We start from the raw sequence: 72089 nt of genomic DNA on the forward strand, positions 1-72089 counted from the left end.
CAGCTTTCTGCAGACTACCCCACGCTGATGTTGGTAAAATGACCCTGGTGCTCCACCAGATCTTGCAATACCATAGAAAAGTACCCCTTTCTATTGATGTACTACATCCCAAGATGGTCAGGGGCCAAAACTGGGTTATGCAGTAGCAGTCTGGAATTGCCAGCTTCCACACTGCATTACCACATGCTTCTCCACCAAGAGGGATGCTCTAATTTTTGTGTCCTTGCACCGCAGTGCTGGGGCAAGCTCCACACACAGTTCTAGGAAGGTGGTTTTGCGCATCTAGAAGTTCTACCGCCACTGCTGTTTATCCCATATGTGCATAATGATGTGATCCCACCACTCAGTGCTTGTTTCCCGAGCCAAATAGCAATGGTCCAACATGTGCATCTGCTTCATGAATGAGAAAAGTAACCTGGTGTTGTTTCTTTCCGTAGCACACAGCAGGGCAAGCACCACAGATTCCTGTTCAGATCTCATTATATACCGTATGATCAGCCACGTTGTGTTTATAACTGTGACCACAACAGTAGAGAGCAATGCTGGGTCCATCAATTGAGGTACAGATGGCTGGTGCACAGTAAACAGCGGCCACTGAAATATAATGAAAAAACATAGTCGGAAGCCCACAGAATGATGGGACAGAAAAAACTGCATCATGGGAAGTTAAGCCTGCACCCATGATGCATTGTGATCCACTTCACCTTCCCACAACTCCTAACTGCAGAAAGTGGTGAGTTGCACAGTGGGGTAGCTACCCACAGTGCACTGCTCTTTCTGTCGATGCTGGTGCTCTAACTGTGGATGTGCTCCACCGACAGGAGTATTGTGTGAATATGCACAAGCGATGTAATTATAGCGGTTTATGATCATTGACATCACTTGCATCAATTTAACTCTGTAATGCAGACATCGCCTTATTGTATAGACTTTCTGGAATAGGTAGTCAAGTGAATGCTCTATCCCTCCCAAATTAATACACTGCTTGCACTATGTAGGCTAGCAATCACCACGCAGCTCTCAGCACAGACTCTAGCTCCCAATTCAAGAAAGCGTTCCTATTCAGCAAAGCACATACTTCATTTTAAGCACCTGTTTAAGTACTTTTGTTGAATAGGGATGGACTTAAACATGTGCTGCTATGCTTCCCTGAATTGGGGTCTTACTGTATCAATGGAAATTCATAATCACAAGGGTCCTCTTGGCCAATAATTTTATTGAAGCTTGTAGCTATTAAATAATAAATTTAAAAAAATTACTTACATCTTCACTATTTCTCAAAGCCCCACCTTCTCTCTTTGTGCCTGAGTCCGATAATCGTATTGCCCCATATTTTTTTGTTAGAGAGCTTTCCTTGTGCCTCCAAATTGTTTTGCTCAGTCAGCCAGGCCATATAAGATAATTAAGATATAATGATTGTTCCATTGTTTAGTAATTAGACCCATTCAGCCTTAATGGATTGGTATCCCAGGACTTTTGGTTGACCGGTCCTCCTGAAGAAGAGCTCTGTGTAAGCTCAAAAGCTTTTCTCTCTTACCAGCTGAAAAATATTACTTCGCTCACCTTGTCGCTATAATAGCCTGGGACGAACATGGCTACGGTGACATTGTATGTTGTCCTAGTAAGTGAAGAAAGTATCCCATCCTACAGATTTAAATTATGTACCAAGCTGATCTTAAGTTGGCTCCCAATTCAACTATTAATGCATCATTTTCAGCTATGCTAATATTGTACATATGGAAAGACCGTGATTCCTTTAACAATGCTTTTTACCCTCCACATTTTGTGCAACTGTGAATGTGAGGGTAGTTGGTAATTACCATTGATCTGTTCCCCAAAAATGTGTTTTATGGGTTTGAAATGTCAGTCAGAGTCCTGGAATACCAATCCATTAAGGCTGAATGGGTCTAATTACTAAACAATGGAACAATCATTATATCTTAATTATCTTATATGGGCTGGCTGGTTGGCTGGCTGAGCAAAACAAGTCAGAGGCACAAGGAAGGCTCTCTAACAAAAAGATATCAAGCAATACCATTATTGGACTCAGGCACAAGGAGGGAAGGTGGGGCTTTGAGAAACAGTGACTGGAGAAATGGACTGTGGTTGCTGGAGCACACATTCTCTGGAAGGTAAACTAAGTACAGACTGAGTTCCAAGATGGCCAGGGCTTACTACAAGAATGTCAACAGGGTCTGTTAAAACTGTGTTTAATTCATTTTCATTTTTTTTAAGTGAACTAGGTCTTAAATTGTGTCCCTGTAAAGTAATTGTTTAGTTTAGGATTATAATTATAATATTTAATAATGAATGGTGACATCGTCTTGATTAATTTTAGAGCCAGATTTTCAAAGGTATTTTTAGGTGTAGATGTAGACTGAGGATCTGAGCCTAGGTACCTATCTGCATCGTTAGGCACCTAAATACCCTTGAAAATCTGGCCCCTAGGGACTTCGCTTGCTTTTACTGAACAGTCCACATTTAAGCATGCACAATCCAGGCATCATAGCATAATATCAAGGCACAGCTTCAAAAAGAGAGAGAAAGTGGATTTTTATAGCTGCTTGCATTCTTACTATTTCTACCGCTGACCCTGCTAGCAGTAATGAATGCTGTTTGTAACAAAGCAGATACCATGGATATCTTTTTTTTTTTTTTTTTTTTGGCTTGATAATTTGACAATGTAAATCACTTTTTGGGAACACAGTAAAGCACTATACTATACACTTTTCCATTTCAACCAACATATTGAATTCTTGACATTTCAGCAGGGAAGAATGCAAAAAAAAAAATCAAGTTTCAGAAACAGACTTACACACAACTTGCAAAATAAATATAATAATGTAAATCAAGAGTCCATGTATCTGTATGGAATTTACTGAGGAGATGCTGACACCTAATGAGAGTCATAAACATAACTCCCTCTACAACAGAAGCTCTAATTTTAACCAGACATCCCCAGGGTAGGCGGTTCCATACTTCTTATGAAGTGCCCAAAACTCTCATCTGATTCCTAAATGTTTATAAATGTGGGTTGTTGCTTTCTGGGTATGCAGTGTGTATCAGAGATCATACATAATATTGCAAACCAAGGAACTCAATTACATTTATCTTCCTGCTGCTGGACTTTGGTTAAAAGTGTGAGGTTGTCTTCATGTTTGGTGAATGCTCCATTAGACCTCAGTCTGACTCTAATGTAAGTCAAAGGCAAAAATCAGTTGCTAAATTATTCCAGATTCTTCCTTCCCAAATGTGCGGGAGAAATCTGTAAAAGTTAATATATACTGATGGGCCAGCTCTTTAGTTAGTGTAAATCAACATAGCTCCATTGAAGGTTTACATATATTTGCTTAGGAACTCACCTTTAGGGGCTATTCCAAGGGGCAGCCAAAGTAAGGGAGTCCTTTGAAACATAGCTCCTCTAGCAGCAAGCTGTCCATGGGTTGGTGAGAACCGGTGGAGATGGGCAGCAGAACAGAGAATCCACTTAGGTACTGTTGCCTTCTCCAGATTCCACAAGATCTGTGTAGAACTTTAGGGGATCTCATTGGTTCAAGGAATGAAAACAAAAGCTTCTTTCCCTGAGTAGCAAATCACATCTCACTCTCCAATGAAATAATTCAAAGTACTCTGGTTGAAACTTTTCCTTTTCCTCATGCCAGCTGTGACTCCAGAGGGGACAATGTGGCCCTGAATTATTTAAATTGCTCAAATCCAGAGAGGAATCTGAGAAACTTTGGAGGGATTAACACTAACTGAGTGGTTAACATGATAGATAAAATTCAATTCAGATAATGCACAGTGGAAGAAATTGTTGAACTACTTATATATACTGTAGGTTCTAAATGAATGGTAATAACTCAGAAAGAAGACTTGTGAGGCATTTGCAAAGCACAGTTAAGTCGCTGTTCTGTGCCCATCAGCAGTAATTATATATATATATATATATATATATATATATATATATATATATATATATATATATATATATATGGAATTAATGGCATTACAGTATTATTATTTATCAGTGATAAACCCCAAGTGCTCTGTCATGGGAAGCCAGCCATAAAATGTGGTTGGGGGTCCCATGAGAGGCCTCTGTAGTGGAACATACCCAGAAGATGTTCTGAATCAGCACTCTTTCTTGCTCAGCCCTGCCCACTTTTAGGGTTGTGCAGTCTGCTCCAGCTTCCTATGGAAGCAGGAACATGGGCAGCTTGTATCACTGTGTCCCAATTCCAAGTGAGTTTACCCCCTCAGGAGGCTATAACCTGGGGTGAATCAAACCCTAGGACAATTTTGTTCAGAAAGGTGGCAAATGGGAGGCATAAAAAAGGCATACTATACCAAACCAGGAATGGTACAGAGAGGATAAATTGGAGCTTTCTATTTACTTTCTCAGAATAAAAGGACAAGGGGCCATTCAAGAAGTTAAAAGGTAACACATTAAAACAGCAAAAAAAGAAATGCTTTTTCACACAGTTCAATGTTGTGGCAGTGAATTTCACAGGTTAAGATTATTATTGATGCAAAACATTCAGTAGGATTCAGGAAAGAATTAGACATGTAATGACTAAGAAAACTATCAACCACGGCTATAACTAAGATAAAAATGTATAAGGAATACCAACTTTCATGCTTCAGGAAAAAGCCAACCACTAACAGCTAGGGTTAGAAAGAAACTTCATCATAGTCATGTGATGAGCATTTGGAGGAGAGGGGGGAGTTATGTCATCTCTTGAAGCACCTGCTGCTGGGCTCCACTGGAGACAGGATGTCAATCTAGATAGATCACTGGTGTGATTTGACATGTCAGTTTCTTCCTACATTCCTAAACATAAATGTATTGTTGACTCGGAATGCAGCAGCATGATCTCTTTAAAATTCTTTTAAAAAACAATTTCCATATAATGACTTTTTAGAATACTTCCTTGTCTTCCACTGCCCCTAGTTTTCACATGATTGAGGGATGAAAAAATCATTATAAAAGCAGGAAAAATAGTCCTCTTAGTGCGTATTACAGTTTCTGGGCAAGATCCTTGACGCTCGAATGATTGTTCTCACTGCTTTGATAGCACAAAGGGACCATAAAATTGCCCTAGTCAGGCACCTATGGATTCCCTGGCTCTACACATTCCCTCCTTGGACCTCTGGTATAGAGACTATCAGAGATGTGGCCAGAGCAGGAGAGATGCCATAGCTCTGGTGATCCCCAGCTAACATAATGGCCCCTCAGGATAGAATCACTACCCCAAAGACTGCTCTAACTTGTACTGGTGATCAAAGGGTTTCAAAGATGGCATACTGACACTCTGTTTTGTCCCTCTTCCTTCAGCACAGTACAGCTTGGTCAGACCCAAGGATTTGAATCTATATCTGAAGTTCATGTAAGAATATTGAGAGACTAGGTAATGCTGACTGTAGAACTAGAAGAAACTGTGTTATCTGAAAACTTTACAAAGCAACATTTGTTCAGACCAATCATAAGAATTCATTTTTACAATCCTTAAGCCAATTTATGGGTACTATAAACTATTAAAGGGGTAACGCATGGAATTTTTTATAGTTGTATATAAAATGTTTTCTTCTCTGCAACAAATAAAACTAACTTGCCTACTTTTAGCAATATGCCATTACGCTAAAAGTAGACTGCATTCAGCAACCCAATTCTACAAAATTCCTGTCATAGAGCAACATTATTGTTAACTCTCTATATAGATTCTTAAGACAAAAAGCAAAATGCAGACAATGCTTGTCTACATGTTATTTTGAAGCAAGCCTCCTCGCCCGGGTTGATAGACTAGGGCTAGAGGCTTGTGCTAACATTCTAAAAAATAGGTGTATAGACAGTGCTTGGAAGTTGCAGCTCAGGCTGGAAACCTAGAAAGGGGCAAAATGCTGTCAACACCGCTAGTTTTAGAGGGCTAGTTTGAGCCCTGCCAGCCCAGGTCAGGGAGGCTCACTCCAAAATGTTGAGTAGACGTACCCTTAGTGATACTGTCCAGACTGCCCCACGCTTCACCCCTTCCTGCCCCCAAACTCCCTCCCAGAGACTGCACCCCCTCCCTCACCCCAACCCCCTGCCCCAGCCTGGTGAAAGTGAGTGAGGGTGGGGGAGAGCAAGTGACAGAGGGAGGGGGGATGGAGTGAACAGGGGCGGGGCCTCAGAGTAGGGGCGGGATGGGGCATGGCCTCAGGGAAGGGGCAGGACAGAGGGCAGGGCAAGGGCCATTGGGTTTGCGCGATTAGATAGTTGACAACCCTACTGGGTGGGCATGTGGAAGTACTGGCCATGCCAGAAGAGCGCGCCCAGCAGTGCCGCCAGCAACTTGCTGGGCACCAGCCAGCGCAGGTGCAGCACCGCCCAAATGGGTGGACTGCGTCCGTGTGGACGCAGCTAGTGCGTGTGTCTGGGCCCATGGACTGTTCTGTACCGGGGCTCGGAATTGCTGTAGGCGAGCCTGTCTCTGGGACAGGACCATGTCTTATTTTTTTGAACGTTGCTGAGCACAATGGGAAGCTGATCCTGGCCAGAACATTGAGGTACTATCGAATACAGATAATACACATGATAATGTGATGTTAAAATGTTTAGAGGAACCAACTGCTTGAAGGCAGCTGGTCCAGAACTTCTAAGGAAAAACAATGGACTATTTAGATATTATTTTCTAACCTCACCTTGTCTATACCTATTTTTTACTGCCATTTTGCCTTCCTTACATTTTAATAACATAATTAGTCTGGACAGTAGCTTTGCAGACTTTAAAAATAAAATAATAATTTAGTCATTAGTGGCAGATTTTCAAAGGTATTTAGGCATGAAAAGATGCAGAGAGGCACCTTCTGGGATTTTCAAAAGTGCCTATAGGCCTAACTCCCATTGATTTTAATGGGAGTAGAGCCTATGTGCTTTAGAAAAATCCCACTAGGCTCCTATCTGTATCTTTAGGCACCTCAATAACTTTAAAAGTCTGAGCCCTGAACACCTTTAAAAAGCTGGCCCATAGTTCCTTCCGTTAATCACAATCATACAGATTTGCTTCAAAGACTTGACATACCAATTAAATGAAGGAAGGGATCACTCTACCCACTAAAAAATGCAGTCATATCTGAATGAAAGACGATAGCTGTTAACAGCACACAGTCAAATGTTTGAGAGGAAGTGCATGTTTTAATCAACATAGTCATTTGGATAATTAGTTAAATGCATTAATATAATACAAGGGTGTAACTAGAAGGGCTATAGCATTAAGATAGCCATGCGTTACCCTCTTATGTATTTATGTACTGTAGCTCACACTATAATATCTTGTGTTTCAATTTCTGATAGAACATATGTGCTATGATCCACATGTGTGTGCAGTTGCAATTTGAAATACAATATATTTCTATTGAAGGTACTTTGTCTACTTTAACTGAATATACGGTGTGGATAGAATCCATACATTATTTTAACTTTTTTAAATGAAGAAATGTTTTTGGAGGTGGTGGTAGTGGCATTCTTTGGCATTAATTTGTTTATGTTGTATTCTTTTCTATATAGTTTTGTCAATGCTAGATATTCTACTGGAATCCTGAATAGGTCCACTGATAATTTCAGATCACAATGGGACTGAAGTAAGGTCAACTGTCAACCACTGTAATAGCAAAAAGTTTACAAGATGCAATGCTTTGTATCTACAGTAGTCTTTTTTTTTTTAAACCCAGATATTATGTAGGCAAAATAGATATATTGTTTCCTTTTTTTGTAAAGAATAGTTAATTACATTGCCTATTGCTCCTCTCTTTGGCAAAAATGCCCTCAGGTGTATAATGCAGTCAGATGAAAAACATTAGCTGCATTATGAGAATCCAGTATATGTGGCTGAAGCCATGGCAACTTAGAGAGATATTATAAAATAATCATGGTTAAAACTTGGATGAAATACCTGTAGAATTTCATGCTGCTATTTCACAGCCTAATATTTCTTCCTATGAGGGGAGCCTGCATCTGCAAATCCTAACTGAATGTAGAGGCATGGATTAGAGTGCTATCTCCACAGTACACTTCCTCATTTTGTATCGTCCCATGTAAGCTGCTTTGTAGGGACTTCATTCTTCTTTTTCATTCATTTGGCAACTTGAAAAGCAAATTCAGGGTTGACACCCAAATTTGACATCCATTCCATGGCTTCCAGTGATGGAATGAATCAAGGTTGTCCCTCCAAAGAAGGATGTTAGAGGGCAATGGTTTGCTAGACATTTCATGGTTTGAATGTCTTCTCCACATTCGCATATTGGGCTGTCCTTCATTTTTCCATGTGTGTAGTAGATAATTACAACACTCATATGAGGTTCTGATGCAGTTTGCTGTGATCCATATTTGATGTGACCTGGAAAAGCCAGGTACTGGGTCTGTAGGATCTGTGATCAGGTCTTGATTCTTATCCCCACTATTTTTCCACAGCCTCTGCCACATGTCTTTTCATGACAGTCTGGAGGTTTTGAAAGCTTTGGCTGCTAATCAGAAGAGGTTCTTGGACTTAAGGAAGCATCTCAGGTGATACTGGCAGTCTTCATAGATGGGCAAGTCTGGGTTCATTATCGTGCAGTCGTACTCTTGTATTACTGCTGCTTCTCTTTGGACGGATGGTGGTAAGATATGCACAAGTATGGGAAGCCAGGCTGTCAGTGTTGACTTCATAGGGGTCCAGTTCCACAGACTGACAGGGCAGAGCCAAGAGTAGATGTCTTCCACATAATGCCCTCCGTATCTGATGGTATCTAAAAAGCACACAGTGAAGTTGTAGCTAAACTAGCAGAAATGGTGAAAAGAGCTAGAACATACAGCATTTCAGAGTTCCTAACTGTCTCGCTCTGAGTTATCACTTCATTTCCTGATGAAAGGCCCCCCTACCCAGACATCCTTGACAGACACATAATGATCTGCAATTTAATTTCTCAGTTCTTACAATTCCTCTCTAAGACCCTATTTTGCAGAATTGAAAAAAAAAATGCCTAATTTTGCTTTTCCCCAAAAGTAAAGAAAGTTCCATTAATTTTAATGGATAATTTAGCAGTCTCAAGGTCTTTTACTGGCACTCAAGATCTGTCACTCTTTGGAGTTAAGACATATTAAAGTGAAAGTTCTGTTTCCATTGTAGGCAAGATGCGTTCTACAATTTACACAGTGAAGGGAGGAATATAAACCCAGGACATTCCTTTCAAAAACTGTGTATGCTAGAATAATTGCTAAATGACATCATTTTGTTTACTGCTCATTTTCTTTCTTCAGCTCCCAAGCAATAAATCAGTATTTCTAACAAGCTTACAAACTTGGCTAACTTCATATTTAGCTCTCAAACCTACCTCCAACTTTCACACATTTCAGCTTTAAACCAGTTTTATCTCAACTCGGCAATGAAGGAATTTGCAATGTGTTTCAATGAGACATTAAAAATTTCACTTGTAAGTTTCTTAAATCTCATTCAAATATACTGTGACCATTTGTCAGCCCTGGATTCTCCAGATATCTGAATGTTAAAAATGTCAAGACTGTTCATTTCTGGGGAGGGCGGAGGGAATCAAACTGCAAAGATTTCATTAGCAATCAGTTTAACAGTTTTGCAATTATTATTTTTAATTATTAATCTAGTTTACTGTAACATTGCCAGATTTGTCATCTATAAGTTCAAGGAGCATTCCAGTTATTCAACACTGGTCCTGCTGGATCTTAAGTTGTATTGTTGCAGTTAGTGAAATAACTATGTTAGGCATCCTTATCCCCTGTCTAAGCTCCAGTGTTCTTGTTTGAATTCACAACTGCAATTCAGCTATACTTTAACTAACCACTTGAAAGGTGGTTATTAGTGCCTTAAACAGACTACCCTTCTGACACACAGAGAGGAATTTACTTACAAATTACAATTCTTACTTTTGTGAGACTTTAAATATGAGTTCTTCCCACCCAGTTATCATCTTTCTGCTACCTCACAGCTAGACGACATTACCTTTGGTGGTGTCACTCCATAAATTTAATAATGCTTCCAGACAGTGTATATGTGACAAAGAGGCCCATTTATGGCTCACTACTCTGTGTCTGAAACTCATGTCAGGCCTGATGTGCTCACTATACCTAGCACACTGATATATACCCAAAAGGTGGCATATAATATATTACTGGAAAACTGGTGATTCGCTGGTCATTAATATTATTGCATGAGGTATGTGTGGTGTGTGTACAAAGAATTATGGATATGTGTTAGAATTACGTTCTTAATATGTGTTTGATAAGCAAAGTGTAAGCCCAATCTGCCTTAGACAATGGAATGTGTATTTGTTTGTCTGGCAAGCTTGGTAGTCAGGCAGAAATAATGAAGGCACATTTACATAAGAGGTAAACAAAGCCATCAACCTACTGAGGGGGGAGATAGCCTCTTAACTACAAAGACTGGGGGTGAACCTCAAATGATAAGCAATTGAATCAACTACGTGTATACAATAGTACTGTATTATAAAAGTGTATCAAGTAAGGGCTTTTATGAAAGCTAATGACACAATGGTCATTAATATAATTTGAAAGGTATGTATTAACACTAAATAAGGAATTATGGCTAATCACTAATATTATGCTTTAAAGTCAGTGACCAAACAAAGGGAGATAAACAGTTCTCTCCAGACTGGAGGGAAGGCAGATATATTCTTTTCTCCCAGTGAAAATAAGCAAAGTGTGACCACAAACAGTGGAAACCCCATTTACATATGAATCAGCAGGGGGATGGGAAGTCCATGGGAGAGGAAGAACAGCATGAGATCATCTTGCATCTTGGGACCAAAACAGTGAGCTTGCTAAGATATAAGATGAGAGAAGCAGCCATCTTGGCATCCATCACTGGACAGACACAAGGGGCCAGAGCTCTTGCAAGTTGAGAAAGATGCGTCTTTTGATCAAGGGGGTGGAAGTCTCTGGGAACTGAATATAGGTGAGAAACATGCTTAGGCAAAGATCTTTCACCTAAGTAAACAAGGGAAACCAGAACCTTGTACTTCTGTAGAAGGTCCTGACTGAGAGAGTCAGCTGTGGCTGGAAAGAAAAAGATCAGTACGAAAGCTACCTTGAACAAGGTTGTGGCTTGTTAAGTCTTAGCCACTAGAAAGCATGTTTTACTTTTATTTGCTTGTAACCGTTTTGTCTTTGTCCTTTGTACTAGAACTCACTGAAAATCTCTCTTTTTGTTCTTAAAATTGTTTTGCTGTTAATCTAAATCAAGCCAATGCTGTGTTTGGACTGAAATTTTTGTTAACTCCAGTTAAGGTAGTAAGCTGTGCTTTTGTCTCTTTAAAGAAGCAATAAATCTTTTTACTTCTCTGAGTGTTCCAGAAGAAGGCTGTACACTTCAGGGCTGAGGGTTTTGGGGAAATTTAGGACGAGGAGTTTATTGGGATTGCCCTGAATATAGTAATTACAGCAGGTGAAGGTTGTGTTGCTGGCAGGCTGCTGCGGTCAGAGTGCTGAACCGGGGCTCCACAGCACACAGATGCTAAGGAAACTGCATCCTTCTCTGTGGGCTGTTGGTGTCTGGGCTGTGAGCCACCGCAGCAGAGCACTGTAACCCAGGGTTACAAGGCAGGCAGTAACACAACTTTTCACTGGTCTGAATTGCACCCCAAAATGTGACAGCATAATATTTAGAATCAGCAGGATAGATTTACTCAGACTGGCACGGTAAATTACATGTCTTGTCACCAGCACATGCCCTTGGGGGATTCACCCTGAGGAAAGACAGGCAGTATTTCCACCTTCTCTCCCTCAGGGTTTCTGTTTAGGAAAACATCTCAAAATTGTGGCTGCCAAAAAAGCCCCAGTGGACGAGATGTCTAAGATACATTAAAATAGCATATCCCCTGTCCTCCCTAGCTGTTTTTAAGTCTGTGTTGCACACTTCTGGGCCTCCCAAATGAGGAGAAAGTAGTGGCTGCTTTCTGTCACTGCAAATTCTCCACCTCAAAAGTCTTTCTGTCAATAGGGACCCTGCTAGAATCCACACCAACTCCCTGGCAATGAACCTGGGACAGTCATTTTGTATCTATACAAATAATATTAAATCATACTAGAGTACAATTAATAGGTTTAAATAGAAATGTAAATTTCCTTCCCCAATCCCTCCAGATCAAAATAATTAATTATAAATTTTATTTAAATTATCTTAATCCAATTAGATAATTTTAATCTATTTGGAAAACTAGTCATCTCAGCCTCTATAATACACAGTATAAACAATTTAATCAAGTGCTTCCCTTTACGTACTATTATCATCTTCACCTTTCTTAGGTTTTGCTTCACCCAATTATTCTTTACTCAGCCACTGGAATATATTGGAGATGCTGCTCAACATTTAATACAAAGGATAATTGGGTTTGCTTGCCATCAGCATGTTGCTGGCATAAACACATTTATACTCTAGCAGCTTGGTGTAGGTGTTAAATAAGAGAAGAGAGGGTTGAGCCTTTTGGAACTCTGGAGGCAAAGGGAGCAGTTCCCCATGATGACCCTCTAGAACAGTGGTGTGCAACCTGCGGCCTGTCAGGGTAATCTGCTAGTGAGCCACAAGACAGTTTGTTTACATTGACCGTCCGCAGGCATGGCCGCCTGCTGCTCCCAGTGGCCGCGGTTCACTATTCCCGTTGGGAGTTGCGGAAAGCGGCGCGGGCGGCCATGCCTGTGGATGGTCAATGTAAACAAACTGTCCCATGGCTCGCCATCAGATTGCCCTGACTGGCCGCAGGTTGCCCACCACTGCTCTAGAATCAATCTTCGATGAACGATCAAAGCCATTTTGGATTATTTCCATTAAACTCTGGTACAGCCTTATGTTATTGGAGAGCAGCATTCTACAAACAACTGAAAGGAATACTATGGAGTGATCCAATAATGTGAGTATAGTTGTATGATCCTTGGCCATAAAAGAGATAATCCACCAGCATGAGCTAGACAGTCTGTATGCCATATGTTACCTGAAACGTGCCTGAGAGAGATCTGTGACTGGGTTCCTGGAAGGGTCAGACTGAGAATGCCATTTTCAGGGCAGACTTCAGAAAATATGGCAAAAAATCCCCCTGGTGGTTTATTCTATAAGTAGATTCATCAAGCCAGTAACAAAAGAGCTTTTGCAGTACCATACTGGCTAACCAGAAGCCAAACACAGTCCCTTTTAGGCATTCTAGCCCTTGACTCCCAACCAGATAAACAGGTCTCAGACGGTTATTGAAAACCTAATTCACCATACATAATGTTCTACCAATCCCAGAGGATTAGACACTTACCCTCATATAGTATGTATTTCAGATCTTATCCAAAAACTATGCTGTCAGCCAATCCTTAGTAAACTAACTAAAGATTTATTAATAAAAGGGGAGAGTTTTAAATGGTTAGTAGATAATATACAACTATATATATGATTGCAAAGTCCTTATATCAGATTTGTAGCAATGATGGAATAGACTGCTGTCTTCTAAAGTTTCTCTGGTAACTTCCAAAAGATTGGAAGGTCCTCAGCCCAGAGTTCAAGACGCTCCTTTTAGTTGTAAATCCACAGTCCAGAGAATTAGAGCAAAAAGAGGCAAGATGGAAGGGTCTCAAAGGTCTTTTATATCCTTTGTCATGTGGATGGAAGTTTGCTGTCCCAAACAAAGCCCACAGCCCCTGTCTGTGGAAAATTACTGGCCCAAGATGGAGTCCAGGGTCACAAGAGTATATTACATGTCCTTACATGGTTTGCTGAATAACAGGGGGTGGCCATTGGCTCCTCGTTGTCTGAAGCATCCTCAGGAAGAGCTATCTGGGTGAGATGAGCTTTTTTCAACAGCCCATTGTGAGAGCTGAGAGTCCTTGATGGCCTATCGATACACAGCTGTCTAACCTTGATGTAATTGTATCTGGAGGGTGTCACCCAGAAACAAAACACAGGTTTAAGATACAAGCACACAGCCAATATTCATAACGTCAGATACAAAGATGATACATGTAAAACAGGATAACAGTACTTAGCAAATAAGGTTTCCATTGAAACTTTACATGACACACTTTGTATAAGATTTATGGTAATTGTATAACAGTGGTAACAGCAGTGATACAAATGGTCATATTTCTTGTACACAGGGTCACAGGGTCCAAGATTAGAGGTAATCAAAAATCAAAATTTATATCCTGTAGGAAATTCCAATATTTCTACATTTGTGTACATTTTAAAACCAGGACACAATGCTGAAATATTAATTTGGGTGGAATTAAAAGTTTCAAAAAATTTCAGTGATGCACTGCAGTCACGGACACCCATGATGCACTCTGGCAGTTCTGTCAGAGGGAGACCATAATGCCGCTGCAATGCATCATGGAAGATGTAGTCTGGCAAGGGAGTCCAGACAATAGGAGAAAATGGGTACAATGAGGCACCTGAACTACAGCTCCGGTCAGCTGCCCCAGCAATTCAGGCAGACAGTTTAATGTCAAATTGGTCTGAAAGTAAATGTTTCTCTTTGTCTGAACGAACCAAAATGTTTCAATATGGGACAACCTTAGCTGAAATTAAATTATTAGTTTCATTTTTCTCAACATAAAAAAACCTTGGAAAAATAAAAAAAAACACTAGAAAATATTGATTTTGTGGAAGCCACATGTTCTGTTGTGGAGAAAAAACAAACAAACAAACAAACAACCAAACACAGTAGCACCACAAAGATATTTGCAATTCCTGAAGCCTGCTGGATTTTAAATTATTTTGGCTCATAGTCTCCAAATTGTACTGTTAAAATAGAAATACATGTTCTTGCTCCTGTTTGACCAGAAAAATCCAGACTGACAACAACACTCTCCACTCCAGATTCTGGCACATTCAGGAAGCCCTAAAAATGTACAGAAGGAAATCAAAGCCACTAAATGAGACTGATTCATGAAATCTGTGGCTGTTGGGGAAAAAAAGTAGAGAGTCTATGAAAACCCTACTAATAGAGGTCCATCAGAAAGTACTCTATAGTTTTGTCAGGACTCAGAAAACTATTACTCATTGCCTAATTTCTCATTTCTGAAAAGTTAATTCTACCTTCACTTCTTGACTGCAAATATCTGGGATAGAGAGGCTGGAAATTTTCCATCAGTGTTTTTCCAACAGAAAATGGCTCTCTTGCAAAATCAAAATTGTAATTGCTGTATTGAGGTCTGTTTTTTTTCCAAAAGAACTGAAACAACTGCACTTCTTCAGTTAGGTGGTAGGATTTGGGAGACTGGGAAAAAGAAGTCGCTGGAACCAGCTTGTTTTTGCAATTCTGTACCTTTTGCAACAGGCATTTAAGGTCATTAGGATTTCGTACATTACTTTTTATTCAGATAGTAGAATTCAGAAGATTGAGATTAAAACCTGGCATGATCCAGCATGAGCTAGGTACCAGCTGGTAATTTTTTCCAATGCTATTGGACCAAAATTTGTCAGAGGTAGGGTTACTAGGCATCCGGTCGAGATTGCCAGGTGTCTGGTTGGTGGCACAGCGGGACTAAGGCAGGCTCCCTGCCTGTTCTGGCTCCACGTGGCTCCCAGAAGCGGCCAGCATGTCTGGTTCCTAGGTGCAGAGGTGGCCCCCACCCCGAGTACTGACTCCACAGCTCCCAGTGAGAGCTGCGGGAGTGGCACCTGCAGGCGTGCTCAGCACACAGAGCTCCCTGGCCCCTCTGCCTAGGAGCTGGATATGCTGGCTGCTTCCAGGAGCCACACGAGGTAAATGTTCCTCAGCTAGAGCCTGCACCCCGAACCTCCTCCCACACCTCAACCTCCTGTCCCAGGTCAGAACCACCTCCCACACCCTAACTCCCTCCCAGAGCCTGCACCCCAATCCCCTGAGCTCTCTCCCGCACCCAAACTCTCTCCTAGAACCTGCACCCCAACCCTCTGCCCCAGCCCTGAGTTCCCTCCTGGACTGAAACTGCCTCCCAGAGCCTGCACCCCACACCCCTCCCATGCTCTAACTCCCTGCCCTAGCCCTGAGCCCCCTCCTACACCCCAAACCTCCCAGCCCCACCCCAGAGCCCACCCCCCCTCCCACATCCCAACCCCCTGCCCTAGCTCAGAGCTCCCTCCTGCACCCCTCATTTCTGGCCCCACTCCAGAGCTCACACCCCCAGCAGGAGCCCTCACCCCATCCTGCACCCCAACTTCCTGCCAGGAGCCCCCTCTAGCACCCTGAACCCCTCATTTCTAGCCTCACCCTGGAGTCCACCCCCCCAACCAGAGCCCTCACACCCTCCTACACCTCAACCCAATGAAAGTGAGTGAGGGTGGGGGAGAATGAGCGATGGAAGGAGGAGGGATGGTGTGAGCAGGGGCGGATCCTCGGAAAGCAAAGCGGGGCCTCAGGAAAGGGGCAGGGCAAGATTGTTTGGTTTTATGCAATTAGAAAATTGGCAAACCCACCCTATTCACAGGGCACATTTTTCTTCGGAAGCAGGAAGATATTTATGACGAACTAGAAGCCGCTCTAATTGTTTTGTTTCTTTTCTTTACAGTGTGGGGGTTAGGGCCAAAAATTGCCAAGATCCAGCTTGCTCTAGGTGCCGGATCTATTTCACAGCCTCATGCACTGTCATACACTCAAGGTCTGGAATGCTTCGGGCGCAGTAGGAGGGGCTGATACACGTGGTCCCTGTTCCTGCCAGGAGCCTTGGAAGTGAGAGACAAAACCTGAATGGATCCAGATCTGGGCTGCAGCAGCGCTCGTGCTTTGGGAAGCCACGGGCTACGAGCGGGCGTGTACTTGCACTAGGATCAGCGAGGCTTGTTCCCTAGGTGGTGGATGGTGCAACTGGGGGAGGAGATGAGAGCCAAAGACAGCCAGGCAGGATCCAGGTACCTCCAGCTCTTGCCTTATCCCAGAGCACAGGGTCTGGGGTGGGTCACCCTATTGCAGCCCCCTTTTTGCTCACACTCTCGTCCCTGCGTCCGCGGAGTCCGGCATGGCGCCTGACTCCCGCCTGCAGTCCGCTTCTGCCCAGCGCCACGGCCAGCTGCAACCAGCCTGCCCAAGGCCCCACGCGCGCGCCCTGCCGCGCGCCCTCAGGCTTGAGCTGCAATCGCGCATGCGCCGACCCCAGTTTCGGCCTGGGGCGCCGCGCCTCGGTCACCTGATAGCAACAGCGGCGGCCCGGCCGGACGCGGAGCCGTGATGAGAATTTCCGCTTCCTCTGCCACAGGGCCCGGCCGCGCCTAGCCCGCGGCGGCTTCCGCGGGAGGCCGTGCCCGGGCCGGGCAGGGAAGGGGCGCGATGCCGCCGCCGCGCTGGCTCCTGGCCGGGCTGCGGCTGCTGCTGGGCGCGCTGTGCGTGGAGGCTGCCGCGGCGATCAGCGAGACCCGCTCGACGCTCCCGCAAGGCGGCACGCCCGGGGAGGCGACGCGGAGCAGCAATGGCAGCAGCAGCAGCAGCAGCCTGGCCGTGTCCGCCCCGCCCGAGCGCAACCAGCCCATGACCCAGCGCGCCCTGGCGGTGCTCGTGGTGGCCAGCGCCGCCCTCATCGTCTACTTCGTGATCCGGACCGTGCGGTGAGGGGCCGGGCGCGGGGGTGTAACTGGGCCCTGTCGGGTTCTGGGCCTGGCCGGGCGCGGGGCTCCGCGCTTCCCCGGCAGTGTCCCGCCTCCGGGCCCGGGTGCGAGGGTTTCTCGCTGCACACGCCGGGGTGGGGTAGTGTGTGTGTGTGTGTGTGTGTGGGGGGGGGGGGGTTGCTAATGAGCGCTCAGGTGAGGGGTTATGGAGCCAAACACGGCGTGCCCAGCAGCACACCCTGTCCCGGGGGCATCCCGCGGGGTATGACGCGGGCCCCTCGCGCTGTGCGTGCTGTGCAGGAGAAACTGCTCTGGCATTAGCCTTGCACGCCCATGGGCCCACCACCTTCGGGTCCTTAGCTGCTTTGCCGCCTTACTGATGGCAGATACTTTGGGCAGCGCTTTCTAGGGAGGACCAGTCCTTTACCATCTCCCTTGTACTGAATGTCACAGGTCAAGTACCAATCTAATATGTTGACTGCATAGTTATAGATGCCTAAACATAAATACAATGTCAAGTATTAATCCCCAAGCACGGGTGTCACATTTTACACCCATTCAGAGTCTTGCTGTAAGAATACTTGTTGTTTTGACCACGTTAACCCCTCTGTGCGTATCTACTCAAGCATGTGTCTACTTGTCTTCACTTTTAATGTCCCTGTGTAGAAACATTGATTTAAAAGTCCTCTATGGCTTATTCTTGACTTGCCTTTTGAGACTTGGGGCTGGTCTACCCTACCACTTAAGTCAATATAACTTACATCACTCAGGGATGTGAAAAAGACAAGTTACAGCGACCTAAGCACCCTGGCACTATATCAGTAGGAGATGCTCTCCTGCTGACATAGCTTCTACCTCTCGTGGAGGTGGAGTGATTGTGCCAAGGGGAGAACGCTCTCCTGTTGGCATAGAGTGTCTTCACCAAACACGCTACAGTGGCGCAGCTGCATTGGTGCAGCTGCAGGGTGGATTTGATTTAAAATCATGATTTAAATCACTTGTTAGGAAGACTCGATTTAATCATGGATTTCTACATAAAAGTGCATTCTTGTTGGTTGTTATAACCTTAATACATATTCTTCACAACTCAGAGATAGATATAGGTTTCATTTTTAGAAGGTACAAACTATACATTTTTAAACAGTGATTTATTTTGAAAACTTTTCAGATTATATTTACAGCTATATCAGAAAATGAATGATTGTTTGGTTATTTCATTTACCAAAGGTAATTGAAGCAGATGTTTATGAAGTCATTGGAAGGTGAGCTATCTCCAACAGGTTAATCATTAATATTTGGAGGATTTTCTTGCCATGCTGTATTAGGAGAACATCACCAGACAGACATTTAAATTGTTTTATTTAACTAAAACAACAATGGTTATGTATTCGAGAATTTTTTCTTCAGTGACAAACATATTATTTTAACAAAACAAGCATATATCCTTCTGTCATAACTATAAAGGGAAGAGTAAACACCTTTAAATCCCTCCTGGCCAGAGGAAAAACCCTTTCACCTGTAAAAGGTTAAGAAGCTAAGACAACCTCGCTGGCACCTGACCAAAATGACCAAAGAGGAGACTAGATACTTACAAAGCTGGGGGGGGGAAGGGGAGCGGAAGGGTTCTCTCTGTCTGTGTGTTGCTTTTGCTGGGACCAGAGCAGGAATGCAGGTCAGAACTCCTGTAAAGGGTTAATAAGCAATCTACTTAGATATGCGTTAGATTCTGTTTTGTTTAAATGGCTGATCAAATAAGTTGTGCTGAATGGAATGTATATTCCTGTTTTTGTGTCTTTTTGGAACTTAAGGTTTTGCCTAGAGGGATTCTCTATGTTTTGAATCTGATTACCCTGTAAGGTATTTACCATCCTGATTTTCCAGAGGTGATTCTTTTACTTTTTCTTTAATTAAAATTCTTCTTTTAAGAACCTGATTGCTTTTTCCTTGTTCTTAAGATCCAAGGGTTTGGGTCTGTGTTCACCTATGCAAATTGGTGAGGATTTTTATCAAGCCTTCCCCAGGAAAGGGGGTGTAGGGCTTGGAGAGATTGTGGGGGAAAGACATGTCCAAGTGGGCTCTTTGCGTGTTATATTTTGTTAGATGCTTGGTGGTGGCAGCAATAAGGTCCAGGGACAAAAGGTAAAATAATTTGTACCTTAGGGAAGTTTTGACCTAAGCTGGTAAAAATAAGCTAAGGGGTTTTTTCATGCAGGTCCCCACGTCTGTACCCTAAAGTTCAGAGTGGGGAAGGAACCTTGACACCTTCGCTTCTTACATTTATCTCCAGACTTCTCCTTGTCCGGATCTGTTCTGCCTCCAACAATCTTCTATTCCTTGAACTTTTTGAAACTTTGCACTTTTAGAGAGAGGTAAGGGATTGACTCTGTGTACACAAATTTGCAAAGGGACAGTAGGGTTGAGGTCTGTTATTTCTCACCTCTAGATATTATTTATTTTAAAACATTTTTGCTGTTAATAAGCATATTCCCTTTGGAGAGACAAATCCACAATTTGAGAACTGCAAAACTAAGCATCTCTGATGGTATCTTCTAGACTGAGCACTGAGTCCTATTGGGTAGATAGAAAGATTAACCTAAATAATCTATACAGAAGCCCCTGGAACTCCATAAGATTGGGTCCCTAATCCATGAACTATTGGAACTCATTTACAAAACTTTTCTTAAACGTTACATGATGTCTCATACTATTAAAATTTATAATCCCTATTCCATGATGAGATATCTTTGAGTTATAATATAACTTAATTAAAACTATCTTTAGGTAAGTTTTTTCCTCAAAAAGCATTTTATCAAAAAAATTATGGATTTTTATCCACCCTGTGCAGCTGCACCAATGTAGCGCTGTAGTGTAGACTTGCCTTTGTATGCCAGTAATGCTGCTCTTCATTGCTAACTTGTCATTATTTTTCAGACTCTTTTTACATTAAATTAAAGATGATCTGTATCCTAAAACCAGACACGGTAGTTAACCATTAGAACAATTTACCAAGGGTTCTATTAGATTCTCTATCATTGGCAGTTTTTAAATCAAGATTGGATTTTTTTTTTTTTCCTGAAAGATATGCTGTAGTTCAAATAGGAATTATTTTAGGGAAGCTCTATGGCCTGTGTTTGGTAGGAGATAATCACAGGGGTCCCTTCTGACTTTAGAATCTATTAATCTAAATCAGAAAAATGACCAAGTTTAGTCCTGGAGCAACACCTTTTTACTCTATTTTGCGAGTTCAGCATATTTATTTAAAATAGGGTTACCAGTTTTCGTTCAAGATAACGTGTGCATATGAGAGACAGAGATACATAAATACAGTCTGATATGTTTAATAGATTCCAAGGCTGGAAAGGGCCATTATGATCATCTAGTCTTACCTCCTGTATAGCACAGGCAATAGAACTTCCCCCAGATTATTGCTAGAGTGTATCTTTTACACAGACATCCAATCCTGATTTTAAAATTGCCAGTGATGAAGAATCCACCACTCTTGAGAAATTGTTCCAGTGGTTAATTACTTTCACAGTTAAAAATGTAAGCCTTATTTCCAGTCTGAATTTGTCTAGCTTCAACTTCCAGCCATTGGATCATGTTATATCAAGGGTCGGCAACCTTTCAGAGGTGGTGTGCCAAGTCTTCATTTATTCACTCTAATTTAAGGTTTTGCGTGCCAGTAATTCATTTTAACATTTTTAGAAGGTCTCTCTCCAAGTCTGTTATATAACACAGTAATAGTTTAATGTAAAGTAAATAAGGTTTTTAAAATGTTTAAGAAGCTTCATTTAAAATTAAATTAAAATTCAGATCTTATCAGTTGAGTGTGATCCTTGCCCTTGCTTTTCCTTGCTGAGTTTTCCAATGTTTGGCAAGTATTTGGATACTTTAAGCTTCACACAGGCTTCTGAATGATCAGTTGTTAACCAGCTCAGAGAGGGACAGGACAGATTTCATGTGTGAAAATACCTGTTCATTGCAGGAATGTGGATCCAAATATGGAAAGCATTGCAAACGCAATTTTCTTCAAACAGTTAAATTTCACTGGCAAGGATGTCAGCAGGTCAGAATAGAGGCCCAATGAGCTCTCTCGGTAGCTTCAAGTGCACTCCGCAGATCTCCAAACTTTGCTGTCCACAATTCTGAGCTTTTTAACTGAGTGAACTGCATTTTGAAATCTTCAACACCCATCCACTGAAATACAGACAAATCCAAGTCGCTTTCATTGAACTTTTCAGGTTTAACTAGAAAAGAAAGCATTGGGCCAGAGTGCTGAAAATCTTGAAATCTGTCAGAAGATTCTGATTCCAGTTCTTGCATGTACATTCCAATCTCATTGACACTGACAGTGGAACGTGTCGATAGCTCTTTTATGTGTTAAAAGTAGCGGAAAGTCAAAGTTCGAATATCCCAAGGAAAAAACTGCTAGGTTTACAACAAATACCTTCCAGACTTCAAAAAGATCTAGAACCGTTTGTCCTGAACCCTGGAGACAGAGGTGGAGTTTGTTTAGGTGAGTGGTGATGTCAGTTAGAAACATGAGCTTACGCAGCCATTTGTCAGCATCCAGTTCAGGGTAGTTTTGTCCTTTTTCTGACAAAAGGGCCTTGATTGCATCAAAACAGTTTAATAAAGTGCACCAGAACCGTGCCACGACTTAGCCACCGAATGTTGCTGTGAAGTAAAGTGTCGTTATAAGCACTGTCCATCTCTTCTAGCAGTGCTTGAAACCATGAGTCAAAGCAGATAGAGCAACAGGGAAATTCACACTTTGCACCACTGTATTAATCACATTATTAAGCTCTGAATTAGAAATTTTAGCACACAGGTTTTCTTGATGGATGATAAGTGAAATTTGACTGCCGGGCAGCCAATTTGATCTCCAAGTAACTTCACAAACCCCTTCTGTTTTCCGACCATGGCAGAAGCACCATCTGTTGTCTCACAAAATATTTTTCTGATGTGAATTCCTCCTTCTTCAAAATGGCTTACAAAACTTTCCATTATATCTTCCCCCTTTGTTGCGCCATGCAGGGGTTTTAGGCAATGAAGTTCCTCTTGGATTTCATTGGAAGCACAATATCTTGCAAAAGCTGTCAAACGTGGAACGTCGATATATCCATGCTCTCATCAACTGCAACGCTCAACACTGCTGTGTCTTTTAATGCAGTCGTCTGCTTTTCGTTAATGTTTTCTTCCATTTCACTTACATGTCTCTCAACTGGTCTGGCAGAGACTGGCAGTTCTTTTATTCTAGATACGATCGTATCTTTATTTGGCAAATCATTGAACAAAACCTCAGAACTGCTGAAAAAAACTTTTTATATATATTCCCCATCTGTAAACGGCTTTCCGTTTTTTGCAATGCCCTGTGCAATCTTGTAACTTCTTTCTGTGGCTTGATTTTTACTTACACTTAAGCATTTAAAAACACTGCTTTGCTTCTCATATCCTGCTACTGCCTTTTTAATTCAGTCTTGTCTGCTTCATCAAGAAAGGTTTTCTTGTGCTTCGTTTCAAAATGTCAAACACTTGATGTGTGGCAAACAACATTTTCACAACAGAAAGCACAAACAGCACGGTCCTTCTTTTGAATAAATCCAGATGTCTCTGTCCAAGAAGGCTGAAATAAATAGACATCTAACTTTGCTTTCTTAGGAGCTGACATTTTGTCAAATGTACCTCTCGGGGGGGGGATTGCGACAGACAGCACGCACGACGTCAAATGCAGTGTGCTGTTCCACGTGGCGTGATAGTGATGTAAGCAGCAAATCAGGACTTAAAAATATCCCAGTGGCGCTGGAACAAGTTTTAAGGTTCTTGCCACTGTCTGCACCCCTCACAACCCCAGGGGGTGGCTGCAGAGCCCTGGGCCGAGGCCAGGAGCAGAGCCCTGGGCCGGCAGCCGGGACCCCAGGCTGGCAGCAGAGCCCTCTGGGATCCGGGGCCAGCAGTGGGCTGAATGGGGCTGGCGGCCGGGACCCAGGCAGTGTGAGTGCCACTGAAAATCAGCTTGCGTGTCGCCTTTGGCACGCTTGCCATAGGTTGCCTACCCCTGTGTTATATCTTTCTCTGCTAGACTGAAGAACCCATAATTAAATATTTATTTCTGTTTAATGCCTTTGGTTTGTCCTATGTCACCAAAGAGTGAGTCTTGCATAGATGATCCAGTGCAGAGCTGCACTGTGTGATTTGCAGTCTTTAACTTGCTAAATGTCTTAAAGATTCAACATATACCAAGTTGATTCACTTTTGTGATAGATTGATCATTGTTCATTAAAAGATGTAAGCTTCAAAGTTAATATTTGAGCCCTTCAGCAGTATGCTAACCAGTATATTACATTATATAACATCTCTTCTAAAAAGGAATATTATCTCTTTTTGATAAGATCCAGAACACTCAGGTACATTAAGGAGTGACCTAATTACTTAAGTAGTCCTAAAGCTTTCTTTCAACTGTAGTCTGGCACAATTGGCATTTTGCACCTTGGACTGTATTCTCTGACATTAGTTTTCCCTATCCGCTCTTTTTGATATCCTGGAGTCCATGCTGATTTTCCTCTCATTTAATAAAATAGTAATGGTAGCAAGCATATATGCTTGCATATTTTCCACATATGCACTTATCACTTGTTTGGAAAGCTTGGAGATACATGGAGAATGAAAGCACTATATAGTGTGAAACTTTCTTTTTAAAACCAGTTACTTTTATATATTTGCAGAAATATTACAGGGATGGTTATTGTTTTGTTTTGGGGGAGAGACATATTTTCATGCACCAAGTACCATCAAGCTTCAGATCTGATTCTTTAAGGGGACCTGTCAATTTTAAATTGACTTCACTCTGAAAGTTTCTCATCTACTCTTATTACAAGTAATTCTTGTTATTGGGGTATTTAGTGCAATGGATTAGGTACACCACATGTCTTGAAAGGTATGTTTGGCTGGGTATTAATCATCATAGCAGTGGTGGTATGTCTGCAAGTTTTGTGTCTGTTGTTCTGGCAACGTCTAGTGCTGCTTTGAGTTTGTGTGTCTTGGTCTGTGGGAAACTTGCTTCTGTTAATGAATATGCAGAAGTTGGGGGGTGTTTGGAGGCCAGAAGAGGGAGTTTGGGAAAGATTTCTTTCAGGATGTGGCCCCTGTCAAGCACAGATTGTAATTGTTTAATGATACCCCATATGGTTTCCACCATAAGGTGTTTGATAACTAGTGGTGTGCAATTGCAGTTTTTTTCCTTAATGAAGCAGTTCTTTTGATACAGGTACCGATACAGCTGCGCCCTGCAGCGCATTAGGTGAAGATGCTCTATGCCGACGGGAGAGAGAACTCTCCTATGGGCATAAAAAACCCACCTCTGCAAGCGGCATAAGTGATGTTGGCAGGAGACGCTCTCACATGAATGCTAATGTCAGTTTAATTTATGTTGCTCAGAGAGGGTGTGAATATTCCACCCAAGTGACAAATTTTGCCAACACAAACTGTAGTGTAGACATAGCCTCAAAGACACTGGTTTTATGGCTTAGTTAGAACAATCTATAACCCACTAACCCTCCTTTGCCCTAGAACTGCAAAGATGTTAACTGCCCACTTCAGCTTGTATGGTCTTTTATAACATGTTAATTCCTTATACTAAACAATCTGTTCCACCCTGTATTAGGTGTGACACTGAGTATCTTTTCAGACCTGAAGAAGAATTCTGTGTAAACCCAAAAGCTTGTCTCTTTCACCAGCAGAATGTTGCATGTCTGAGTTAGTGACAACTCAAGATTGTTGAAAAATAGTCTTGATTGGAATTATTTAATCAATGATTATCAGTCAGAGATTAGTACAGCACTATATAGAATACAGAATGAAAAGATACATTACCACTCTGTTGTCAGATCTAAGGTGTCTCTGTCTCTCTCTCTTCTTCACTGTATCTGGAGGGATGTGCAGTTTCATTCCCCAACTAACTTCTCCTACCAGTTTCGTCATACAGGGTTTTTGCCAAAGAAATATATGTTCTGATGTCATTTCTATACACTCTCGGTTTACCTGATTTATATGTGAAGGCATAATTATTTTACAGCTGAGAGGCCCAACAATTCAAGATAGTATCTCTCAGTGGGTCCTTCTTATCCCATGATCATTCTTCTGTTTTGATTCCCCAACACAAAACATCTGCTGTAACAATCATCCCTTATTAGTTTTCCAAGCCTTTATATATGCTTATGTAAGGCTATATTTTAACAACGGGGAGAGGGTTTGCTAGAATATCTGGAGTTTTATAGACCTGAAGATGCTATGAATTATTAAATACAGCCTAACGCATAAAATTCCTGAGTAGGGTTACTTGTCGGTCAGTGTTCTGGGCCTTAGAATTCCACTTAGTCTTAGTTAATATTATAAAGATTCTGAAGAATAGTTGATAGATAAATGAATCAAATATACAGAACGAAAGGACTAGAAGGATTAATATTTACTAATAAAAAGAAAAGGAGTACTTGTGGCACCTTAGAGACTAACAAATTTATTTGAGCATAAGCTTTCGTGAGCTACAGTTCACTTCATCAGATGCATCTAAGGTGCCACAAGTACTCCTTTTCTTTTTGCGAATACAGACTAACACGGCTGCTACTCTGAAACCTATTTACTAATAGATAATAGCAAGAAGTTGGTCCAATAAAAGGTCATACCTCTCCCACCTTGCCTCTAATATCCTTGTACCAACCAGCAAGTCATGTATTTTAAATAAATCCTTCTTCCATAAGAGAAAAAATGAAAGTGCAAAACTGGTTTTGGACAACCCAGAAGGATCATAATGCTGCCTTAAACCAAATACATACACTTCTGTTGACCTTAGTGTAAAATCAGCCATTGAAAAAGGCAATATACAATTCTTCCAACCCCTTCTTGAGCTAAGATGGTCTTCACCTACCTGTATAGGCTCTTATAATAGAGCCCATCACCATAGCACCTTGAACAATGCATGTGGACAATTCATGCATTGTATCCAACCGAAAAATAACTTCAAAAAGCAAAGGCTTTATAAGTGGAAACAAAGTTAGATTACAGAATAGATGTTCACTGTCCTAATGTGGGTAAAAGTTTCTTAATGTTATGCACTGCATGTTCTGTCACGTATGAATAAAACTGGCACATGAGTGATAGTTTTATATTACAGCCTCACTTTTTAATGCTGAATTTAAGAAACCTTCTTTCATCACTTCTGGTAAACAAATTTCTAAACCAACATCTTGCAGATCATGCTGTAGAATAAATGCACATGCTAGCAAAGATGAAGGGTTTCAAGGTCAAAGTTACATGTGTAGCATGAAAACTACGTAACACTGGCGCTCCTGGCAGAATAGATGGCTCTTGGAGTGGTAGAGGATATACGTGATTTCATGTCAAGGTTGCAGGTTTAAATTTGACCTACTTTGGTAGTGAACAATCATTATCTTCTGAAGTATGATTGGCTAGCCTACAGCATATGAAATAAGGGTCAAATTCGTGGTGAATATTGGTCCATTTCCAGTTCCCTTAGTGAAAAGGACTGACAGATTACCTTTCACTCCCAGAGAATCTTTCATGACAGGAGCTAGCCATTGTATTGGTGCCCGTATTGTCATTGCCCATAATTCAAGAACTTTAGCCTTCATTATAGTCAGTTTTGCACCAGTCGTGATCAAGGACATTCACTTTTAAGAGATTTTAAGAAGCCAATGTACACAATTATGTGTTATCAATTCATCAGATGGAGGAATGTGCAGATCAGTATCTAAGGAACGAAGATCTGTTTCCAAGCAAATCTCCACTTGCAAAACTGAACCAATAGAAACTCTTGCCATGATTTTTTATTATTATTATTATTAAATAAACCTTCCCCTGCAGTTTGTGCTCCAAAAAAAAATTGCATGACTACACTAAGAACCTCCAAGCTAAAGACTGGAATCTGACTGGGCTAATTTCATTTTTTTAGATTAGAAAAATTCAAAAGTAAACAGCATGAACAGTGGAAAGAAAATTGTATTTTAAAGATTCTATCTTTGGTTATCCAAGACTCTGCTTTTGGTATAAAGAATCTCTTTTCTGAAGAATATCACTCTTTATCCATGGATGTTTAGAGGGATATTGTTAGATTGATATCTGGAAATTTGCCAAACTGTTACAGTGGTTAATATATCACTCGGAGCAAATTAAACAAATAGATTGATAGATTTACAGGGCCCAATATTACAAGTCCTTACTTATGAGAGTAACCTCATTGAGCTGAATAGGATTATTTCACGTGAATAAAGGCAATTTGTGGATTAGGCTCCAATGCTGTAAACAGACACATGCTTAACCTTAAGCATGTGCATAATCAGTCTGATTTTGTTAGTTAAGTATGTGTGTGTTTCAGGGTGAATAAAAATCAATGTCTTTTATTTATTTAAATAGGGTTTTTTTTTTTATAGTGTTTTTTGAGGAAAAAACCTAAGATACATTATAGCTGAAAGATATCTCATCATGGAATAGGGATTATAAATTCTAATAGTATGAGACATCATGTAATGTTCAAGAAAAGTTTTGTAAATGAGTTTCAGTAGTTCATGGATTAGGGACCCAATTTTATGGAGTTCCAGGGGCTTCTGTATAGATTATTTAGGTTAATCTTTCTATCTACCCAATAGGACTCAGTGCTCAGTCTAGAAGATACCATCAGAGATGCTTACTTTTGCAGTTCTCAAATTGTGATTTGTCCCTCCAGAGGTAATATACTTGTTAACAGCAAAAATGTTTTAAAATAAATAATATCTAGAGGTAAGAAATAACAGACCTCAACCCTACCATCCTTCTGCACATTTGTGTACACAGAGTCAATCCCTTACCTCTCTCTAAAAGTGCAAAGTTTCAAAAAGTTCAAGGAATAGAAGATTGTTGGGGGCAGAATAGATCTGGACAAGGAGAAGAAGTCTGGAGAAAAATGTGAGAAGGGAGGGACAGGCAGTAGAAACCAAAGTGAAACTGTTTGCGCAGCATATTCCAGAAGTCTTGAGGTCTTTCTGAGTGTAGCCTTCATTGATTTGAGATCTACCAAACCATTCTCTCACTAGAAGGGAAAACCTATAATGGCAGCGGGCCCTAAAAGAGACCGCCCAGTTTGGGAATAAGAACCATTCAAGAAATATATGTTTGATGATGATGTTTTAAAGAAAGTCACACCAGTGAACTGATGGAAGTCACTTAAGCGCTGGGATTCAGACACTGTTGAAGTCATGATCTCACTTTTAACAGCAGTAGCTTCTTCTGCTGGTGCAGAAAGAATATTTTCTTCCTTTGGACTAATTCATTCCAAACTGAGAAATCGTTTGGGACCTTAAAAAGCAGGAAAGCTTGTTTTTCTTTTCCAGATTATGAACAAACAGGAAAATGAAGGTGAAGACGACTGATTTAGCTGCAGAAGCCAATATTTTAAGTTTCTTGTATTGACCTGGCTGACTGTAGTAGATTTAATATTTTTTAATATTTCATTTAACTATTGTAGTTAAACAATTTTATCAAAATCAAACCTGATTTTAAAAAACTTGAATTTAACTAAATTCAAAAATGTATATGCTTGTTTTGTTAAAATGTTATATGTTTGCTGTTGAAGAAAAAAATCCAGAATACACACGTTGTTTAAAAAAAACAATTTTAATATCTGTCTGGTGATGTTCTCCTCCTAATACAGAATGGCAAGAAAATCCTCCGAATATTAATGATTAACCTGTTCAATTGGAAATAGTTCAACTCCCAATGACTTCATAAACATCTGCTTCAATTACCTTTGGTAAATGAAATAATCAAACAATTATTCATTTTCTGATTTAGCTATAAAACTAATCTGATAAGTTTTCAGAATAAATTACTGTTTAAAAATGTATAGTGTGTACCTTCTAAAAATGAAACGTGCATCTGTTTCTGAGTTGTGAAGAATATGTATTAGGGTTATAACAACCAACAAGAATGCACTTTTACGTAGAAATCCGTGATTAAATTGAGTCATCCTGACTAGTGATTTAAATCAAATCCACCTTGGTGCGTTTGCAGGACTGAGGCCTTATGTGCCATTTTGGAATGCAAGCTTGAGCATTTTCCCCTTGGATCCATTAAAGTAAGTGGGATTGAGGGCCCCTGGCATCTCATTCACTTGAGTGTATAATAAGTAGAGTTGTGCGAATAATCACTGAGGTGAGGAAGGGGAATTTGGTGGGGTTTTTGTTTGTTTCGTGGTTGTTTTTTTGGTGTGTGTGTTGCTGTTTGTTTTTCTTTTGACCAGCAAACCAAAAACAAACAAAAATCATCTTGCATTGACCTAAAATGATTTTTTTGTTTTGTTTTTCTGTGCAAGAAAAAACATGGAAGAAAATTAGGTTTTGGTCAAATGACAAGTTTTATTTTCCACTATTTTTAACTGTTTTTTTTATTTTTTAATTAAGAGCAAAGCAAATTTTGGAAATGTCATTCACAAAACTGGTGTTGGTGTTGCTGCAGTTATACCCCATAGCCTTGTAGTTAGAGGACTCACCTGGGATGTGGGGGACTTGCATTCAAGTCCCCATTCCTCCTGATGCACAACAAATTTTTCAGCTTGGGTCTCCCACATTGCAGGTGAATGCAATAACCGGTAGACTCTAGGGTATTCTGGGGTGGAGCTCTCTATTCAAGCTGTTCCACTTATTGTAAATACTCATACAGAATGACTCTGTATTAGCCTGGTGGTTAGAGTACTCATCCTGGGGGGTAGAGGGTTGGTCACCTTGGTTTCAGTCTCTGCTCCATTGAATATTTTATTATTTATCCAACATGGCATAGCTTCAACCAGACAGATTATGACCCACCCCCAAATACACTATAGTTCAGTTGTTAGGGTCATTACCTGCAATGTGGGAGACCCAAGTTCAAAATTTTGTTGTGAATCAGGAAGAATGGGGACTTGAACCGAAGTTTCCTGTATTGCAGGTAGCTAATCCTGGTGCTATAAGGAATATAGAGGTGGCAATGCCTCCACCTTCTTTGATGGTTTTGTGAATATCACCTAACTTGCCTTGTGACTCTCTAGGCTGGAAAAGAAAACTGGCTGGTACTATTCAGTGAATTTGAGTCACATTCATGAATACTTTTGGTCAACCTGAAACTTCATTTTTCCACAGATAAACTATTAATCTTAAAAAATTCACTCAGCTCTAATAAATAAAATGGTATCTTCCACCAGCTCTTGATATGTTTGGAGTTTTTCAATAAAACACTTCAGTTTGCAAGCATTTGATGAAGTTTAATAAAGGCTGCCTAGTCAAGGCTGCTTAACTGCTTCAAAGTACTGTCTGTGAGGTAATGAAAGATAATTTGACTTATTAGTCTTTTTACCCTCTATTGGTGACTCATTGTGAAAGTGGACTTGATCTGCAAAAGATACGATGCCTGATTTAAAAAATAAAAATGTTCTTCCAAACAATAGCTGCCAAGAGTAAACTCACCAGTACCCCTCTTGCCATTCTGATTAAAGCTAGTTTTATGGTAATTGAATGTACAACAGCAAACGTGCCCTTAAGTCCTATTAAAAAAAAATGCATTGCTGTTAATCTTGAATAGTGTGTGTCCACTTCTATGTGTAGATTCTAGTTTGCTCTTCTCTAGATCTGAGAGCTTATTATGGGTCATTATTATTCACTGCAGTGAGGGTTGTGTTTGGATCATAAATACAAATTACTGAAAATAGTGAAGTGCTGTAAAAGATGGTACAGTAAAAATGTAACATTGAGAGGGATTTTATTCTTAATTTATTAATTTTGATTGTAACCTCCTCATATTACTCTTTTAAACAATTCCAGAAACATGGAATTCATGCAATACAAGTGAACCACCTCATTGTAGGGACCAGACTACTCTTCTTATTCCATCATCAGACCCATGGTTAACCTTGCTTCCTCTGAGGGTGATGCTTTTGAGAATGCCCTTTAAAGATGGAGTCTCTTTTTTCTGAGAGCTGCTCTACCATCACTAGCAATTCTGGCAACAGTACATAGGTTGTAATGCTTGTTCCTGTAACAGAAACAGACCTCCAAAGTGAAGGAATGATGCTATATATTGTAGATTCATGGATGGTAAAATTGCTTATTATGCCTTTCAGCATTTCCATCCAAAAAGATAGTCGTCATATTCCTGAAAGGCTTCCGCTCTAGCACTGTTTATAGTCCTTTGTTTCTTCTGACTACCATTATTAGACTGAAACTTATTCTTTTGCTGTCCTTTGTGTAGTAGGGAGCTGTCTAGATTTGTGTTTGTTTTTTTACTGGCTGTTTGGCTAGAGTAAAAATGATAGATGGTGAGTGGCAACATATTCCTGCAAAGTAATTAAATATCAGTTTGTTGTGGTCATAGCTTGATAAGTCGTTCGTTAATTATGGTAGTGGTTTTGGGGATGCAGAAAATGCATCCATGCCAAGGTTCTCAAGGTCTGACCAAACCAGTTTTAATTCTCAGTCTCCTCTGCTTGATCCATTTTTTTTTTATTTTATTTTTTTTCCTTTTATAACCCCAAAACTTCCTATTAATCCTCTCTGGAATTCCTGAGAACTGAGGCATTGTCTACACAGGAGGGTTCTGCACCAATGTAAAAAGTGTCTGACTTGCATTGGTGCTGCATTCTCTGGCTGGAAGCCAAGGTAAACCATATCATTGCAGTGAATATACATTAGGGGCTCACTTTTCCTGCTACATTGGTGTAACTACACAGATGCCACACTCTCCTTCACTGCTGTAGACCTGAAAACACACTTTTTCCCCCTCCCACACACATTTTCCCCAATGGCCTTCTCCAAAGTCTCTCCAAACATCTTCCTTCTGGCATTTTAGCTACAGCAATATTTGCCAAAATTACAGTAAAATATAATTGGTTTGTTTAATGTCTGTCTGCTGTAGATCTCAAACTACTTTATGCTGGTGGATAGGTATAACTGTCCTTGTTACAGGTGAGGGAACTGAGGCCTGAAGTCACAGCAGGTCAGTGGCAGAGTCAGGAATAATAGAACCCAGGTGACCTGACTTTCATTCCAGTTCCCTACCAACTTAGTTATATTATCTATTTTGACTTTTTTGATTTATACACAAGAAGACTAAAAGAGCACCTATGTATGGCTGTAGGTGGCTTTTGACGGTATTTAGAATTACAAATGTTGTAACTTGCATGTCCCTGAGTTACTTCCCTAATAATCTGGAAAATAAACTTTTTGATTCAACCCTCACACTTTAACTAAAAGCCTGTCTTAGAAGATGACTTCCTCGGTGTTACCAAGTTTGTTTGCCATTTTTCATAAGCTTTTCTGAAGAGAGGCGTGGTAGACCCTTAATTCAGGGATAAGCTATGGAAGGTGTAATATCTACATATTCTTAGCCAAATTTTAAAGTGTCTGGTTTTTATTTAAAAAAAGAAAATCCCACTCAGTAGTGGTGAAGAGACTGATGTTTGCCTACTTGACACAAATAAATAGGGCAGAATTACTAGCTCTTACAGCATTTTACACAGCAACCTCATTAGTTAGGTGACTAGCCTTACACTTGCCATAAAACTAAACTACTGTTCAGTGAGCATTTGCAGTAACCATTTCAAGCAATAATAAAAATTAATCATCTGATATCATCAGAGTCATTTTAATAAATACAAGGGTTTAAAGCTGTTGCTGGCTCTTAATTTTTTTATTTTTTTTTTAATTTCCTTAAGAGAACTAGTTCTCATATTAGGCCCCTTCTAATGTCGTCTACCATGTAACAGATCCGTCTGCTCCCTAGCTGTTAACCCTGATATCTTTCATCAAAGGAATCAGACAAAAAAAAAACCCATACAAATGCGGTGCCATAGGACAACCAGTAGTGGGCAAGCTTTTGTGGTTCGTTTACTGGTGAAGAGGAAGAATTACTGATTCTCATGGGAATTTTGGTCCTATTTGTAAGGAAAATAAAAACTCTCCTAGTGCTTAAAATAGGTTTTCTAAAGTTGGTGAGGAAATAAAATTTTAGCAAATGAAATAAGTAGAGCTTTTGATTCTTATTTTTTTAGATGTTTTCAGTGTGCAATGCTTAATTTGGCATACTGAGTAAAACAGAACAGAACATGCAAAATGTATGTCAGTATTAAACTACTTATCGTGGACTTAGTTTCCTAGAAAATTCATTTTAAATTATTTAAAATCCCTTTTGAAGGGTGATTATTAAATTTCTCTCAAGGGTATAAAATCTGCACCTCATGAATGCCCTTCATGGAAGAGAGATCCTGCTCACTTTCGAGGAATAACTTTTTTTTTTTATAGAATAGGGTTTTTTAATTAAGATGACAGCTTTTTTGATGTAAATTGAATTTTTCTGCACAGTTAAGTATTCAATTTAGTTAAAAATATGCGTTAGTGAAGAATTCGAATTAGCTGTAGTTAATACTTTGTAGTGTGTTCTGTTGGAACATTAAACTGTATTGCATATAAGTTGCTTTAAACTGAGTTATTTTACAAGACCGTTAAACTGCTGTTTTCCCTTATGGATGATCACCAAACATTTAAATGATGCACTTACGTAACTTGTGGGAAATATAGTAGTTATTTTACTACTTGTAAGGAGCATAACTAAAGATTGTTATCCTGTTCAGAGTTTCACTTTAAAAGAGGTATGTGGTGAATCTATATCATCTAACCTATAGCTATCAAATATCTTCAGCCTGTGGGCATGTCTGAACTTGAAGCTGAGGTGTGATTCCCAGCTCTAGGAGACATACTTGTGCTAGCTTCATCAAGATAGCATGCTAATAATAGTTGTGCAGCTTCAATAGCATGGTCAGCAGCTCAGGCTGGGCACCTGAATATGTACCCCCTGGGTATGTACTTGGGGTGGTTAGCCCTTCCCAGTGCTCCCCACTGCCTGTCTACCTTGGATGTGGTGCTACTGTGGCTACACTACTATTTTTAGCATGCTAGTTTGATGAGAACTAACGTAAGTGTCTCCTCAAGCTGGGATTCGCACGCTGCATCCTGTAAGTCATCTTAATAAGCAGCTCTCCAGATTATCTAAAATGATAGTCTTAAAATGAAAATTAATGAAGTGGGGCAGTATGTGTTGTTCTGTGTTGGGTATATACCGAAAAATATTTCATTTCCAGTAGAAAGCTATTTCAGGACTGCTCATCAGACAGAACTGACTTCTATACAAGTTAGTTACCAGTTTACTCTGACTTCTAGGGCTAGGAAGCAATTGGTGTTCCTGAAGTATGGTGTTTACAGAAGGCAAACTTCAAATTCACCTCCGTAGATTTAATTACCTGTTGCTCTGCATCAAGGGTAGTCATTTACACATGGGCAAAGGAAGTGTAAAATGCAACAAAGCTGGAATAGTAAAGTGTTACACCCATTTTGCCCATATGTAAATGACTACACAAGGTACAGGGTACTAGGGAATATCAGTCCACTGTGCAGAATCAGTATGTTATGCATTGCATATCTGTAATTGTCGTCATACCAGGATTTGTGTCTCACACAGACAAAACTACAATCTATTTTATTTACACAGCATAAATAAAACTGGATGGGGAAATGCTATAGCTCAGACTATAGCAGCCCAACAGTCTGTCCCATTTAAGAAAGGATGCTGCAGATAATCTTCCTGGAAGCGGGCCCTACCAAATTCACGGTCCATTTTGGTAAATTTCATGGTAATAGGATTTTAAAAATTGTAAATTTCATGATTTCAGATATTTATATCTGAAATTTCACGGTGTTGTAACCGTAGAGGTCCTGACCCAAAAGCGAGGGAGGAGGGAAAGGGAGAGGGGGAGCTGCAAGGTTAGCGTCTGTGTGGTGGGGTCGCAGTATTTCCACTCTTACTTCTGCGCTGCTGCTGGTGTGGTGCTGCCTTCAGAGCTGGGTGGCCAGAAAGTGGTGGCTGCTGGCTGGAAGCTCAGCTCTGAAGGCAGCACCACCTCCAGCAGCAGTGCAGAGTAAGGATGGCATAATATGGTATTGCTTACACGCTTACTTCTGTGCTGCTGGAGGGATGCTGCCTTCAGAGTTGGGTGCCTACTCTCTGGCCACCCAGTTCTGTAGGCAGCGCAGAAGTAAGGGTGGCAGTACAATCCCCCTATAATAACCTTGTGACCCCCCATTTGGGTTGCGACCCCCAGCTTGAGAAACGCTGGTCTCCCCTATGAAATTGGTGTATTATAGGGTAAAAGTACTTCACAGGGGAGACCATATTTCATGGTCTGTGATGCGTTTTTCATGGCCGTGAATTTGTTAGGGCCTTACTTATCAACACTAATGAAACCTCTTTTTGTCCTAGCCTTGTTAACAAATACATTTCTTGGATTTCCCTCCTTATCCAGGGAAGAAGGGGTAAATGGCAGAAGGTTCTAGTTCTGAGAATATTTAGAGCCATTTAATTCAGTTCTTAAAAAGAATTATTCTCTAAAACCAGATAAATGGATCTGATTTCAGCAAGGGACAAGAAGGGTAACAGATCCATCAGACTGCGGGAAGGCTGCTCATAAAGCCCACTCAGGTTCTGATGGGCTTTGATCCTATAGTTTAAACATATATGTGCACGGTGTTCTTCCATAGGGGTTGTTCTAGAGTGCAGAGTCAGTTTTCTGTCAGTCATTAATTCTCAACCATCTGAGAAGTGTTTATATGAAAACTACTTGGTTCCATGCCCCTCCTCCAGAACAATGTTCACTTGAACTAATCCTTTTTCATTTCTAAGGTTCTGAGGTCTGCTTAGCCCTGTCTCCTGGCCTGAGCATCTTCTTCTAATGTTGTAAAAGGGGGTAACAGATTTGTAAATCCTGCTGAGAAGAGGAGAAGTCCAGAGTTGCACATATTGAAGTTTCTTGCTCTCTATTTAGAGGTACCTCTGGTTCTCTTTCTTAGATAAACTTTTCATATGACTTTTTCCTGCAGTGCTGTGGGGTTCTGGCATGATTGTAGGTCAGACTCTGTGTCTCTGACGCTTCTGGCCAATAGCTGAAGAGGCAGACTTTACAATGTTATACCAGGGTAGCCACAAGAAAAGTGACTAACTTCCCCCAAATGTCCTTCCCCTAAATGTTGCTCTAAGTTAGAATCTTACATTAAAAAAATAAAACAACAAAAAATCTCAATCCTCCTGAATTCATTATCTGGTGTATGACTTCTCCTCTGATGGGAATGAGGAAAAGCAGAGCCTTGGGGTAGCGGAGTCTACTTCTAGTTCTCTGTATGACTGATTATTTTTAATGATGTGTATGGGATTTGAGGCCTCTAGTAGCAAGATTTCTGGCTAAACTAGCCTGTTTTTTTTGGCACTTAACATGTTATCTAACTGTAATAATTGTCAAGAACATACTTGTCTTCTAGTGAGAGAGCACAGAGTGCTATGGATAAAAGGGCAAAGTTCATATTGTGTGTGTGCTTTTGGGTGGGGGGGTTAGGTGCTGCCTTAATTTTTAATTTCTTGACCTCCAGATTGTAGGTGTTTTTTTTGTTTGTTTGTAAAAGCACTTGGTATATGCATTTGAAAAACCAGGTACATTAATTGTACTCATCTAAGGTATTTAGTTAAATCTGTGATCAGAAGGTATCCAGTCCTAGAAAAAATACTAGCTGAAGTGAACTGTAAAGACCTGTTCAGCTTTGCTCAATCACAGCAAGGTATCCCTGTCCTTTTACCAAGAAGTTATGTGAAATATGATTCATACACTGAAGTGTAAAGTACTTTCACTCTCCTCTTAAAAATTTTTAACGCACTGGCTTTAGTGATTTTATTTACTTTGACAATGGAGCTTACATGTATTGATGAGTAGTAATAAATATCTAGCTGTTAGGACTGTTACTCCTTTTTTACCTGAATGGAAAAATGGATAATCTGAATTAATCCAAGAGGTGAGATTCTGTGCTGCTCCTTTTAACTGCAGTATAGAATTTGCTGTCTGGAGAGAATGGGACTAAGGGGATCTGAAGCCACCTTTGTGCCCACCCAGTTCTGGGTTGCTATGTTAGTGAAACAGTCCCACTGCTGCAGCCCTGCCATCAACATGCTGTCTTCAGTTCCTACCCCAAGTGAATGCTCTCCAGCTGGATCAGGATTTTTCAGAGCCCGTTTCTGCTGCTGCAGCCTCTTGACTTAGTGGACGGGGTGAGAGAGGGAGTAAAACTATTGTCCAAGCTATCTAATTGTTTGAACAAGGTATGTCTCTGCTAACAAAAGAGTACTAGGCTAATAGCTTAAACTCTTTAATGTGTGATACTGACATGTTGCTCTTCAAGTGGTTAAGATTAAAAAAAAAAAAAAAACACCTCATGTAACTATAGAACTTGTTGTCACCCATGTGAAGTCTAATCCTTTCTTGTACTCTGTCGGCCCCAGTATCTTGGGATGTTGACTTCCATAGGCTGAATATACATTATGGCTTTTTTTAAAACAGACAAACAACCATTTCAGTTTTTAAATTTGTCTTTACATGGGATGCGAACTTGTATTTTAAAAGGGTAAATAGAAACTCCCAATTTACTTCCTGTATGCCATTCATTGTTATATACTTCTGTCATGTCCTCTCTTTTAGCTCCTCTCTAAGCTTAACAGTCCCAGTATTTTCAGTGCTTTGTATGTCAATCTTTCCATATATCTAATCATTTGTCACTAATATTTGGTCCCCTTCTACTTCTGTTGTATCTACTTTGAAGCAGGGTGATCAGAGCTAATCATGGTATTAAAGATGAGGTCCATTTACTTACATAATATAACATTTTTAGTATCCTTTTTCTATCCCATTCTTTTATAATTTTATCATCTTGCTTAGTTATTTGATCAGTGGTGTATATTGCACTATCCACAGTAATGTCCAGAGGTAAAATCTTGGCTCCATTAAATCAGTGAGTGTTTTGTTGTTAACTTCAGTGAAGCCAGGATTTTATCCTGGTTTCCCCACCACCACCGACCCACCCCCACCCGAGTGATGACAGCTAACTTGCAACCCAACAATGTGCATGAGTACTTCATTTTTTTCCTTCCAGTATGTATCACCTAGCGTCTATTAAGACTGAATTTCATCTCCTAATAGTGACCATTCAAGCGGCTCACACACCGCTGGACAAGAGAGAGAAACACCACTGCATGGAAGGGACTCTTGTCTGGGAGTGTGTGAGCTGCTTGCACACACTAGTGTGACCAGGGACAGCTGCCCATCAGTTTGGTGCTCACCCCAGTGGGCAGGGCTTGGGGTGGTACAGCCACGCTGGAGGAGCTGCCTGCACGAGGCTCTGGCTCCTGTGAGTGGTGGCCCAACATGCTGCTGCTGCTTTTGCCACTGAGATTCCTGGTAGAGCCCTGCAGCTTTGCAAATATCCGATTTATATCTGTGGATATACATGAATAGTTAGTTTCCCTAATAGACTTTTAGGAGGGACTTTGTTGGGGGCATTTTAAAAGTACAAATACATTGTATCAACCACTTCTCCTTTATCCATTGTTTTATAGACCTTCTCAAAGAATTCCATTAGACTAATTTGTAAGCTCGTCAGAAGAAGAGCCGTTTGTGTGTGTGCCTGGGGCTTATAGGTGCTACTGCAGATACTAATAATGGATTTGAGAGGCACAATTTTCTTTATCTCTGATCACATGTTGATCTTTGTGTTCTATAACTCTTTCTACCCACTTACTTGGCACTTTCTGGAAAGGGGGACAATATGTAACAATGAGGACTAAATGCCTATCAAATTTCTTTTAAAGGAAGTCATTAGTGGAGTTAAAAATAGAAAGCCTTCAAAAATTGCAATTTTTGCAGCATTATTATTTATGAATCTAGCATCTCACAGAATACTAGAGATGTATACCATGTTCCAAAGAGATCACTGTTGAACGTCCCCCAATCCTGCAAAGACTTCTGCTAGGGGGAACTTCAAGTAGGTAGATGAGTGATCCCCCTAAGTTGAATGAGCCTATATACACTGCAATTAGGCACGTGTAAACTTTTGCAGGACCACAGCCTAAATGGGTGATGTGAGAGAAGGATCAAAACAGCAACTATTTTGACATGATGATAGGCATAAGTCTTTTCACTTTCTTGACTTTATTTCAATATAACCGACTTAATTTCTTTTTTCCCATCTGTGCTAGTGCCTCAAAATCTGTACTCTACAAGCCTTGTTGCCTGTTGCTCCTCCTAAATACTGAAAGTCCTCCTTTAAAGCAGAGATGTAGGGCTGAGTATGACAGACAAACAAAAAGAGCAAATACCCAAGTAGCAGGTGTTGGTGTTCAGAGGTAGGATCCTGTTTCCTGGATATGGGACCAGTGGTCTTCATGGACAGTCGTGTCGTCTTGCCATCCATCAACATTAACTTTGACTGAACAGTTTATTTGTTTTATTACATGTATAAAGTTTCAGTCTGGAATGTATGTTTACCATAATGTGCTAAACTCCTAGAAAAAGAGACTTGTAATGAAAACAGTGGCATAATCTGAATGTGCAGGTGTGTAAATGTTGCCTGTCATAAATATAAAGGGAATGGTAAACACCTTTAAATCCCTCCTGGCCAGAGGAGAAACCTTTTCACCTGTAAACGGTTAAGAAGCTAAAACAGCCTCGCTGGCACCTGACCAAAATGACCAATGAGGAGACTAGATACTTTCAAAGCTGGAGGGTGTGGGGGGGAAACAAAGGGTTCTGTGTGTGTGTGTTTTTTGCTGGGACCAGAGCAGGAATGCAGGTCAGAACTCCTGTAAAGAGTTAGTAAGCAATCCAGTTAGATATGCATTAGATTCTGTTTTGTTTAAATGGCTGATCAAATAATCTGTGCTGCATGGAATGTATATTCCTGTTTGTGTCTTTTTGTGACTTAAGGTTTAGCCTAGAGGGATTCTCTACATTTTGAATCTGATTACCCTGTAAGGTATTTACCATCCTGATTTTCCAGAGGTGATTCTTTCACTTTTTCTTCAATTAAAATTCTTCTTTTAAGAACCTGATTGCTTTTTCCTCGTTCTTAAGATCCAAGGGTTTGGGTCTGTGTTCACCTATACAGATTAGTGAGGATTTTTATCAAGCCTTCCCCAGGAATTTTTTGGGGGAAAGATGTTTCCAAGTGGGTTGTTTCCCTGTTATATTTGTTAGAGGCTTGGTGGTGGCAGCAATAAAGTCCAGGGACAAAAGGTAAAATAGTTTGTACCCTGGGGAAGTTTTAACCTAAGCTGGTAAAAATGAGCTCAGGACGTTTTTCATGCAGGTCCCCACATCTCTAGCCTAGAGTTCAGAGTGGGGAAGGAACCTTGACAATGCCATTGATATAAAGTATGTGATCATGAGCCCTTATTTCTATAAAGATTGATTGGTATACTTTGCAGATGTTCAGCTACGTGCTTTTGTCTGGCATTTGGCTTAGTAACAGTTTGGCTCAGTAACAAATAGTTGCCTAATAAGAGTTGTAGTGTTTACTACTTAGTCTAGTTGCAGATAGTGAGTGAAAACACTACAGCATCCATAGTTCTGCTCATTTTGCTTTTTTTTTTTTTAAGATACAATTCCATTAGACCCTTTTTTGGTCAGATATCTTGTCTCTGCATTGTGCATCTATTCTTCAGTATAGAAGTGTACAGCATGTGACATAAAGGTTAACAGGATTTTCCAGTTTGACCAGAGAGTTTTCAGAACCAGAGGTCCATTCTTAATTGCGTACCTACATTTGTATGTATAGCTATGTCTACGCTACCACAGTATGAATAACGTAGCTGGAGTCGACATACCTTAGGTCAAGTTATCACGGGATGTACGCCATGGGGGGGTTGACAGGAGACTTACCTTACTGTTCTCGTTGGGGTAGAGTACAGGGGTCGACTGGAGAGTGATCTGCAGTCGATTTGGCAGGTCTTTAAACCCGCTAAATCGACCGCCGATAGATAAATCTCAGAGCGTCGATCCCTGCCGTAGTGTAGACCTGCCCTGAAATTACTGCAAATCATGGATGGTATTTGCACATAGGTAGATAGGTGACTCAAACATGTGGGTTTGCAACTACCTATCTTGGATCCACTGTTAAAGTAATTATTCACAAAAATTTTATACATATTTGTGGTATTTTAGGCTTCCTGTTTTGAAAACTTGGCTCTCAGGGGAATGTTAATCTTTGATATTTTACTTTTACTCTATTGAGATAAAGAAAATATTTTAAATGATTAGCATATATTAAATGTGCAAATATGAAGAATTTAAATACAGATCTATAATTTAAAGAACTAAAACTGTTCTCTTTAATACAGTAATCTCACAGTTATAACTTTCTATTTCAGCAATTTAAAGATTAAAACTTTAAAAACGTTGTATTTCAGCCTCAGAAAAAGAAACAAAAAGACCCGAAGGTATGGAGTTTTGGACACCAACATAGAAAATATGGAATTGACGCCATTAGAACAAGATGACGATGATGATGATACAACATTGTTTGATGCCAATCATCCTCGAAGGTTAGTGTTTAGAAGTTCAGTGCACTCTTATAGGATGGAGGAATGATGGGGGTCAAGCAACTTCACTACATATTCAAAAGCAAAGCATTTATTGTACATACTAATTTTCAAATGAAGTAGTTAGGCGAGGAGCATCACACTTGTTCAGCAAAGTGACAAATTACAATTTTACATGTGGTCAGTGGCTTTTGCATATGGTTACTTTATCTGGACTCTCAGCTTATATTCAGATTTTCAGAAAGTCTGGTGGACCACGTAAATGCAACAAATGTGAGCCTAAATTTAGGGACTCTTTAAAGTGGCTTAGTTTTCAGAAGTTGTGTACATCTACAGTCTTGGCTTCAATGTGCATTATAGATGCTAAACATAGGCACTTCAGTCTATATTTAAGAACCTAACTGTTCCTAACTGAAAATTCATCAGGGTAGATACCATGGGAAAATGGCACAATTATTAAAAATCTAATGTTGTTGCCTTTGGGTGTTTGTGCCACAATCTTCCTCACTTCTATGTAGAAAAAATGTGTGGTTCACAATTCTGTGCCTAAATCTAGTGCTCGGGGTTATGTGAAGACTTTATTTTCCCTCCTTGTAGCTAGAGATAGGGCAGGTACTTTAATAGGCTTTCCAATAAATGCCAACAAGTTGGCATGACTTAATTTTTTTCAAGTTGTGACAAAGTTCCTCCTCTACCTTGGTGGGTCCTGCACTTTTTGGGTGATTTGCTCACCTCAGAGGTTCACAGCAGCCCTCCATTTAGCCACTTCTGCTAGAGCCTCAAACCTGCCATACACTGAACTAACCTCATCACTGTTCTCCATTTCCCCCATGCTGGCCAATCTCCACAGTCTCTGTTGCCCCACGTAGTGGGTCAGGGACAGGCCAGATCCCTTTCCAAATTAGACCTTCCCTTCTGGTGTTGCTCACAGACCAGGTCAACTCCTCCTGTGTCCGATCAGGAGTTGGGGGAACCCGGGCCCGCCCTCTATACCGGGTTCCAGCCCAGAGCCCTGTGGATAGCCCCTGTCTGTCTCCTGTATCAGCTGTGTGACAGCTACAACTCCCTGAACTACTTCTCTATGGCCTCCCCTCAGCACCTTCTTTATCCTCACCACAGGATCTTCCTCCTGAAGCCTGATCACACTTGTACTCCTCAATCCTCCGTCAGCATACCTTCTCGCTCCCTGCTCCTTGCACGTGCTCCACGAACTGGTGGGAGGTCCTTTTTAAACCAGGTGTCCTGATTAGTCTGTCATAATTGATTCTAGTATGTTCTTAATTGGCTCCAGGTGTCTGAATTAGCTTGCCTGTCTTAATTGGTTCTAGCAGGTTCCTGATTGCTCTAGCACAGCCCTTGCTCTGGTCACTCAAGGAACAGAAAACTATTCATCCAGTGGCCAGTATATTTGCCTTCTAGCAGACTCCTGTACCCCACTGGTCTGGGTCTTTCACAAAGTGTACAAGGAGTCTAAGCTCTGCTTAGAAATGTAGATACAAATACCCATTCTTGGCATCTGTGGCTGTAAAGTTACTTTGTACTCCTGTAAATGAGTCTTGTGTAAAGCAAGGAGGAATCTGAGATGCTTTCAAGTTCACTTCATACAGAGATTAAATGTTATCTCACCTGCTGAGAATTGGAGTATCTGATCTAAAAGGAATGTGTAGCTGGTATAAGACAGTTTTTAAAATACTAAGCTCAACATATAGAGAAGAACTCTGTGTAAGTTGAAAAACTTGTCTCTCTCACAAACAGAAGTAGGTCCATTAAAAGATATTACCTCACCCACCTTGTCTCTCACTTAGTGGTGAGGCAGATTACTGTTTGTAGAATTTAATGCAGTAGACCACTCCAATCTGTCACATGGAGGAGCTACATTTGGAAAACAAAAGTACAGATACACATCTCTTTCCTGTATATATTTTTCTTTGTTTTGGCAGAATATAATATGACTCAGTCTAATTTTTTTCCTCTTAAAAAACTTTTGCAGATTATATTAGATTTTCTATATTTTGACACTGCAGTGTATGTAACAGATGTTCTCACTATCCCACTTTCTACCTTTGTATGTCATTCTCTAAACTTAATTCACATTCTGCAAATATGCCAGAAATCAAATCCATAGCTTGAAGCTTACTGTGCACTAAGAGAGAGCATCTTCTGTGCCCTATTTTTTAAAAAAACCTTTTCTCTTCTTGTCTTTTTGATAGTTATTAGGTTGGTTTCAAAGTCATTGTAACTATTCAGTATTTTTTATGTATTTATTTTGCTGCTATGACTTTAGAAAGGCCTCTATTTTTATGACTGCTCCATATATTTTTCTGTCTTTATGGATCAAATTGCCCAGTGTTAATACTTAGACCATAAGTCTTCTAAACCAGTATGTTTATATTTCGGAAATTATTCCATTATATGATAGCTAATTAATACTACGGTATCTAATTTTGCATAGTATTCCTATCATTTCTCTCTAGACTTAGGCATTTCTGAGATTCTCACATAATATACTTCGGTGGTCTTCAGCAAAGCATCTTCATTAAAAGCAGTTAAATTGCCACAAATCCTCTTAGCTATGCAACCTGTCATGAAGTACCTCAATCTAAGTGTGCAAAGCAGATTGCAGTATCTGCAGTAGAGCAGTGTATCTTTCTCCCTTGACAGAATAAATGAGGAGGAAACGGGGAAGAGAACTGCTGACACAAGTGTGTTGGAAAATCAAGACTGCCTTCGTTTTTCCATTTTGCCAGCCAAAAAGGTGTGATGTAAAGGGTGTATATGGGCATCCTTAGCGGCCTGAGGGCTAAATATATTGCTGTACAGAATAAAACCCAAAGGGACAAATTTGACAGTTGATTAAATCTGAATGGGATCGTACCAAAGATCTAGTCAGTTTTAATGAGATATTCAGTAAATCGTATTTGTTCCCCTTCAAAATATACCTCTGGAACTTAGGTTGCCAATGCAGTGGCTAGAAACTGGAACCTTCCTTCCAACAGTTCAGAGATGATAAACTATTAAATTATAAAATAAATAAATAAATTAAAATTGCTCATTTGAAAAACATTTTGTAGTCTTTAGAATGACAGCTGTTACCCACATTTAATTTATCTGCTTATATCGCTATACATTCTGGCAGCTATTAATGTAAATAAGGAACACATCTTGCTGCTGAAGATTCTAATAAGATGCTTCAGTCAGAAAATAGAACCAGACATTTTTTGTTCTGACTCTAAGAAAACTAAAGAAAATAGTGGTGGTTATGGGAACCAACCATGTACTGGACCTGAGAATAACAGTTGTTCCTTGACGCAGTTGTTAGATACGAAGAGGCTATCCATTGTAAAATTCACACTACTACTTTGAGATGGCGTTTTTATAAGAAAATTTAACGAAATGTGACTTCTCCATGGTAAAAGTGATTATAGCACCATACTAGCAATGCAATGGAAAGTGATACACACTAAGAAATCAGTTTGAGGTGCTTTAGGTGCCACAGTGATGGGAACAGTATCAGAACCTAGATAGAAAAGCATTTTATTTTTAAAAATCTGTTTTCATGTGTTACTAATGGTGTTCTTGCAAAGCCCAAAGCAAAATTTCTTTTCAGTTTTGTCTGTCTTCAGTCTTTTTAAATATTCTTATTCTTATTATTACGTGGATTAAGGGATTTTGACCCATCCTATACTTGCTGTATAATATACTAGCATGGTGATGATATGCTCATGCTCTGTTTTGAAAATCACTTGTGTTTGCTTCCACTTTTATAAGAGGAGACTGCAGCTTAATATTTGCTCTGTAGAGTTGCTGTACTCCACAAGACTGAAACCTCAACAGTTTACTAGCTTGCAGAATCTGAGTTCTGCAAGAATAGTGATTTGAGACAGAGTAACTCTGGACAAACTAACCAAACTTAAGTTAACAGAGAGCAGTGATACTCAGACTTAAGAGCCAAATTAGCTATCAACATTCCCCAAAAGAGCCATGGTAGTGTGAATTGTTTCATTTACTTCTCTCTATCTATATTATTCTCACAGCACAATGACTGACCAAGTGTTATTATTTTATCAACTATACTTGGTTAATAACATAGAAAAGGATCCTGATTGGTTAATAACTTAAATTGGTTAATAATTAAATCAAACATTGTTTTAATATTATGTGTCTCTGGCATTTTTTTTAGCACATTAAAGAGCCACTTGCGGCTCACAAGCCTCAGTCTGAGTATCACTTACCTAGAGTTTCAGTTAACCAATTTAGAAAATTATAGTTGTACTATGTACACAGCACAGACATAGCATAAATGTCTCCAGAAGAGAATAGCCTGCTAAACATTCATATTTAAGAAATATTAAGGTAAAAGTGTTGCAGAGAATTGAACTTGTTCTTTTTTGTGTCTTGCAAAGGAAAGAGAGCTACAAAGTCCTAATTCATTATTCAAGTGTCTTGAGCCACCATCTCAGGATGAAAAGCTAGGGCAAATGGCTTCCAGGGGCTTCCAATTTCATCCAGTCCATAATATAAGAAGAAATTAATCTTGAAAATCTATGTAAATCAGAGGCTTGCTACATTCTCTCATATTGCACAATTTATTTAATCTTGTAGAGAAACTCTCAGCCTTTGCAAGAGGTTGATTCAGCAGCTTATTAGGACCCCTCTTTCTTCCCTCCCACCCCACCCCCCCCTTTTTTTGTCTTCCAGTGTTTTCCTCCATTGCTTGTTCAGGTAGTCCATTTGAGTTACCTGTAGAGAATAACATTTCAAACAGTTGCTGCTAAGTTAACATTCCCATTTACACACAGTATTTACGGAGTATTGCTGCTCAGTGGCATTGTTTGGAGGATTAGTGCAGAAATTTGAAACCTGGGTGTAGGATGCTTAAAAAGTACATCTTCATGATTAGGAGCGTGTTGACTCTGGTTGGACTTTTGGTAGGTTCATGGCAAGCACTGGTGTAATTAAATCTTTTGAAACTCATCACTTTTCAACCAGTATGTTTTAATGATTATCGGGATCTGTATTATTCTTAAAGGAATGACAGGTAAGGATTTAAAGGCCTAGAGAGTTGATTTAGGGATGGAGGAGAATCTTGCAGTTGCCTGTAGAGAAGGCACCTAGTGCATCTGAACATCTGGCTGACTGGTATAATTTTACTTCCAAAGGTTTTTTTTTTATCATTGGTGGTGTTGATGTGCACAAAATCTTTATCATAGAAATCTGCTGCAACTCCAACCCAGATTATACAGGAAAACCTTTTTTTTTTTTTTTAATTTTTAAAACTGATAAACCCTTTTCTGTTCTACAGACTGTTTCATTTATTTTTTTATTGTTTAGGTAAAAACAAATTACTACATGCTACAGTGAAATTAAAATTGTAACACAAAAACAATTTCCTATTTAAGGATGACTGGCTATAATGTATGTAGGTGTACTTCAATATTGCAAGAATCTAGTGACTGACATATGATTTCAATTTGTATAGTATCTGTTAACTATTCAAAAACAATTTGGAGTGAAGTAGTTGCCTAATTTTAAAATTTAAAAAATGGAAGTGAGCAAGAGAAATACGGAAGAATAACTTTTTGAAAATAAATGGTGTTTCTGAGGCTAAGATTGCATACAGGTTTTTCTAGCTGGGAGGAGCTACAAAGGTTTATGTGCTTGCACTATGTCAAATTCGTGTGAAATAACCATGGGGAGTCTGGTGCTAGGTAGAAGGGGACTAAAGAAAAGATATGTGAGGTCGGCTGGAGTTTGTCTATCGTGGGCTTTATAAACAAGGAGGGCAATTTGGAACTGTGTCGTGAAACAAATGGTTGAGCCAGTAGAGTTAGTACAGGATGATTTGGAACTGCAATTTGACATACTTGTAAGTAGATACTTGGATAGCTGTAGACAAATGTCATGGAGAAACAGGTGTTTGTATTTTATCTCTTCTGTAAGATAAGATAAAAAGCTATAAATTGCTTCTTCAGAAAGACTTGCCACACTGGTTCTCTAAAATAACAAAACACCGTGTAAAACAAACACCTGACAACCTGCATTAGAGAATACTTGTTGGCATTCAAATTACTTGCAAAAGTCCCAGAGGTTAGAATATAGCCCTCAAGTATCCTCTTCAAGATTTACAAGAAGCAGCATCTACTTTAGGCAGGTGAAACATCCTGACGTTAGCCAGCCTTGAAGTTTACTGCTGAAGTTGTGAATCAGGGGAAAAAACCACAAAAGCCTTTGTTACTTAGAAATAGGGCATTTCAGTAGATCATAATAGTGAACATGTTTGGATTGAAAGGGATCAGACCTGGTGTATTTGAATATTGTGGAAACCCAATATTAGTTTTAAAAGAAATCAGATTGAGAAATCCTTGGTTCCTAAATACAATACTTACTTTGCAGTACATACTATAGAATCTTAAGTCTTTAAACTATTCTTTTTGTAAAGATAAACCTAGCATGGAGAAATCATCCTTCAAAATGCACTATTCCATCATTATACAGTATAACAGATCGATGGAAGGATATTTTATGTATGAGGCAGACTCCTTTTATCAGTACCAGAAGTTATTGGGTTTTTGGACAGGTTTAATCAGAGCAAAAATATTTTAATTTCTTTTGTTTTTAAAGGTGTTTAAAAATGTATATGTTTAAAGATTACCACCTCTGTTTCTTCTGTTGCAGATAAGTATGTGCCTTTCATTGAGAGAAATTAATCTTAAATCAACAGAAAGAGGAGGTTATGCAGGAGGAATAAGAAGCCAATATATCAACAGGGTTGGGGGGGGGGGTATTTAAAGTGTGTATATTATGGTATGCTTAGTTTGTTGCAATAAATACTATAACAATTTGTTGTACCTCTTTGTACATACAGAAATACTCTAAATTCAGAGGGGTGTGCACTAAAATTCAAAACTATTTGGAAAGGAGATTCCCTTTTAAAACAGGGTATTTTCTGCTTATTTGAATTCCCTATTTGTGTATATGTATTGTATACTTTTCTGTACCAATCTGGAATACGTTCACTTATTTTTGCCAGTGTAATATTTTAAGTCCATATAAACAACATCATCTTATGTATGTGTGAATTCTGTAGTATGGCTAGATTTTGTGTAGTTTAGTTGAGTTTCTTTCCCTATCTTGAAAAAGCTCTGTGCCAAACTACTGCCTCTTGTTTTCTTTTGGGTTTTTTTGTTTGAAATATTTGACTAAATGAATGTGAGTTATTGTATGTAAACATTATTTAAAACTGCCTAAGTGCACCAATAAAATGTTTACAATATTCCTAACATTTGTATGACACTTCATTTATGTAGGTTTTAAAGTTGTCTTTGATAGGATCCTGAGAAATATGGTAGTGTTATGGCCATTCTAGTCAGCCAGTTATGACTGATAATTGTTCCATTAGCTTCTCTAACAAATGCAGTCACGCTGACGTAAAGCTGGTGTAACAGTGGAAAATCTGGCTCCAGGGGCCACTTTCTCAGCTAATGTAAGTCAGTATAGCTACATTGACATCAGTGAAGCTACTCTGACTTCCACCTGCCGAAGATCTGGTCCTTGGTATTCAAAGCCACCCAAAAATGGTAGAGCAAGAAGCCTTCATTTAATCCTGTAATCCTTTCTTTAAAATATTCCAAGATAATGGAGTGGCTGATATAGAACTCAGTAAGTAAAGAGTTTAAAGGAAGGTCATATAACTAATGTCAATCAACATGGGTTTATGAAAAAAGATGGGTTTATGGAAACTCAGTTGATGAGTTTTTAATGAGATTACAAGTTTGGTTGATAAAGGTAATAGTGTTGATGTAGTGTACTTAGATTTCTGTAAGGCGTTTGACTTGGCACTTCATGACATTTTGATTTTAAAAAAATTAGAATGATATAAAATTAATATGGCTCACATTACATAGATTAAAGGATGGCTAACTGATAGATCTTGAAATGTAATTGTAAACTGGGAATCAGCATCGAAAGGGCCTGTTTACATTTGAAGGAGATAATGCTGCCCACTTCTTGTTCACAGTGTCAGCTGAAAGTGATAACGTGTTCTCATGGCACTGTTGTAGCTGGCATTGCAAGATATTTACATGCCAGATAAGCTGAAAATTCATATGTCCCTTCATGCTTCAACCACCATTCCAGAGCACATGCATCCATGCTGATGACAGGTTCTGCTCAATAACAATCTAAAGCAGTGCGGACCGACTCATGTTCATTTTCATCTTCTGAGTCAGATTCCACCAGCAGAAGGTTGTTTTTTGGTTGGTTGGTTTTTTTTTGATGGTTCAGGTTCTGTAGTTTCTGCATCGGAGCGTTGCTCTTTTAAGACTTCTGAAAGCATGCTCCACAATCCCGCTCAGATTTTGGAAGGCATTTCTGATTCTTAAAACTTGGGTCGAGTGTTGTAGCTATCTTTAGAAATCTCCCATTGGTACCTTCTTTCCCTTTTGTCAAATCTGCAGTGAAAGTGTTCTTAAAATGAACAACATGTGCTGAGCCATCATCCAAGACTACTGTAATATGAAATATATATCAGAATGCAGATAAAATAGAGCCAGAGACATACAATTCTCCCCCAAGGAGTTCAGTCACAAATTTAATTATTTTTTTTTTAAACAAGCGTCCTCAGCATGGAAGTGCGTCCTCAGCATGGAAGCATGTCCTCTGGAATAGTAGCCAAAGCATGAAGGGGCATGCAAAGTTTAGCATATATGGCACGTAAATACCTTGCAGTGCCTGCTACAAAAGTGCCATGCAAACGCCTGTTCTCACTTTTCTGGGGATCTTGTAAATAAGAAGTGGGCAGCAGTATCTCCTGTAAATGTAAACAAACTTGTTTGTCTTAGCAATTGGCTGAACAAGAAGTAGAACTGAGTGGACTTGTGGGCTCTAAAGTTTTGCATTGTTTAGTTTTTGAGTGCGGTTATGTAAAAAGGAAAACTACATTTTTAAATTGCACTTTCACAATAAAGAGATTACACTACAGGACTTGTGTGTGGTGAATTGAAAAACACTGTTTCTTTTCTTTATCATTAGTTGTAATAAAAAAATAATATAAAGTGAGCAGTGTACCTTTTGTAGTCTGTGTTGTAATTGAAATCAATATATACAAAAATGTAAAAAACATCCAAAAATATTTAATGAATTTCAATTGGTATTCTATTGTTTAACAATGCGATTAAAACTGCAATTAATCGTGATTAATTTTTGTAGTTAATCGTGTGAGTTAACTGTGAGTAATCGACAGCCATAAAATTAATATTTGTAACTCTGTCAGAACCCGGTAATCTAATCTGTCTATTCTGTGTTGTAATTATTGGTCTGTGGGGGTAAGACTTGCACCACAATAATCTGCCAATATGAATAGCTATGGTATCTTAATGTGATATGGAGATTTACTAGTGATATTTATTGAAAGCACATGAAAATGGTTAGTGTGAGTCATATTAATTTTATATCATTCTAATTTTTTTTAAATCAAAATGTCATGAAGTGCCAAGTCGAATGCCTTACAGAAATCTAAGTACACTACATCAACACTATTACCTTTATCAACCAAATTTATAATCTCATTAAAAAATCATCAACTGAGTGAGTGACTCTAAGCCAAACCAATCTACAAAGAACTAGTCTGGGATAGCCAGATTCAGTTCACAAAGATATAACCCCGAACAGCCATCAGATAATAGCTTTTTCATTGCCAGCTGGTCTTGATTTGAACTGATGACTTAGACATGAAAGGCTTTATATCTCATTATCAATCCCCTGAAGTATTCAATTATTTCTCTAATAGCTCTAGTTAAGATGGATTCTTCTGTACTCAACCTGGCATATTTAGAGGAGAAACCTTTTTAGTTGCAAATGATGTGCTTTAGTTAACTTCAAAATAACTCTGCTACCCACACTAGCTATAACTCAATATTATTTTCAATATTGCAGTCTCACCAACTAATCAAGATTTAAGTCTAGATTCAGTAAAGCACTTAAGCACATAAGCCCTGTTGTAGAATTGGGGTAGATTGTTAGGTTCCAGTTAGTGAGTTCAACTGTAGCGAAGTGGATAAAAGTTTATACAATGTTTTAACCACCCATAACAAATGTTGATGGGAAAAGGTACAGAATGAAGACTGGGATAGTTCAAACAAAAAGGTTTACTGTTATAACTCAAGAACTGCATTGAGATCATTTCTGGTAAACAAGAGGACTGTGGGATACCAGCTGTACTGTTGGAATGCAGCTACCTGCGGAGGTATGTAGACAGACACAATATCCTTTCCATTTCTATTCATTATATTTATTTAAAAGCTTAAAGCAAAACTAATTTAACAAACTGGAATTTTGACCCATTTTGAGGCAGGTGTATTTAAATGAAAACTTGCAATATGAAAATAGACCCATACCCCACATTTAATGTATTTGAATATTCAGTGCTCCTTTTTGAGTAAATCTGGTACTTTTGCATGAGCACAGAAGCACTGAAGATTGGACAACTTCCCATCGGTGTGGAACTGGATAAATACTCCTCTGTCAATGTCATGAAATGCATCCCTAAGCGTAGCTGAAAAAAGGATGGAAAAGAGCATGGGAGCCAGTATGCAATCTTGTGTGGTAACATTGGTGACCATAAAGGAGTTCTTTATTTCAGCATTTTCCACCAGTCTGGCTATCATCCCATCATAGAAGGTCCAAATTATAGAAATAAACTTTGCAGGGCATCCAAAGATGAACAAAAGTTTCCAGAGTCCCTTACGATTTACAGCACCAAAAGCTTTAGCTAGGTTGACAAACAATATAAAGACCATGGTTTTGCACCCAGCACTTTTCCTGAAGCTGATGGGCTGTGAAGATTGTGTCTAAAGTGTCCTTTCCTGACTGAAATCCACAGAGACTTGGGGATGATGGCTTCCATAAGATGGGAGGTAAGTCTATTCAATATGACCTGTGCAATAATTCTCCCAGCAAGAGAGAGTAGAGAAATCTGTGCTTAGAGGGGTATCCCATTGAACCTGTGGCCATAGATAGCACAAAGGCCAGAAAAAAAGCTTTTGGTGTCTGGTCTGCTGCCAGTTGTAACTCCACCACTTTCTTTTCCCCGCACTAGATTTTCATTTTTCAAAGTTTGAGCTGGATCATCTGTTTTGCTCACTGGATATGTAGCCTTCCTAGCTCCTAGGCTTCCTAGGAGTTCAAGAGTTGACACATTTCAGGTCATTCTCATCAAATGAGTCCTGATGTTTCTGACTGGTTCAGTCACAGAGATCCCCTTGAGACTGTCACATGATGTGCTGAAATTACCTCTGAGCCCATTTTCCCTGCTATCTTGGGACTTCCGAAACCCTGTCTTGCAGCAAGCTAGCATATCTGGCTCAACAACAAAGACCCAGGGTCCGGTCCATGCCCCCAAAGCTGCAGACTTAACTGAAAACAGCTCTGCAAGTTATGTCTCCAGCACCCAGACACCCAGTTCCTAATGGGATCCAAACCCCAAATAAATTTGTTTTACTTTGCATAAAGCTTGTACAGGGTAAACTCATAAATAGTCCGCCCTCTAGAACACTGATAGAGAGATATGCACAGCTGCTTGCTCGCTCCCTGCCATTAATCACTTACTCTGGGTTTATTAATAAACAAAAGTGATTTTATTAAGTATAAAAATTAGTATTTAAGTGGTTTCAAGTAATAACAGACACAACAAAGTAAGTCACAAAAGCAAAATAAAACAAACTCGCAAGTCATAAGAACATAACATAAGAATGGCCCTACTGGGTCAGACTAAAGGTCCATCTAGCCCGGTATCCTGTCTTCCAACAGTGACCAGTGCCCTAAAGGGAATGAACAGAACAGGTAATCATCAAGTGATCCATCCCCTGTTGCTCATTCTGAGCTTCTGGCAAACAGAAGCTAGGGACACCATTCCTGCCCATCCTGGGTAATAGCCATTGATGGACCTATCGTCCATTAATTTATCTAGTTTTTTTAACCCTGTTATGGTCTTGGCCTTCACAACATCCTCTGGCAAGGAGTTTCACAGGTTGACTGTGTGTTGGGTGAAGAAATACTTCCTTTTATTTGTTTTAAACCTGCTGCATATTAATTTAATATGGTGACCCCTAGTTCTTGTGTTATGAGAAGTAGTAAACAACACTTCCTTATCTACTTTCTCTACACCAATCATGATTTTATAGACCACAATCATATCTCCCCTTAGCCGTCTCTTTTCCAAGCTGAAAAGTCCCAGTTTTATTAATCTCTCCTCATACAGAATCTGTTCCATACCCCTAATAATTTTTGTTGCCCTTTTCTGAACCCTTTCCAATTCCAATATATCTTTTTTGAGATGGGGCAACCACATCCGTACAGAGTATTCAAGATGTGGGCATACCATGGATTTATATAGAGGCAACATGATATTTTCTGTCCTATTATCTATCCCTTTCTTAGTCTAAGCCTAATACATTAAGAAACTGATTACAGGTAATATCTCATCCTCAGAGATGTTCCAATAAGCTTTTTTCACAGACTAGACTCCTTCCTACTCAGGGCCCAATCCTTTCCCCTTGTACAGTCCTTGTTAGTTCCAGCAGACATCTTAGGTGGTAAGCAGGGGTTTTCTCATGACTGGCAGCCCCTTTTGTCCTGCTCAATCCTCTTTTATAGCTTTGGCACAAGGCAGGAATCTTTTGTCTCTCTGGTTCCCCACCTCTCCTTCTAAATTGAAAAGTACCAGATTTAAGATGGACTTCATTATCAGGTGACATGGTCACATATCACTGTAAGACCCCTACTCTCCATTCCCCATGGCTGGCCCACACATACACAGGAAGGCTTTCAAGTAACTAAGGCCATTTACAACTGATCGTTTCTGGAGCACCCTTAACGGCGTCCACTTAATATGTTTCATCAGTGATACAAGTTTATATCTTATTCTGCTAACTCAACACATAGATATAATACATGCAGACAAATAGGATGAACACACTCAGTAGATTATAAGCTTTGTAGTGTTACCTTACAAGAGACCTTTTGCATAAAGCATATTCCAGTTACATCATACATTCATAAGCATATTTTGATGTGCAAATGGAGTGCAATGTTACAGTTTCCTCTTAACGAAGCTGAGAACTTCAGCAGCCATAATATAGGTCATATCCTAAAAATGTTTCCAGGCTGTCTCAACTTCCACTGAGGCTTCTATAGCTAAGGGAAATACTTCCATGAGTTTCTGTTGGAGTTTGGTCTGTTTGTCTGAAGTTATTTGCTGATGATGGTGCACTGGTTGCCTACACGATTGATGACATTCAGTTTTTAACTGATCACTTCACTTGTGCAGTCAATTCCTTTGTTTTCACAATTGGCCTAAAGAAAATGGAAGTATCGGACCAACTTGTTCTGAGATACGTACATGTTGGTCTGAATTAGATAAACAACTCTCCGCTGAAGTCCATGGGGAAGTTTTGCTACCTAGGGAGTATGCTGTCACTGAATACCACAACTGATGATGAGATTACCCATTGCATGGCCAAGGCCAGCTTTGCATTTGGAATGCTGTCTCATGACCTATGGAATGATAGCAGTGTTAAAATAAGCACTAAGCTAAATGTCTATTGGAAAGTTGTGCTCCCAATGCTTCTGTAGAGTTGTGAGATCCATACTTACTGCCTTCAGTCTGTTTTCAGGGTCAAAGGGTAGGACAAGAGTCCGAATATCAAAATCCTTAATCACTGTTGGATCTCTGGCATTCAAAGCATGCTCATAAAAGCTCAGCTGTGTTGGCCTGTGCATCTTTTTCACAAGGCCAACTCAAGAATACTCAAAGCCCTATTTTATGGTCAGCTATAGCAAGACATTCATTCTCATGGTGTCCAGTACAAACCATATAAAGATGCATTGAAATCAAGCTTGAAAGTACGTCAGGTTGGACCCAGCAACTCAGAAGCAACAGCCCCCAACAGAGCATGATGGCAGCAGATTTGTCATATCTCTATTAATCTCTTTAAAGCAAGTCACATTAACATTTATGTGAAAAACATGAAGAGTGCAAAGCAAGGATACAACAGCCTGTAATGGTCCTGGACAATCTTGTCTGTCCCACATGTAACTGTTTGTGATTCTTGCATGTTTCTGACCTCACATATACCTATAGTTTTTTAAATACTAGTACTTTGACAGTTGACAAATTCTATACACAATGCATGTTCAGTAGGATGGGTGCTCTTGTATGCACTCCTAGCAGAGTAAGATAGGCATCATTCTCTCAACTTAAAAATGGCAGCTGCATATTCAATTTCCCACATGCTGTGCTGAAAATTCAGGCAAATGGAGTGTTTGACCTTGTTGTCTCCTGTGCCAAGAGTACAGCAAAAATTTAATCCTCTTCTGTTTGCAGGTAAGGACGTTAATTGATTTCTTCAAATAGAAATTAGTTTATTAGGGAGCTTTTGTTTGTTTAGAGTTTGTAATTAATACAAATTGAAAAGGGAGGGTCAGCATACTTGTTGGATCAGTAAGAATCCAGTGTACAAAAGATATGATAGGGAACAAACTCCTGTTTTTGTTGGGATTTTTTTTATTATTTTTGTTTGTTTGTTTGGGTATTTTTGTGTTTTTGGTGGGCTAGGTACTTCTGTGTGTGTGTGAGAGAGAGAGTATGTCTCTGTGTGTTCTCATTGCTCCTCACAGTCATTAATCATAATGTTCTCTGGTCCTATTTTATGGGGATTTGTGTTAGGATTTTTTCTGCTTCTTTACATTTGCTTTGAATTACAGTATTTTATTCTTCCAAAACTGAAGATGTTTCTCAGTTTGTACTCATTTCTGATTTGGAATAAACACTTCTCATACACAAGCAGTCCTTTCACCTGGAATTAACTATTGGGTAACCATGCCATAGGCTCTTATGGAAGTAGCACAGAGACAACTAGGTGTTCACTCTCTGTACTAACAATATAAAGACACACTGAAGTCAAACCTGAAAGCATGTCAGTGTATGCATGTAAATCTCAATCTCTCTCTCTCTCTCTCTCTCACACACACACACCCACACACACACACACACGACTAGAAAGTTAGAACATGCCAAATTAAGATTGTCTGTCTATGGAATGGAATGCTAAACTGTATTATACTGTTGAACGATCAGGTGGTGCTGTATGTAAAATACCTTATTGAACCTAACCTTACCCATACCTAACAGAGCATTAAAAGATCTTATGGAAGATCTGGTGTATATCTTTCTGAAAACTAAGCTATGTAGTCAGTCTATATATTATATATATATATACAGAAGCCTGACCTGCTAGAAGCAGCCCTGCAACCTTCTGTGTACAAGAAGTAAATGGCATGATGTCAGAAGTAAACTAGTGCTAGGGGAGAACAAATAGAAAGAACAAAACAACAATGGTTGCAAAGAAAAGGAACAAAGCAATAAAGTTTGCAGGATCTCATCAACATGCCCTAGAGAACATAAACTTTGATAAACCTTCACAATGGACAGACTGGAAGCAGTATTTTTGCAACATTTCAAATTGCTACAAAGCTCCACCAGGAAACTGGAGACATTCAGGAATCTAATTTATGCTATGGGGAAAGCAGGAAGACCATTTTTTTGAATCCTTTAACTTTACTGAAGACAATCACAAAAATGCCTATGAAAGGATTCTGGCTATGTTTGATGCATATTTGATATCAGAGAAATGAGCTTTATGAAAGTGCATTTTTTCACCAGACCTTGGGAGAGACTAGCTGTGATTTATATGAATTCAGAGGACAGCATTACCTGATTGCTGTTGACTAGTTTTCTTGGTATATAGAAATAATATACTTGAAAGACATAATATTTCATAATGTTACTGAGAAACCAAAGTGCACTTTTGGTCATTTTTGTATTCCATAACAATTTTTGATGGACAATGGACCATAATTCATTGCAGTAGAATTTGTCATTGCGAACAAAATATTATTTTGATCAAACTACTTGCAGCCCACTTTACTGTACAAGCAGCCATTGACTGTACAGACAGTGAAGGAAATCCTACAGTAGGAAGAACTATTCCTTCCTCTTCTGAATTACAGATCAACACCACTAGCAACACAACTCCTGATAGGAATGCATTGAAACTCATGGAGTCCCCTGACACCTGTCCCTTCTGCAGCAAGAGAGAGACCCTGGTGCACATTGAAGTAGTGTGTGTCAGGCTGTAGCCCCTCTTCTGTCTCCTTCTGACACTCTTACTGAGGTTCTGGCTGCACTTTACCCCTCTTGTATTTATCCTAACACACCCCATCTGTGGTCCCACAAAGTCATCAACCTTCTCCTGGCACTGGCCAAGATGGCCATCCATCACACAACAAGGGAAGCTAGAGTGGGGAGAGTGGTACTCCATGACTGTGATGCATAGTTCTAGTCTCTTGTCAAATCATGTCACCGAGTGTAGTTTTTGTGGGCAGCATCCACTGCTGCCTTAGATGCTTCTGAGGAGGGGCACGCACTGCCTGGAGTGTCCCATTCTGGTTCCCTAATTTTCAACCTTTGACCTCCATTCCCACTCCTTGTTTTTCATTTGTTGCCCTAAGTAATCATTTGGAGCCTGAGCTCAATAGTTCCTCTCCCTTGGTTTAGGGGGGGCTGGACCTTATATTTTGGGACGGTCTTGGACCACGTGTTCCCACATATCCCATACGTATGCACCTTCCAACCTCTACAACAAATAAGGCAGAGGTCTTATAAACAACAGCCTAATTCATTACACGACTCTGATTTATTCCCAGAGCACCACAACTCCATTGCACCGATTTGCGTGAGTGTATTTCTTCCATATCTGAACATATTAACCCCCATTCTGCCCTCCGGTACAGTTAAGGAACCCCTCTACTCCAGAATTTGATTTCTTCTGCATAACCTGTTAGAAAAATCGTGTCTGTGCTTGAGAGGCACAAACAGCTTGAGGGTGCTGGATGGATGCTGCAGAAAGGGAGGTGCTATTTTGTCTCTCTCTCAAGCCACAGGGCTTGAGACTGATTCAGAGCCCCCAGCTGCACAAAGGACAAAATGAACCTCAAGACTCAGCCACACCTGGAAGGACTGATTGCCAACTGTGTCTGTTAGGCCTTTCTTGTACCATGGGACAGCCAGGGCTTAATGCAGCCAGGGAAGCCCTTCATCTGAAAGGGCTACTCATCAGTTTCCCAGCAAGAGATGCCAGCCCTTCTCATTGAGCTCCAGCTCCATCAACCAGCAAGTCCTGTGGGGACACTTCAGGGGCATTTTAGTTATTTTTTACTTAACTTAGAAGTAGTTCACATTTTTTGCTGTGCAACTGGTTGACAGCCTCAAGTCCCTTGTCTGGTCCCTTTCCTTTCTTTTAGTTTCCCCTTATTCTTTCTGGGAATAAAATGTTTGTTTAGCTTTATAATCTGTCAGTCTTTGATTTTCTTCCTTTATTATGAGTAATGTCTTACAGATCGTAGGGAACGTCTGTTAGTTTATGTACCTGGCTGCTTGGTGGAGGCACTGAGTGCAAAGAATATCTAACAATTAGATAACCAGGTGAAAACAATGCGAGGAACTCAGAACGTGACTGCGCTACTTCTCATTAAAAAAGTCAAGTATATTGTACTGTAAACGTTCACTTTTATCCTATGTTATGCAGAGTGCCTGCACTCAGATCCATGCATGACCTCTAAAGAAACCAGATGAATGCACCTCATTAAAAGCACAAAAAGCCACAACTCCACCACTATGGAAATTCCCAGAAGTATATTCTATACATTGCACTACTGCACCTCAGATACACAGAGAACCCTTCTTTTAAGAGGACTCTCAAATTGCTACACTATGAATTATAAACGATACAATTAACTCAGGAAAGAAAGCAATTTTCACAGAAGATCAATGGATTTTCTTAGGTATGATTGCAAATGGCAGATTAGGAATTTACAAAGCAACCACGCTGTCATCAATTATTTAAGTACTATCCCCATGACTTTTACTGCCAAATAAGCTGTGCTGGTACTCATGTACTTCTGAACGTAGAAATTGCAGATTTATCCTCTTTCCATCCATGAATGTCAGCTTTTTAATTTGGCGCATGAATCACATGATTCGATTCATATTATTTATTCTAAGCAAACTTCATTTTCAGCAGGAAGAGTCTTCAATGCTGAATCACGCAAGCCTCACTGACTAGATTGTGGAAGCAGTTAAGGCATACAGCAAAAGAATAAATGAACACAAATCTGACATCAGGAATCATAACATTCAAAAACCAGTAGGAGAACACTTCAATCCCCTTGGTCACTCAATAACAGACCTAAAAGTGGCCATTCTTCAACAAAAAAAACTTAAAAACAGACTCCAACGTGAAACTGCAGAACTGGAATTAATTTGCAAACTGGACACCATCAGAATAGGCCTGAGTAAAGACTGGGAGTGCTTGGATCACTACAAAACCTAAACCTAATTTCCCCAATACTAATTTCCCACTAGTGTTACTCACACTTTCTTGTCAACTGTCTGAAATGCACCACTCTCATTACTACTTAAAAAGTAATTTTTCCTCCCTTGGTATCCTGCTGTCAATTGAATTGTCTCGTTAGACTGACCTCACACTTGGTAAGGCAGCTCACATCTTTTCATGTATTTATACCTGCTCCTGTATTTTCCACTCCATGCATCTGATGAAATGGGTTCTAGCCCATGAAAGCTTATGCCCAAATAAATTTGTTAGTCTCTAAGGTGCCACAAGGACTCCTCATTGTTTTTGCGGATATAGACTAACACGGCTACCACTCTGAAATCTAATTGTGTATGTTTTCAGTGCAGTATTGATTTAATTCTGTTTGTAAGACTCATTTAAAATGTGTAACAGTTCCTTTCATATCTCACACAATGGGCTCTGAAATAGGAAGGAAGGACTCTTAATTAGGGTTAAAATAGTTAGACAATGGTTTAATTGAAACAGTTTAATAGTGTGAGTCTACAAAAACATTTACTGTCAATGTTTTACAGACACAACTCTGCTGAAGACTAGATGGACTGCTGATCTGTACTGGTATGAAAATGCATATATTCCTTATGAGTTTTCAGTTATAATCCAGTTTTGGTATACAAGTTCCATGTGGAAAGACAACATGAAACCCAGTAGTCTAAAATCCAGTGTTGGACTAGGAGAATGGAGAGGAGGGAAAAGCTAAACAAATGTGGGTCTAGAATATCCTCAACTTGTGTAAATCAGGGTTGCTCAGCCCTGGTCTACACTAGGAGTTGAGGTTGAATTTAGCAGCGTTAAATCGATTTATCCCTGCACCCGTCCACACGATGAAGCCCTTTTTTTCGACTTAAAGGGCTCTTAAAAATAATTCCTTACTCCACCCCCGACAAGGGGATTAGTGCTGAAATTGGCCTTGCCTGGTCGATTTTGGGGTACTGTGGATGCAATTAGATAGTATTGGCCTCCGGGAGCTATCCCAGAGTGCACTATTGTGACCACTCTGGGCAGCACTCTCAACTCAGACGCACTGGCCAGGTAGACAGGAAAAGGCCCGCAAACTTTTGAATTTCAATTTCCTGTTTGCATGGTCACCTGCAGCTTGCCACGCTGGCCAGAGCTCATCAGCAGAGGTGACCATGATGGAGTCCCAGAATCGCAAAAGAGCTCCAGCACGGACCGAACGGGAGATACGGGATCCGATTGCTGTATGGGGAGAGGAATCCGTGCTATCAGAACTCTGTTCCAGTTTTCGAAATGCCAAAACATTTGTCAAAATCTCCCAGGGCATGAAGGAGAGAGGCCATAACAGGGACCTGAAGCAATGCCACGTGAAACGTAAGGAGCTGAGGCAAGCGTACCAGAAAACCAGAGAGGCAAACGGCCTCTCTGGGTCAGAGCCCCAAACATGCCGCTTCTATGATGAGCTGCATGCCATTTTAGGGGGTTCAGCCACCACTACCCCAGCCGTGTTGTTTGACTCCTTCAATGGAGATAGAGGCAACACAGAAGCAGGTTTTGGGGCGAGGAAGATGATGATGATGAAGTTGTAGATAGCTCACAGCAAGCAAGCAGAGAAACAAGTTTTCCCGACAGCCAGGAACTGTTTCTCATGCTGGACCTGAAGCCAGTACCTCCCGAACCCACCCAAGGCTGCCTCCCGGACCCGCCAGGCGGAGAAGGGACCTCTGGTGAGTGTACCTTTTAAAATACTATACATGGTTTAAAAGCAAGCATGTTTAATGATTAATTTGCCCTGGCATTTGCGGCTCTCCTGGATGTACTCCCAAAGTCTTTGCAAAAGGTTTCTGGGGAGGGTAGCTTTATTCTGTCCACCATGGTAGGACACTTTACCACACCACACCAGGCCAGCAGCACGTACTCGGGAATCATTGTAGAACAAAGCATTGCAGTGTATGTTTGCTGGCATTCAAACAACATCCGTTCTTTATCTCTCTGTGTTATCCTCAGGAGAGTGATATCATTCATGGTCACCTGGTTGAAATAGGGTGCTTTTCTTAAGGGGACATTCAGAGGTGCCCGTTCCTGCTGGGCTGTTTGCCTGTGGCTGAACAGAAATGTTCCCCGCTGTTAGCTACGGGGAGGGGTGAGGGGCTAGCCATGTGGTGGGGGGAGGCAAAATGCGACCTTGGAACGAAAGCACATGTGCTGTGTATGTAATGTTAACAGCAAGGTTTACCGTGAAAGAGTGTACCCATTGTTCTATAAAATGTGTCTCTTTAAATACCACTGTCCCTTTTTTTTTCTCCACCAGCTGCATGTGTTTCAAGGATCACAGGATCTTCTCCTTCCCAGAGGCTAGTGAAGATTAGAAGGCGAAAAAAATGCACTCGTGATGAAATGTTCTCTGAGCTCATGCTGTCCTCCCACACTGACAGAGCACAGACGAATGCGTGGAGGCAGACAATGTCAGAGTGCAGAAAAGCACAAAATGACCGGGAGGAGAGGTGGCGGGCTGAAGAGAGTAAGTGGCAGGCTGAAGAAAAGGCTGACGCTGAAAAGTGGCTGCAGTGTGTTGAGAGGAGGCAGGATTCAGTGCTGAGGCTGCTGGAGGATCAAACTAATACTCTGCAGCGTATGGTTGAGCTGAAGGAAAGGCAGCAGGAGCACAGACCGCCGCTACAGCACCTGTGTAACCAACCGCCCTCATCCCCAAGTTCCATAGCCTCCTCACCCAGACGCCCAAGAACGCGGTGGGGGGGCCTCCGGCCACGCAGCCACTCCACCCCAGAGGATTGCCCAAACAACAAAAGGCTGGCATTCAAAAAGTTTTAAACTTTTAAAAAGCTGTGTGGCCTTGTCCTTCCCTCCTCCACCACCCCTCCCAGTGCTTCTCTCCTCCACCACCCCTCCCAGACTACCTTGGCAGTTATCCCCCATTTGTGTGATGAATTAATAAAGAATGCATGAATGTGAAGCAACAATGACTTTATTGCCTCTGCAAGTGGTGATCGAAGGGAGGAGGGGAGGGTGCTTAGCTTACAGGGAAGTAGAGTGAAACAAGGGGTGGGGGGTTTCATCAAGGAGAAACAAACAGAACTTTCACACCGTAGCCTGGCCAGTCATGAAACTGGTCTTCAAAGCTTCTCTGATGCGTACCGCGCCCTCCTGTGCTCTTCTAACCGCCCTGGTTTCTGGCTGCGTGTAATGAGCGGCCAGGCAATTTGCCTCAACCTCCCACCCTGCCATAAATGTCTCCCCCTTACTCTCACAGATATTGTGGAGTGCACAGCAAGCGGTAATAACAGTGGGAATATTGGTTTTGCTGAGGTCTAACAGAGTCAGTAAACTGCGCCAGCGCGCCTTTAAACGTCCAAATGCACATTCTACCACCATTCTGCACTTGCTCAGCCTGTAGTGGAACAGCTCCTGACCACTGTCCAGGCTGCCTGTGTACGGCTTCATGAGCCATGGCATTAAGGGGTAGGCTGGGTCCCCAAGGATACATATAGGCATTTCAACATCCCCAACGGTTATTTTCTGGTCTGTGAATAAAGTCCCTTCCTGCAGCTTTTGAAACAGACCAGAGTTCCTGAAGATGCGAGCGTCATATACCTTTCCCGGCCATCCCATGTTGATGTTGGTGAAACGTCCTTTGTGATCCACCAGAGCTTGCAGCACTATTGAAAAGTACCCCTTGCGGTTTATGTACTCGGCGGCTTGGTGCTCCGGTGCCAAGATAGGGATATGGGTTCCGTCTATGGCCCCACCACAGTTAGGGAATCCCATTACAGCAAAGCCATCCATTATGACCTGCACATTTCCCAGAGTCACCACCCTTGATATCAGCAGATCTTTGATTGCATTGGCTACTTGCATCACAGCAGCCCCCACAGTAGATTTGCCCACTCCAAATTGATTCCCGACTGACCGGTAGCTGTCTGGTGTTGCAAGCTTCCACAGGGCTATTGCCACTCGCTTCTCAACTGTGAGGGCTGCTCTCATCTTGGTATTCATGCGCTTCAGGGCAGGGGAAAGCAAGTCACAAAGTTCCATGAAAGTGCCCTTACGCATGCGTAAGTTTTGCAGCCACTGGGAATCATCCCAGACCTGCAACACTATGTGGTCCCACCAGTCTGTGCTTGTTTCCTGGGCCCAGAATCAGCGTTCCACGGCATGAACCTGCCCCATTAGCACCATGATGCATGCATGGGCAGGGCCCATGCTTTCAGAGAAATCTGTGTCCATGTCCTAATCACTCACGTCACCGCTCTGACGTCGCCTATTTGCCCGGTATCGCTTTGCCAGGTTATTGTGCTGCATATACTACTGGATAATGTGTGTGGTGTTTAATGTGCTCCTAATTGCCAAAGTGAGCTGAGCGGGCTCCATGCTTGCCGTGGTGTGGCGTCTGCACAGAAAAAAGGCGCGGAACGATTGTCTGCCGTTGCTCTGACGGAGGGAGGGGCGACTGATGACACGGCTTACAGGGTTGGCTTACAGGGAATTAAAATCAACAAAGGGGGTGGCTTTACATCAAAGAGAAACAAAAACCACTGTCACACAGAATGGCCCCCTCAAGGATTGAACTCAAAACCCTGGGTTTAGCAGGCCAATACTCAACCCACTAAGCTATCCCTCCCTCTGGTATTTCAGGCAGGACATCACAGAGGGAGGGAGGGGGGAGCAAATGAATACAAAACAAATCTGGTCTATTTCTTGTTTTGATCCACTCCATCTATCTTTTACATCTTTGGCTGGTAGCAGATGGTGCAGAAGGACTGCAAGCCATCCACATCTCTTGGCTGCTTGGCAGAAGATGGTACAATAGGACTGCTAGCCATCCGTATTTCCTGCCTGCTCACCATAAGATGGTACAATAAGACTGCCTGCAGGACTAAAGAGAATGCCCTGGTCTAGTCACTCCTAATTTAGTCCCTGCACCCATGTCTGCCCAGGAGCTCCTGAGCGACGTAGCCAGGAGCACCTCGGACATGATGACAGTCCTATTGTACCGTCTGCTGCCACAAGGCAATGGGTTGCTGCTGCTGTGTAGCAATGCAGTACCATGTCTGCCAGCACCCAGGAGACATACGGTGACAGTGAGCTGAGCGGGCTTCATGCTTGCCATGGTATGGCGTCTGCACAAGTAACTCATGAAAAAAGGCGCGAAATGATTGTCCGCTGTTGCTTTCACAGAGGGATGGAGGGGAGGAGGGCCTGATGACATGTACACAGAACCACCCGCGACAATGTTTTAGCCCCATCAGGCATTGGGATCTCAACCCAGAATTCCAATGGGCAACGGAGACTGTGGGAACTGTGGGATAGCTACCAACAGTGCAACACTCCGGAAGTCGACTCTAACCTCGGTACTGTGGAAGCACTCTGCTGAGTTAATGCACTTAATGCACTTAGAGCATTTGTGTGGGGACACACACAATCGACTCTATAAAAACGATTTCTAAAAAAACGACTTCTATAAATTTGACCTAATTTTGTAGTGTAGACATACCCTCAGTTGACTATAATTAGTTATGCTGATTTACTCCAGATAAGGACCTGGCCCATAATGTTTTTGTAAGTGACATGGACAAGCCTCAATAATGGGCTAAGTTAAAAGGCACTTTTTATAGATGGGACTTGTCATTTGTGGTACTCAGCCTCCAGCAGATGGGGGCAGGGGTCACTAATGTTGTCTTGCGGTAGTATTGGTAGGGGGAGGCCAGTTTTCTATCAGGCTAAGTTAAACCTCTAATAAAGTTGAAGAGGGCGTCTTTAATCCACTTATCTGTGTAGCTTTTATTTATTTGCCCAGGCTGTGAGACTTAACAATGTGTTTTGTGTGCTTCTGCAATTGTTAACTTTATAACATACAAATGTGAAATTCAACAAAGCAGATCACAAGCAGTGCCAGTGAGATCCAGACCTTTCCCGTCAATTTGCCTCCCCACTGTGTTTTGCTGCTTTATAAAGCATTTCTATTCCTCTCTGTTGTGACTCCTTATCATGTGATAATATGACATGTTACTTTTTCTTTGTACGTGCTTCTGCTTCGTGACCTAAATATTGTCAGTATTTTAGATATCTTGAATAAGACACATTGATTCCTCTAGTTTTCATTGTGATGGATAACTAAATTAACAGCCAACTCTGCCTGTCTGGAGTTTAGCTGTATTCTGGGTAACTTGCTGTAGAACTGAACACAAGTGCAGAAAAGCCGCCTTTCCTTGATGTAGTTAGTATTGCTTTGGAGGAGGTTATTTTTTTGTGTCTCTTAATAAACTTCTCTAACTTGTTCTGGGACACAGGCCTGTGCTTTAAGCATAAGACTATTCTTCTTCCCCTAGAAGGTGGATTTAAGGAATTGATATCCCAGAGATGGTCAGAATTAGTTGTGGCACTCTTACTGACATCCTAATGATACATGTCCAGAGGTTAGAAGCCTGGGCCACAATGAGAGTGGTGCTTACGGTAAGAAAAAATAAATAGTAAACATATTACATGAACCTGGCTTGGGAAGAAATACTCATGTAACACCCTGATCTTTTTTTAAAAACTCTTTATTGTAAACATTGCAAGAATAGACACGTTCATAATGATTTTCTTTTGTTTTCAATGACATCTAAACCTGCACTATACTTATATCGTGATCTCCAAAGGATACAAAACTGTATGGAAGGGGTAAGTCATATTTATTTTTAAATAACTGACTGTTTCCTTTTTTCTTTCAAACTGCTCTGAGTTCTGTGTTGTCGTTGCTGAGACTTGTTCCATTATAATGTTTACTTTGATCAGTTTTAGCTCTGGGGGCCATCCATCTTTCCACCCAGAGCAAGCTGCTATGTTCTTGATGGAGGCTGTAACCATATGTGAACAGCCTGCTTTGGGAGGGCTCTTTAATCAGCTTGAAAAGATTTTCTTTTACTTCCACAGGGGCCCTTCCTCAGTCACTGGTGGTTAGATTGTGGGTTATTACAGAGCGCTTCCTCTCCGAGTCTGAGCTTCAAAGGAGAGCTATCCTGCAGAGAAAGTTGCAGGGTGTGGGGCGCTGGCCCTTTCAAAGTTGTGCCCTGACTAACTTTGCATCAGTTGGCCAAGGATGAACCCTTTAAGTTGGACACCCAAAAGCTGAGGCACCCAAAAGTCACTAGTCACTGAAAATCCTGGGCACCTATCTCTGTCTGTGTCTGGGTGGTTAGCAGAAAGGGGGAACGTCTCATAAAACCTGGGAGGGTCTCTACTGGCTATGCAACCCAGGAAGATGGCAGAACCTTATTTTTTGTAGCAGTGCCCTCAGTAATTTAATAAATAAACACCACAGACTGTTAAACTCTTATTTAGTGCACTACAGGAAACATATGTTATTCATGCCTGCAGGTGTAGTGAGCAATTAGTTCTACATACTTGGGTTTACTTCAGATGTAATTGCTAAACAGGTAGGTTTGATTCACATGGGATGATTCCTTCTTGTGCTGAACATTGCAGTCTCAAAATGACATCGCTGCATTCTGTTCATGCCTAAAAAGACAGTGAAGGGGGAAATGAATAGAACACATTCGAAATACTAGACTGGTAAAGAGAAAGATGACAGAAGAAAAACTGCAAGACAATAATAAAATGATTGAATGCAGCATAAACAATGACTACTCGGCATGTTTAAAGCAGCAAAAAGACTTTTAGCTGTTTAGAGTGTTACTGCTATGAATACTTAGATCATTAAAGTTTAGTCTCGTAATACTGTTTCCTGGAGGATTGACACTGAGCATTCATCTCTAATCCTCCCCCACAGCAGGAATCCTGCTTCCTTCTTCTCCTCTGCTCTCTTCCTTCTTCTCCTTTTTTACCATTTAGCCACCCACTAAGCCCTTCCTCTTTGTGCCACACATGTACTGATGCACCTAGTAGACCTATGGCCTTGCACTCCCCACACACTTCCTCTCAGCTGCTTCTCCCATATGCTTCTGTATCCCATGTGATTAATTCACTGGCTCCAAGTGAACATCCTGATGTGACACTCTTCGTTTTGCTGAAGCCCTAGGAAACTAGCCAGACCCTCCAAGTAATATTCCGTCTCCTCCCTGTGTAAGTCAATGTGTATTAAACAATTACATTTCTGATCTGCTTTGAATATATACTCTAGCCAGACCCCCCAAGATATTAAACTGCCATGTAATATTCAATCTCCTCCCTGTGTAAGTCAATGTGTATTAAACCATTAAATTTCTGATCTGCTTTGAATATATACCCTATAGTCTAAATCTGAACTGGAACTCTAAACATTCAGAACGAGAATTCTTCCTTCCTCTCCCTAGAAATACTAAGCTAATTACTGTACATATTCCCTCTAGAACTCCTGTATTTGAACCTTGGTCTTATGTTTAATTTTAAACTTTTTAAGATTTTAAACAACTGATACCAGAGCTGGTCAAACATTGTAAGAGCAGTAAAAAAAATCATTCAGATCATAAACAGCTGTTTGGTTGATTATGTTCATGCCTTTTCATTCATTATAAACAAGCATTCACACGAATATGGTTCATTTCACCCAAATGTTTAAGGTCATGACTGTTCTTTGTAAAAATTCCTGTAAAAATTAATGTAACCAGAAATAATAGCACATGAGTAGGAGTACGTGCTATTCATGGTTTGTCACTCAATATTTTGTATTCTTGGGTTTAAATAGTTTCAGTCATCAAACAGGCTGCAGGAAAAATATCATCCAAACAATCACATATCATTCATTAATAGTAGATAATCAAAATGAAGTTTGCAATCCACAGACTGATGACTGTTCATCAGTATGAAGTAAATCAGGATCAGTTCACAAATCATTTGCTAACAGGAATAAAGGGCTAAACTAACTAACTAACTAACTAACTAACTATATATATATATATATATATATATATATATATATATATATATATATATATATATATATATATAGGGGAACAGATCATAAGCTGCAGCCAAGGAGCACAAAGGAAGAGGGTCACAAAGGTGTCCTTTCTGCTTCCCCAGTACTGATGCCAAAGAAGCACCTGGAGGCTGCTCTAAACTGGGCAACTGCCAGCCATGTAAAAGACTGCTACAGCTGCCAGGGATTGCTGGGAAGAAGGGAGCTCCAGCCATACACTGTCAGCAGCAGAGCATGTGGGGTACAGGCTGTAGAGACCATGTAAGAATTCCCCTATAAAAGAAAAGGAGGACTTGTGGCACCTTAGACACTAACAAATTTATTTGAGCATAAGCTTTCGTGAGCTACCGCTCACTTCATCGGATACATTCAGTGGAAAATACAGTGGGGAGATTTATATAAGTAGAGAACATGAAACAATGGGTGTTACCATACACACTGTAAGGAGAGTGATCACTTAAGGTGAGCTATTATCAACAGGAGAGCAGGGTGAAAAAAACCTTTGTAGTGATAATCAAGGTGGGCCATTTCCAGCAGTTGACAAGAACTTCTGAGGAACAGTGGGGCCGGTGGGGGGTGGGGGGAATAAACATGGGGAAATAGTTTTACTTTCTGTAATGACCCATGAGGGCAGGGAGAAGCCCATACAAAAACCAGCTGGAGAACACTTCAATCTCTTTGGTCACTCGATTACAGACCTAAAAGTTGCAATTCTTCAACAAAAAAAACTTCAAAAACTGACTCCAATGAGAGACTGCTGAATTGGAATAAATTTTCAAACTGGATAAATTAACTTACGCTTGAATAGAGACTGGGAGTGGATGGGTCATTACACAAAGTAAACTATTTCCCCATTTTTATTCCACCCCTCCACCCCCCACTGTTCCTCAGACGTTCTTGTCAACTGCTGGAAATGGCCCACCTTGATTATCACTACAAAGGTTTTTTTCCCCCTGCTCTCCTGTTGGTAATAGCTCACCTTAAGTGATCACTCTCCTTACAGTGTGTATGGTAACACCCATTGTTTCATGTTCTCTGTGTATATAAATCTCTTCACTGTATTTTCCACTGAATGCATCCGATGAAGTGAGCTGTAGCTCACGAAAGCTTATGCTCAAATAAATTTGTTAGTCTCTAAGGTGCCACAAGTCCTCCTTTTCTTTTGCAAATACAGACCAACACAGCAGCTACTCTGAACCTATAAAAGGAGAGAGCTCAAATTTAGGGCTTCGTGCCAACACAGTACAGCTCAGCATAAAGACTATTATTTGAAACAAATACTTTTACCAGCTCTCAGACATCTAAAGAACATTGCCATTGAAAACTATGTATTGTGTTGTTTGTTGACTTCTATTATTTTAAGACCAGACTATATGCTGTAGAGAGGATCCAAACTACAAAATTCACCTGTGGATTTTGAGCTTGCCAAAGTTTGAGGTGTTTGCAATCTGGGTTTCTGGTTTGATCCATTATGAGGACAAGGAACAATTGAAATAATTGGATCTGGAGTAACATAAAGTTTTCAGTTCTCTCAATGCCAGGGGTGTGTTATCTGTCTCTTCTGTTTTGCTTCAGGTCCATCTTTAAAAGTGGTACGTTTTAATGGATAAAATTTGGGGCCAAAATATTGTTTCTTTAGGCAACATGCTTTGAGTGCTGTATGAATAAATGGGGGACATATAGTTCCACATGAATCCAAATGGAAGGTTTTTAAATAATTTCGGTAAGAGTAAGAGTATAGCCAGTTTTTTGGGGCTGGCTTGTGAAGTACGAGTAGAAGTGTCATTTTAATTCCTCCAGCCTCCAGTCAAAATGTAGCAGCAAAGTAACAAGACAAAATAATGAGGACAGGTGAAAGAGTGGTGATATGGGTTGAGAGAAAAAATTCCTGAGGTGCACCGAGTTCCTTGAGACAGAGCCCAGAGGGAAGGGGAGCCGGAGGAGAGTGAAGAGAACTGACTGAGGATATGACACTTAAGGCAGAAAACCTAGGAATGGAAAGGAAGAAAACCAGTTGGAGATATTGAATGAAAGCAAGAAAACTCAAAGCAATGATCAGCACGTATCTTTTCTTCGTTTTATTTCTGTTAGGATAAAGCTCAGCCTGTTCAATATGTGTAATTATAAAGCGGGCCAGGATACTTGCAGCTGCTTCCTACTGTGCTTTCAGAGTGCAGGCATAAAGCAGACATAAAAAAGTATATTGCACCACCTGGATAGTTTTCACATGTATACTTAACATTAGAACCATTTTCTAGTTGCTGCACTGCTGATTATAAGCCCTGCCATTAAACATGGTACAGACATACTTCAGTAGGAGGGCCTGACTGGTAGTGGAGGGAGTGTTCCTTTTCACTGGGAAGATGGAGAGGTTTGTTGGGGTTTTTTTAGAAAAAGAAATGCACTGTCAAAATGTAGTCGAAAAGATAAAAGGTTAAATACAAGGAAAGGAGATTGAAAGAGATCAAGACAGTCATTGTATACATTTCCTTAAACTCTATTTAGTCTTTCTTCCTCTCTCTCCTGCTGTGCTGCTGAGTTCTAACACTTTGTTTGTTCACTTTATTTTCTCCTTTTCTTCAAATTGCATTTTTGTTGTGTGTGTGACACTTGGGAATCCTTTCCCACTAGTACTAAATCCTTTACAGATTACTTAGAATGTCATTTAGAACCACCAAAGTGTGGGTATGG

The 72089-nt window shown here is 40.5% G+C and overlaps 1 protein-coding gene across 2 annotated transcripts; it reads left to right on the forward strand.

Annotated features, from left to right (window-relative positions):
• The first annotated feature begins 17123 nt into the window (after nucleotides 1-17123).
• Nucleotides 17124-49318, forward strand: FAM174A (family with sequence similarity 174 member A). 2 transcript variants are annotated; one of them, XM_073344592.1, is made up of 4 exons: nucleotides 17124-17561; nucleotides 39699-39845; nucleotides 41907-42041; nucleotides 48714-49318. In XM_073344592.1, the coding sequence occupies exons 1-4, from the start codon at nucleotides 17287-17289 to the stop codon at nucleotides 48715-48717; spliced, it is 561 nt and encodes a 186-aa protein (XP_073200693.1). In that variant the 5' UTR covers nucleotides 17124-17286; the 3' UTR covers nucleotides 48718-49318. The 2 variants fall into 2 exon arrangements, with proteins under 2 accessions (XP_073200693.1, XP_073200694.1); XM_073344593.1 differs by lacking the exon at nucleotides 39699-39845 and having other exon boundaries at nucleotides 17141-17561.
• The last annotated feature ends 22771 nt before the right edge of the window (nucleotides 49319-72089 follow it).

This window comes from Lepidochelys kempii, chromosome 5, assembly GCF_965140265.1.
Source record: "Lepidochelys kempii isolate rLepKem1 chromosome 5, rLepKem1.hap2, whole genome shotgun sequence".
In the NCBI taxonomy this organism is placed as follows: domain Eukaryota; kingdom Metazoa; phylum Chordata; order Testudines; family Cheloniidae; genus Lepidochelys; species Lepidochelys kempii.

Coding starts and splice junctions, on each gene's coding strand:
- FAM174A (XM_073344592.1), top strand. CDS start 17,287: ATGCCGCCGCCGCGCTGGCTCCTGGCCGGGCTGCGGCTGCTGCTGGGC. Junction 17,562..39,698: donor TTCGTGATCCGGACCGTGCG/GTGAGGGGCCGG, acceptor CATCTGTGCTAG/TGCCTCAAAATCTGTACTCT. Junction 39,846..41,906: donor GCAGGTGTTGGTGTTCAGAG/GTAGGATCCTGT, acceptor GTTGTATTTCAG/CCTCAGAAAAAGAAACAAAA.